This window comes from Ambystoma mexicanum, chromosome 3p, assembly GCF_040938575.1.
Source record: "Ambystoma mexicanum isolate Mex_15411 chromosome 3p, UKY_AmexF1_1, whole genome shotgun sequence".
NCBI classification, from domain to species: Eukaryota; Metazoa; Chordata; class Amphibia; order Caudata; family Ambystomatidae; genus Ambystoma; species Ambystoma mexicanum.
Genome location: NC_090925.1, coordinates 1,119,737,515 through 1,119,809,603, shown reverse-complemented (window position 1 = coordinate 1,119,809,603; position 72,089 = coordinate 1,119,737,515).

Genomic DNA, 72,089 nt, shown 5'->3' with positions numbered 1-72,089 from the left:
TACAGCGACAGAAGACACATCTGTCCCCAGAATATAGGGTTGAGATTGGTCAGGTTGTCCTAAGATGGGTGCAGAGCAAAAACACTGTTTAAGTTGTAAGAAACGTTCTTCAGCAGCTTACGACCATCGGAAAGGAGAAGAAGTCTTCTTGAGCAAAGATGTGATTGGTAACACCAGCTGGGAGAATTCGGGTATAAACTTCTGATAGAAATTAGCCAGCCCGAGGAATTTTTGGACTTCTTTTACCGTAGAGGGAGAGGGCCATTTCAGAATGGCATCTACCTTGCGAGGATCCATGGTTATGCCTTGGTCAGACAATACAAAGCCCAAGTAGGTAATCGAAGACAGTGAAAATTAAAATATTTCTGGTTTGACCAACAGATGGTGAGTTTGTAATCTGCGTAGGACCTCCTTGACATGTTCTTCATGGTTCCCCTGATTACGAGAAAAGATTAGAATGTCATCTAGATATACAATGGTGGATTGACAAAGAAGATCTGAAAATAGTCGATCCATGAATCTCTGGAATACAGAAGGAGCATTGACCAGTCCAAAAGGCATCACTTGGTATTCAAACAGCCCGAATGGAGTGTGAAATGCAGTCTTCCACTCATCGCCAGCTCAGCTGCACGGATTATGTCAAAAGTCAATCTTTCGGTATGACTGAATGGTCACCGTCAATTTGTCTGTGGTATGAGTGATGAGACCTGAGCTCAAAGGTTCCCCGTCTACACCTTCCACTTTTTGGTCATCCTTTTTGGCAATTCTCAGCAGTCCTACCTTGCCTGCCGAGAAGGTATCAATAAAGTTCCTGGCCGCCCCACAATCCAATAAAGCCTGAGTTCCTACTTCTTTTTCACCAAACTGTATCAACTGCCATGGGTTTCCCCCTCCCAGTGCCAAGGCCTTTTTTGGTGATTTCAGTATTTCACCATGCAAAGCCTTCTAACATTTTCTCCTTCATTAACCCCTTAAGTGCCAAGGATGAGATATCTCATCCTTGGCACTGGGGAGGTAATCCCAAGGACGAGATACCTCGTCCTTGGCACTTAAAGGGTTAATAGCTAACACCATGCGACAGGAATCATCAGCTATCCTGGAAGAGGATACTGTGAGAGTGACATAGGGACTAGAGGAAGCCCCTCGATAGTCCGTCCTACTAACTATCGAGGGCGCTCGTTTCCCGACCTTCTAGGAGGCACTTCAGGACAATCTCTCAATAAATGCGTGGCCGAGCAACAATACATACAGAGACTTCCCTCTCTCCTTCCCTTTCTAACTTCTGGTATAAGAGGAAATCTGGTAGTTCCTATCTGCATGGGTTCGTCTTTACTTTGGCAAGTAGCAGGTGAGGAGGGTAGTGGATTGGTTTCAGGATATATCAAAGACCCACGGGCCTTCTTCTTTTCCATTCTTCGTTCTGTCATCCGGAAATATATGCGAACCACCGCTGATAGAAGGTCAGAAAATGTCGTAGGTCGTGGGATACGAGCAAGTTCATCCTTTAAGTCCTCTCGTAAACCTCTACGAAATATTGTATATTGCGCCTGTTCAGGCCAACCTGCTTCAGCTGCCAATTGTTTAAATGTTGTGATATAGGATAACAAATCAGAGTTTCCTTGGCATAAATCCAATAGGTCTTTGCATGCAACAAATGTGTTCTCGGTTCTCTGAAAGGTTTGTTGAAGAAGTGTCTTAAAGGCACCATAATCTTGTAAAACCGGATCTACCTGAGATACGAAGGGGGTGGCCCATGCCAGAGCATTGCCAGTCATATGTGAGATCATAAATCCCACCTTAGCGTGGTCCGAGGCAAACACTAGCTCTAAAAGCAAAGTGAATGTTGCAGGCTTCTAAGAATTCCTTGACTTTCTTAGAAGAACCATCACATTTCCCAGATACTAAGGCCATGGGAGGGAGATCAGTGCTCTGTTGCTCTCTGGCAGCCATCCTCTGCTGTAAGGCTGTATTTTCTGTCTTTAGATTTTGTACTTCAAGATTCAAATTCTGAACAGCTGCTACCAATTCTTGAATTTGCTGAGCAGTAGCCATGGTAACATCCTGGCGTTGCAAACTGTCACAACAGTCGGAAATGTCCTCCTCTACCTCAGAGAGAAAAGACTCCCTTTCCACCCCTTTCTCCTCACCTGAGGATACAGATGAAGAATCTGCTCTCTTCTTTCGTCTTCTAACTGGTAACTCCTTTTTTTTATGAAGGTACGGTCTGCCTCGAGAGGAAGCCACTGTGACCCCAAGTTCTTGGCGGTCCAGTGACCTCTCTTCTGGAGCAGCCAAATAACGTGGGGAAAAAGCCACAAGGCATAAAAAAAACAAAGTAATTCTGGAATCAGTGGGCAAAGTGCTGCCGGTGCTGCGAGAATCCTGAGTTGGTGGAGGGATGCTCCAGGAACAAACACAGGTAAAGTCAAGGTAGAAGGGAAACTCTGCGTAATGGAGCGGTAACCGAAAAATAAACAAAACAGGAACCCAGAAGGAGAGGGAGAGAGAAGATATGCACGGGGTGCGGAGGAGCGAAAATGAGGGAAGCGAGCAGATCCCGGCTCCGAAATGATGTGTGAGCCGAGAAAGGGTGGAGAGCAGCAGAAAGGAAAGAAGGCTAATACGGGGCAGAAGGGAAGATGAGGCAGGCAAGCCCCAGAGGAAAAACAGAGGGGGAAAGCAGGAAAAAAGGAGAAAGCTGAGGGAAACAAAAGGGGCGTATACCTCTAAAAGAAATGATACCTGAAGCGCATACAACAAAGGAGAAAAAACAGGAACGTTGCAACGCACCGTGTGCCGTGGGCTACTGAAACAAAAGCACTCGGCGGTGGCCATGTTGCAAAACCACTAGACCGCTAACTAAAGCATAAGGAAAACCTAGTGGAACAATCAATGGAGGCGAAGTCTCCATCTATTGCATACGCGCCACCTCTCCTGGGGTATGACAACAGGTAGCTCTGACTAAATATACAAAATTAAGTGATATGTGTCTTCAAATAAGTGGATTTGGTAATATGATCCATCGATTCCCACAAATAAAGAATCCCCAAATGCTACAAATTTGGTTTTGAATGTTTGTAATTCTGGTGGTCTGGGTATGCAGCTTCCCTCTTACAAATGCAAAAAACCAAACAAAAAACAGCAATTAATTATTTGATTCTCAAATCCCAATAGAATTCTTCAATAGCTTGTCCACATGGTAGTGTCTCATTTTACACATTAATGTTGTTCCCTTTAGATAATTGAAAAAAAAGCATTCATTTCATGTTCCCGATTGAGACCACTCATGGTACATTGTAATTTGCAAATCATTCTCCATTTCATCTGTCTCAATTCATATTAACAATTTCTGGTCCGCCCCCTCTCCGGCAGAGTGCCACATTTCACTTTTTGTAGGCCAACAAACCGTAACTCATTCTTATTGTCCAATCGGTATGCCTCTTGCCAATAATTGGCTAGTGGCATTCTCATGTCTTGACTGCTAAGACTTGAAAGGTGTTCTCATATATGAATTTGCAGTTCACATATCATTTTCCCTACATAGATTTTGCAGCATACACAAATGAACACATAGACCACACATTTCGATCTACAATTTATGGGATCTCTGATTGCCGTTACCATACCATCATAACATATAAAGTTGTTACTGTCAGGATGTGCATATTTGCAGATACTGCAATTCCCGCATTTGAAAAAACCCTGATTAGGGGGTCTCATCCAATCACATCCACTTCTTACACTTTCATCTTTTGGTCGAAGAAAAGAAGGACTTAGCATGTTCTTAATAGTTGGCGCTCTCCTGTATGTACATTTTGGTTTTGTCAGTTATATATTTAGTCAAGTCTGTGTCCATCCATAATAAATGCCAATGCTTGTTAACCATTCTAAATAAAGCATTACTATCCTTTGAGTATTTGGTGATAAGATTCAATCTTTGTTGGTGCATAGTTTTGTCTTTCACAGTTGGATGTAGCATGGTCTGTCTCGTGACACCCTTGATCTTAGTACAAGATTTGGATACACAGTCTCTTGAGTAGCCTCTTTCACAGAACTTATCAGTTAGCAATTCACATTCTTGATTAAAGTCATTGTCGGTGCTGTAATTCCTATGAGCTTGGTCAAATTCACCCTCTGGGATATTCAAAATGGTTGAATTCCTGTGACAAATGCAAGCGAAGAGGGTGGAGTTGACCTCTGTCAGCTTCCTTCTTTAAGTTCTAATTTCAATTTTACCTTTCTCAAGATATATGTGCAGATCAAAAAATCTATGCTCTTTTTGCCACTATCTCCAATTAGTTCAATTCCAAAATCATTATGATTGAGTCAACAAAACCATGAAATGTGTCTACATTCCCATTCCAATTCACAATCACATCATCAATAAATAATTTCCAAATAATGATCTTACCCACAAATTCAGTATTAGTCAATGCATGTGTTTGTTCAAACTGTGCCATAGAATAAGTCTGCAAAGCAATGGGGCGTATTTGGCACCCATCGCTACCCCCTTGGTCTGTAAATAATAATCCTTATTGAATAGGAAAGTATTGTTATTCAAGGTAAATCTCAAAAATTCCCTTATCATCGACATATGGTGTCTTTGTCTTTTAGATGCTGAAAATTGATTATTTGTCAATTCTATTGACTGTATTGCCAGTTCATGATCAATAGAGGTATGTAACGATTTAACATCTAGTGTTGCTAGCATAAAATCTAATTGCCAATCAATGTTTGCTAAAATGTGCAGTACTTGTGTCAAATACCTGATTTTCATAAATGTTACATTGTTACTTCAGTCACATCTTCTTTCTTCAAGTATTTGCATATCTTTTCAGTGTGTCCATATATCTTCTCTTCATGACCTCACTTTGCTCTAGTCAAATTTCACTTATAGCTCTTCTATGTTCAATGGTGTATGCAGACATCCTTCTACCACATCAGTTTCAGGGTACATCCAATAAAGAGTGCATAACGTCTCTCATATCTTTGATGTATTTTGATGATACCAGGTGTCACACAAAGTGCCTTCTTGTTCTTCCAATATGACAGAGGAGAGGGAACAGGCACTAGAAATGACGTGTACATCTGCCTCTCTACAAGTTCAACAGCTCCTACAGGTCAGTGCTCGCTACATTACTAATAAGCACACATGAAACCCAACAAAAGCAGAATTCATCATGATCAATGGAGGCAAAGGTCAACATATAACAAAAGTGCCACACCCTAGGAGTATCTCAAACTCCTTCCTGACCATGGAAGCCGAAAGGTAATCGACCCTTCCACCTTGCTTGGCACGGGCTCCTCATTTTTTTGAGATAACGTGTAACCTCAAGACAGTCCATGGGGGGAAGAGGGTTAGGGAGAAGTTGTGGATAGGGAAGGGGAGTTAAGGAAACCGGATAAAGGATTGGGAAACTCTTGTTGGATAGTAAAGTGAGTGTTGAGGGAAGAGACATACAAGCAGCATAGCCAGCACCTGAGCATAAACCAAAAGCATGCCCCTCCTTGATTAAGGTCACCTGACACCTGCAGAGCACATTCCTTCCTAATTAACAGAGTGGAACACCATGGTATCACCTACCATGTTAGCTCAAACAATAAAAACGGAACAGACAATAAGCACATTTAGCAGACACATGTAGCAAGCATAGGGTGTTGCTGATTTTGACTCAGAACTGATATAAACTGCAAAAGTACATTGCATCACAGACATAGAGAGATGATGGTGGTAACTGTACATTCCCAAAACACAGAAGCATTCCAGGAAATGTAATCCATCAAGGACATACAGACAGAAGTGTTAATAATTGGCACATGAAGATACGCACCCATGTAAACGTTCATGGTTGTCATTTAACGTGGGATTCTAGCATCAGTGTGTCTTCCAACAGAGAATATCTCCCAACACCCTACCTATTACCTGTTCTACCACAATATCATATATCCCTCAACAGAATATCAGAATAATGTGTCACTTAACTAATGCTTGGGGAGTCCTGGCGGACTCTCCCCAGGCGATGTGATATAGTCGTTGAACTACTTGCTTTTTTCTAGCATGCACGCTTGCTTCGGCATGTCAGCAGGAAGAGCAAGCGGCCACGAGAGCGAGCCGGAACGGGTCTTCCATTTTCCCCACTCCAGAGAGTTGGAAACGCGCCTCCTCAGTTTCGGTCTCTTGCCAACAAAGAACCCTGCTCCTGACTCTCCCGATCTGTGCCTGCATCCACCAAAATCACCAGCAAGCGGAACGGGTCGGGCAGGAGTTTATGACGGTCACCAAGACCTTGTGCTCCTCACACGCGCGTTCAGGACTGAATAGCCTCATGGGAGTTGTAGCTCACAGTTCAGTCTGGCGTCCCAACACACCAAACCTCCAGGTCTTATTGGCCTGTGTGTTGTTACTCAGGCTGTAAAACTCCCCATGCCAGACCCCAGCTCCCCACTTCATAACAAGAAGAATGGCTCACAGACGTTGACAGAGTTGTCCCCATTTTCTCCCCTTCTGCCAAGTCTCGGGTCCATGCAGACAGAGACCTATCCTTCAAAGAATACATTAGGACATTCTTGATGGTTTCTTGCCAGCTGAGTCTCTTCAGAGAATCAAATCCTCTTATTATTTGTCAACTAGGGCTGGCATGCCTTTAACTGTTGGTACAGCCCTCAGAACCAGCCATTTTTACTGTGTTATTTCTCTTATCCCAATAGTCATTAACATAAGTGATCTACCAAAGTATGGTTCTTTCCGCTGACAAAGACCTCTAAGAGTAGTGCATAAGAGTGTTCTAGTCAGTTGGAGGTGAAGTAGGTGGAGGAAGATCCTAAGGGCTTTTCTGACAATAAACATTCTCATACACTTTTGCTTTGAATAATACTTGCATATTGCAAGGGGCAAGGATTTCACTTGTCTGCCACAACAGCGTGGACTAATTTGAACCTGAGGCATCATACACCGGGAGTGATGTTGACTAATGCTGGCTGGTGAATTCTTTTATTTGAGGGACATAAATATTTGCCACAAATAAGCTGTGCATACAAACATAGCGAGGGAGCCCAAACCAATCAAGGAGAGGTTGTAGGCCCCCCGCCCTTAACGTTTTTTGTATAATGGGTTGAAATTATGCATTACCCAGCACATTAGCTGTGAAAAATTGTGTTAAAATCCATACAGTTACCAATTGGTTTATATAGGGTGATGCAATAAAAAATCCAAGAGTCACCAACAGTGCGCAGGAATTTCCCAATTAATTTTCACGATGCCTTTCTGCAGAATATATGACAGTGTAAGAAATATGTTCATGCTGGCTGTGCCCATCCATTTCCATGATAGCTGCACACACACCAGTATTCCCATGTAAGAACATACTCATGTTTGATTTGTGCATAATGCCAGTAATGATAAGGAAACATCTCCAAGGTGGCTGTGCCAATACATGTCAGGGGCTTGAAGGCAGAGACGTGCCGAGAAAGCCATGTGGAGAAAAGTGCACAAGAAACAGGAGTGAAAGGAGTCCTGCAGACAAGAAAGGATAGGTAATTACTACAGACAGCCAACAAAGGCAGCAAACAGAAAAGGACAGGGAGTACAAGTAGACAAACACGTTAGGCTCCCATTTAGGGGTGTACAAAGAATGGGGGAAGAGGTTCACACAGGAAACTCTAGCCTTCTGAGCTGGTCACTATTACAGGGACCATTCTGTATGCTCATGGAAAGGAGCAGCAGGAGTTTGGTATCTCAGTCTGGACTCTACGGCACGAACAAGGAAACAAAACTCACAATACTGATGACTGTACGGGTCCAGCTGAAGCTGAACAGGGACTACATCCTGAAACAGGAATCAGCACACTCTTAACAATATGGCACAAGGTACAACATTGAAACGCGACAAAGGAAAGGGAAAGAGGTTGGCTGCTGGGTACAAAGGAATTACGCAAGCACACGTGAGGACAAAAACAGTAACAGACATATCCAGGGAAAGAACAGGAAGTCAAAATGAGCAAGGTTCAAGTCAGAGAACTGCAGACTGGAAACTAAGGACTGGAATAAAGAAACTGTGGACTGAACTATAGAAAAAGAATAAGAAAATGAAGGACCAAAACTCTGGACTAGGATAACAAGGATTGAACTGCAGACTGTTAACAAGGAGTACAAGGAACTGTAACTCTAGACTGGAATAACCACAGCAGGACTGCAGACAGATAACAAGGAAACTCAGGACTGGAATCTAGGAAGCTAAAAAAGTCAGGTAGCACAGACTATCGGGACAGAACAAGGCACTGCGGGCAGGGAACAAGAGAATTGTGGCAGAGAGCAAGGGCTGCAGACATGGAACAGAGGACTGCAAGCAGGTGAGCAGGGTTTCATGGCAGAAATCACAGCAGTACAGGGTAGAAGACGGGGAAGTACAGGCAGAGTAGCAGGCGTACAGGGCACTGGAGCAGCATCAGGTTCTGGAAACAGCAGCAGCACATAGCAAACATCAAAGCACAAGGGGCTGGCAGAAAACTCAATGCAAGAGCCCTGTGCTCCTGCAGGCATCTGCTTAAATAATGGCCTGCCCTGTGATGAAGCAGGCTAATTAGCAGCACCTGGAGCACCACGCATGAAAGTAATCTGCCTCGCTGGTCCTGGGAAAATGAAAGCAGCACTGAGCTCTAAGCCTTCAGGGGATTGTAGTTTTATGACTGCTGTATAGGAATACCCAGGGAATGAGAACTGCCACAAGGTGCATTATGGAATATGTAGTTTGTGAAACTAATGAAGTACTGTCTTGCAAACAGCAATTTATTTATTGTTTGCTTGTTAGGCATGTATACAATAAGAATATACTGTTTCAAAGCACCCATAGGGCAGGGATGGAGGGTGGGAAGTACAATTACAACACTACAACACAATATTTAAGAGCAGAGGGGCAAGAGGGAGGGGGGACGAACCTACTATGCCTTGTGAGAATTCAGAATGTGCAAGTTCAGAAAGGAAGAGGTAAGAGGGGGTATGTGCTGGGGAGTCAGAGCCTGTGGGTGAGCGATGGACGAAGTGCTAGAATGTTGAGTGCCACATGGCCTGGGCCACAAGAGGTTTAAGTGCAAGTCTCCAGAGCGGAGGGTATGCAGATGCAAAGTGCTGTGGGAAGACAGAAGCTGGGAAGAATTGGTGTGGAAGGTCAAGGCCCCGAAGAATCATAAGGGCCAACAACACCGATTTAGCAACTGTGAAATTACCAGAGGAGAGAAGGGGGAATGAGGAGGAAAAGAGAAATGTCTTAAGGAGCTCCTGGAATTTGAGAAGATACTGCACCAGGCACAAGTGGGGGACTATTCCGAAGGAGGGAGCCCGCAGAGGAAAATGAGCGACCCTCTGCCCTCTGCTTAACAAAACACTTTACAAACAAGGAGTTGGTGCCAGGGGAGCGAAGTGATCTAGGGGAGAGTATTTAGAGAGATAAAGTTGAAGATACTGTGGTCCCTCGGCCCAGACAGCCATGTGGATGATGCAGAGGGATTTGAATTTAATCCGTTAAGCAACCGGGTTCCAATTGGTGCTCCAGTGGCAGAGACGTGACAATACATGCCAGTACCTGCACGTAAGTACACACTCCTGTGGGCTGTCATAAAAACTTCCATGCCACAATTAGAAACCATGTCCGACACCCACTTATCATGTACCTTTATCATAAATGCCCAGCAAAAAATGTCATGCTACAGTAAGAAATAGTTAGTCTGGCTGCATCAAAATGGCAGCCTAGCCATGTAACAGCATAACAACTCATCATGCTTGTTTTATTGTAGATGCCCAAAAACAAATTTCATTGCCACAGTAAGGAATGGCTAGATTGGTTACACCAAAATGCCACTCTAGCCACGTTACTTATCGTGGATGATAACTGTTATGTGGCTAGAATATTGCATTGCTGCTGTCAGTCTTGTTACGTTTTCTGACTCTGGCATGGCATTTTATACTGGGCATCAATGTTAAAGCATTTCATTTACCATTGGTGCCCTGTAAAAAATGCAGCCCCTCCCTCTGCATACCCAAATAGAGTGGGTCTCTGATATGGGAGTGCAGGTGGTGCCCCCAAATCACTGTGCTGGTGATCTGGATTCTACTCGATTAATTCCCCAAATCAATGGCCTGCTCACCAGCACAGTGATGGGCAGGCCTCTGGTTTGGGGGCACCCTCTGACCTCACACACCCAAATCAGAGGCCAATTGGTGGGCCTCTGGTTTGGGGATGCAGGGTAGGGGGGCACATTTTTCATGTACCCATACATACACCTTTACGCATGCACCCATACACATTCCTTCTCTCATCCATATCTGCACCCACACAAAAGAGACTTTGATTAACGCATGCATGCATACATTTCTTTTTCTTACCTGCAGCCCTGGTCCAGAATCCGCTGCTGCAGGTCCTCCAATGCTCTCCTGGTGCCACGCATCGTGAATAGAAACCAGGAAGTGGGAAGCACTTTCTGGATCCTGCACATGCCCGCAGAAGCCGGAGCATTCCCTGGAGGATGCCCAAGAGCTCTGTATGTGCGTGGTGGCACAAGAGCACCCCCTCGCACATTCAGAGCTGGAGTCTCCAGCCTGCATCCACAATAGGCCCATGCAAGGCTGTGGAAGAAAAATGCCCTAGCCTTGCATGGCCCAGTAGGCATGTGCTGGGGTACGAACTGTCAAAGAGAAGCCACGTTTCCCATTGACAGTTCAAGCCAGTCCAGGAAGCACTCCCTCAGCTGCAAAAGGCAGCTGATGGGGTGCTTAGAGGCGGCTCAACCAAAATGGGTGTGTCGACACCCATCGCCCATTATGGATGAGCTGCCACTGACAATTGTATTGTATTGTGCTAGACTTATAAAGCAAGTGTTAAGGCTCAAGAGCATCTAGGTGCTGAAGGGGGACGACATTCCCGAGGGGCACTTCCACTATACCGAATATTTGAAAAAAGGTACATTTTCAGTGTTCTACGGAATGGAGAAAATCTTCAGTATTCCGCAATGAAAGGGGGAAGTTTATTCCACAGGGTGGGAGCAAGCACCGAAAAAAAACATCCACCCACACGGGACGTCTGATAACGTGGAACTCTCAGCAACATTTAGGAAGACGACCGAAGGCATCGAGAAGGATGGTAAGGTAGCAACTTATTTCTCAAATAAGTTGCCCCAGTGTTGCGAAGGGCCCAGTGAGTGCTACACAGGGCCTTAAATTACACTCTGGTCTTTGCAGGCAGCCAGTGAAGCTGCCGCAACAGGTTTGCAGTGGGGCAACGCTTGGGGCATCTAAAGCCAACCTGGCCGCCGAGTTCTGAAGTACTTGCAACCACTGTAACAAGTACTGTGGTTGACCGAAATAAACCCTGTTACACTAATCTAGGGATCCCATTATTGCTGAGGTAACCACTTTGGTATGATATTCTGTGGGAAGGACAGGAAGAATCTTCAGCAACACTCTGGGACTCATTACGAGTTGCCCGGTAAAACCGGGTTCATTACTGGCATGCCGGAATGAGCGGGTCCGTGCTCGTATGAACCCGCTAATAGCGGGTGATTACGAGTGCGCGAGCATGCGCGTTACCCCATGCCGGTAGTGGCAAAAATGTCATGCCGGTAACGGGCCACCAACCCCCCTATACCGGCATTGCGGGTACCGCCCATTCCGTAACCGCGTCATAACAACCACTAAACACCGGCACGGTAATACCGCCAGAGTATTACCGTGGTCGCAAAAAAGGACCCGAAATTTCGTCATCGCGCCGGAACGGGAAATGAGCCGGCCTCAAGGGATATCCTCCATCACCAGCAAGCAGATTCAAATAGGTGTGTGTCACTCTGAACTAACGTAATTCAGGGAGCACAGTCATGCCGCCAGCTATTTGGTGTGGCCATGCACATGTCCCTGTAAGCATGAAAAAATGTTATCTAGGTGCAATCTGTACTGTCATGAGGTGTGGTAGTCTGGTTGGCATTCAATAGATGATGCAGGGTGTAATCATGCATGCTGAGGCAGATATGCTGTGCTAGTGCAACAATGTTTTGACTCCAATTCATGCTGTTCATTATTTACTATGCATGGTCACACTGCCCACATAGCCACACTTGTCGTCCTGTTCATTCATGCATTGCTTGCCATAACCATGGGGGCCTGGTTGTGCCTCTTACTTGTTCTCATTGATATGCAGTATTTGTGATATGTGGCCCAGTGAAGTGTCATGTACCGTTTGACTGGATCAGGTCAGGAGTGTTTGGCTCTGCATGCATTTTCCAATCACCGGCTATTCCCACCCAGGTGCAGTATTGCCCCCCCCTCATGCATCCCCACACATCAGTACCCCAAAGCACTGCCATGGGACGGTTGTGCAACTCACCAAGCAGCCAGGCACGTGGTCCGGCATGTCACTCCATTTGATGGGGTACCGTGGATTTACCCAGTAACATGGCATCATGTGTTTATCCAGGAAATCGGGCGCAGCAATGGGTGATGATCTTCCTGGAGTCACATAGCATTTGCACATTGATGGAGTGGTGTTGTTTGTGATTGCGGTACACAGCCTCTATGGCATGCGGGACTATCAATTCCACATGTGTGCAGTCGATGGCACAGACACAATTGGGCATGCCTGCCAGTGCATGGGAGCCTACTTTGGTTTCGGCTATCTCCTGGGCAGTCCGTGGTAGGGATATGTGGTTGCTTGCGTGCTTCAGGAGGGCATCCACCACTTAGTTCAGCATGCGTGAAAATAGTGGTTGTGAAATGCCATGCAGCTGGCCCACTGTGTGTTAGTAGGTGCCTGTGGCCAGGAAGTGTGGCACAGACACCACCTTTAGTAGTGGGGGGATGGCAGTGCATATTTGTATGTGGCTGGCAATGTCGTTCTGTATCATGTGCACTATGGTGGTGATGGTGTCACAGTCCAACCGGTACAGGGTGCGGATCTGCTCAGGGGTAGGGTTGAATGGGCTGGGTCTGGTGCAAGGTATTGCTGGCTGCCTACGAGGCTCTGGTGGCTGCGCTGGTGGTAATGGATGGGCCTGTCTCAACCTCCTTCTCCTCCTGTGTCTCCTCTGTGCTGCCTGTTCTTGCTGCTGTTGTTGTTGTTGTTGCAGTTGTTGCTGTAGTTGTATCAGTATAGGCAGGTCCTCCTGCGCCATGTTTGCAAATGCTAGTGTAGGCATTTTGGTGTAGGAAGGGGTGTGGTGTTTAGTTGTGCTCCTTTTGTACTGGGCAACTCTGCATTGCCTACACCGGGGGGGAAGGGGTTTGGTGTGTGGGTGTGCTCAGTTCATACTAGCACAGCCTCCTTTGACTCCACCTGTGGGGATTGTGTGCACCTGTGGCAGCTGCCTTGTATCTTGCTTGCTGTTTGCGGGTGGTCCGTGATGCCTGTTTTGCCGGCATCATGCAGCCCGTTATTACCGGGTTCGCAATGCCGGTATTTGCATGTTTGCGTGGGTTGAAATTACCCCCTATTACCGGCATGCCGGTATTTACTACCTGAAGAGGCCCTTGTACGCGCCTATGCCGCTATTAGCGGCACCGTTGTTTGGTATGCCTCTAATACCGGGGTTCCAGGTCGGAATGCTACGGAACGGTAAATGATGCCGGTATTTACATACCGCCATTGTTTTTCCCTTAACGGCATACCTCGTAATGAGGCCCTCTAAGTTTAGTAAAGCCAGAGTTATAAACTGCTAATACTTGAGTGTCACGAGAGCCCGAGGGAAGAAGCTTAACCCTGAGAGTTTGACCAAGGCACTTGGTGTGGAGCAAAGGCCCAGAGAGTCAGACCAGAAATCTTGAACCTAACACCAGTAGGTTATTTTTTTCCCCATTAAGTTTTTGCCAGTTGAGTGCCATCCGACTGCTGATTGCTGATAGACATTTTTTCAGTTTACAGGGGGGGCTCTGTTACTGGTGAGTCCAGGCGGAACACCAATTGAGTGTCGTCCGCATATGTATGTAAAGTGCACCCCAAACTTAGCAATAAGATCAGCCAGCGGGCGCACATATAGATTGAACAGGCCTGGCTACAGTACAGACCCCTGAAGAACTCTGCCAGGCAGAAAGAAAGCAGGAGACATGAACCCTGGGAAGAAGCTGCTTAGCTGGGTTCAGCAAGAAAGGAGGCAAACCATGTCAATGGAACGCCTATGACTCCAGATTGTTCAAGGCAGCTTAGAAGGATATCATGACCCCCTGTATCAAAGGTCGCAGAGAAGTCAAGGAGAATCAATGCTCCGACCACTCTGCGGTCATGGACCATGGCCAAATCATCCATAAGAGAAATCATAACAGATTCAGTAGCCATCATTGGACGAAAGCCTGATTGATAAGGATGGAAACAATCATTAGCCTCCAGGAACCGAGAAAAGGATGGTGTGATTATAGTCTGCATGAGTTTCATAGCAGCAGGAAGTAGAGATATTGGCCGATAGTTGCCTGCAACCGAGGAGTCTAATTGTTTTTTTTTCAAAAGAGGAATAACCAACGCTCGCTGAGGAATAACCAACGCTCGCTTGAGTGCAGCGGGGATCAACCCTGATATAAAAGAATATTGTAATGCTGCAGTGATTAGGAAATAGCTTTCGCAGGAACTGCCTGCAACATAAATAAGGGTACAGGGTCCCCTGGCGACGCAGATTTCAATTGTCCAAGTGCTTTAGTCACAATAGAGCCATCTACTGGGTCAAATTGAAAAACTCCTTTATGGGGGAGAGTCCACCAGAGGGACTGGAAGATTGGCTGCTGCGGTGTCTCTGGGCCCGAAATTAGCACAGGGCTCACTGAGTCTTCTCCACAGGACTCAATTTCAACACTAATCGCTTGGCGAATTAGTCTAATTTTTTCTAAAAAAAGTTGCTGATGACATCACAATTCTTCTGAGAACCAGTAGCCTTGCTTTTCGTGATAGGAAGAGATGAAAGTTCCTTAGCGATTTTAAAAGTTCCTGCGAGGAGCATGCAGCCTCAGTAATGTGATTTGCATAAAACCCGGATTTTGTCCCTCATGTCAATTTAGGATAGTGTTTTACTGATTGTAGATCCTACAAGCATCCTGATCATAGGCAATGCAGCATTCAAGGCACCGGCCCATCTGTTTACAAGAACACAGGACGGCAGTAAACCAAGGTGCAGAGGGCTTACACCAACCAAAAGGCGCTTCGACAGGGGCAAGAGAATCAGCTGCCTCGGAAAGAGCGTTAAGCAGTGCAGTGCACGGGTCTTGATCCTCTTGCGACATGAGCTGGCTGGCGGTAACCACCAAAGAGTCTGCCAACACACTGGGGTCCGCCCGGTTCCAAAACTGACGTGTTTGCAAGCCATTAGAAGGCTTAGACGGTCCCTGGAGAGAAAAAATTACTAATAGTATCAGAAAATGGACTGACCAGATCACAGGAAGACGATTAAAAGTAGCAGAGAGTGGGGGTTCTGAAAAAATCAGATCAAGTGTATTTCCACCCTGATGTGTAGGGAGATGGTTTCGCAGGCCCATGGAAATACCAACAAGGGTGGTCACCAAATGTGGTACGTGTGAGTCTACGGGTCATTCAGGTGAAGGTTAAAATCACCCACGAGGATTAGGTTAGACTATTTTAGATCCATGTCCATAGTCAACTGAGAGAAGTCAGTGACCAAATTGACTAAACCATGCACAGGGGCGCGGTAGATCAAGACAATGTGAATGGATGCATTAGGAATAGGCTGCACTCTAGCCAGTAAAAGTTCACAATACAGTGAATGTTCAATAGGAACTAAAGAGCACGTAGTAGGGGCTCAATTGATCCGACCAATCCCCTGTCTGTTGCTTTTCTACCTTGGCTGCTAATACTGTTTCGTAATCATTAAAGCATACTGAACCATTACTGGCACACCCTCGTACTAATGCCACCCTTGCCAACACGCGCAAGGTGGACGCGCAGAGTGCCATAGACTGTCACGGTGGGCCTCACAACCATGCACTGCGGCCATCGTTTCGGACAGAGACTATTCAAGGGATGGTGGAAGGTTATTTGGAGAGAGCTGAGATACATATGTGGTATGCATAGCCATCAGACAGATGCTGACCATGAGGGTGAGCACCACCCATCCTCGGCCACAAGTAAAAAAGCCTCTTGCTTGACACTAGTGAACAGATATGACCATTTCCACACCTATGATCCCTCACCATTGATTCTGCTGTCTAGTACTGATGGGAGTAGACTGAAACATCTGGAGATCCAGGGGTGGCAGACCCATGACAGGTGTGGCTGATATGATATGATTGGTTATTTATAACACGCTTAATACCTAGAGGTTTCTAAGCGCGGAGCCGGGCATCGAACCTGTGGTGCTCCGTGTCTTCTTGCTTCCAAGACGAGCATGTTGCCCGTGAGCAATCCATGGTGTTATGTTTAAATCAGAATCAATAGCTTGGGTGGGTGGCCCAACAGGGACGCTCCAGACACTGGCAGGTGGCCACCCTGCACTTTGAAAGTTTGAATGCCGACTCAACCCTTTTCCCGCTGATGGTAATTAAGCGAGTACCACCAAAGTGCTGAGTAGTAATAATGATAGCTAGTGCTACTCTGCTTAGAAGGGAGAGACATCTGGAATAAAGCTCGAAATAACCAAACAAAAAATGCTATTGGCATTACTACACCAACGCCATGGCGGGAAAGTGGCATCTGACTGCACCCCAGGTGTGTGGCCAAACCATGTAGAGGGAGGAGTTTGCCACAGCCGAGCCGGGAGGTCCAAGGAGCCGCCTTTCCAGGGAATATGCTGGCGATGGGCATGAAAGCAGAAAGTGTGAGACTAACGCAGGACGGAATCCTTAATGTTGCCCAGCAGGGTGGTACCGGTAATAATGATAACTTGCCATTTATATAGCGCTTTTATCCAAAGTGATTTACATAGAACATTGTTATATACAGTCGGTCCTGCCGTCTGCCAGACCCCCTGGATCTCTCCATCACTAGGTTCCTGAGGTAACTTTCTGGGACCATATCTTTACTATTGCACAGAGGCCACGATTGCTCTGCACCCTCCACAAACTTTGTCTACCCGGCTGCATCCTACCCTGGCACTAGTAAACTGCAAACCTGTGTCTGCACTCCTCCCTTGTACCCTATGAATATTTGTGCCACCCCGCTTTCACCTAGGGTGGCACACCACGTACATTGCTGTCACCAAAGCTATTCTAAAACTCACATGCGTGAGTCATACCTCACTCTCCCACATCGTGCTTGTCCACATTCTTATTTGCTGACCTATAGTCCTAATGCAATATCCGAAGCTAGTTGCCACTACCACTGCATTGTGCCTCTATTGCCTGCAGAACTACTGAACTGCAACCCACAAAGGCTCATCACTAACATCCGTTTGTTCAAAGCTTGTTAACAGTGCACACTGCCTAACTGTGTTAACAAATTACGCTTACAGCCCTTACCTATGCTAGAAATGTTATGCATTCTTCTTCCTGACTGATTATCTACGTAATGGTCCTCAGAGTACCCCTACAATTGTACCTAGACTGTGACTGTTTGCTCGCCTTCTGCCCACACTTCCAATTTATAATAGCAGCATAATCCAACTGTATGTCGCCAAATGCCCTGATTACTAGCCCTGCCAAAACTAGATGCCCTATCGCTGTGTGCATGTTAGTCTCCTCTAGGTTTGCCAAATCTGGATGCCTTTCTCTTGGCTGTTTCCATTTTAGACACTGCTAAGAATGCTAAATCTAGATGTTGCTGTGCTATGTGCATGTTAGTCACCATTGGGATTGCCAAATCTAGAAGCCCCTCTCTTCGCTGTTTGCTTTTTAGCCACTGTCAGGAAGGCCAAATCTAGAAGTCTTTTCGCTGTGTGTATGTTAGTCACCATTAGGATTGCCAAATCTAGATGCCTTCTTTTCGCTGCTTGCATTTTAGCCACTGTTAAGAATGCCATATCCAGTTGTCTTTTTGCTGCGTGCATTTTAAGTCACTGCTAGGTCTGCTAAAGTTAAATGCTTCCTATTGTGTATATCTTAGGCACAGATAGGACGGACAAATCCAGATGCTCCTGCTGTGTACATCTCAATCAATGTTAGGATTGCCAAACTCTGAAGCCCCGTGCAGCGCACACCCTAGGCATTACGGGACTGTGAAACCCAGAAGCCCCTTCATTTAATGCCACTGTCCACGATGTGCACCTCTAAGACTCACCTCTTATACGCACTTTACTCCCTCCTCTGGACCATACTAACTATCATCTTAACAATGGACCAGTTCAATACCACTCCATGTAACTTGCTAGAGAGAAACATCTGGCTCAGAGCTAGACTGCCACGTCTATATGATGTTAAAAATAAAAGAACTACTCCTCCAGGGGGGTCCAGTCCTATCCTGACTGCTCACAACTGCAACTTGCCTACCCTATCTGCAGATAGACGACCTAAGATACAAATAGGCCAACCGCAGGCCCAGAAGAAGCCTAACCTTCCCTCGCCTAGAATCACACAAGGGCAAACTACATCCTCCACCCTGTCAGGTGCCCTCATCAACGCTAGATCCCTCGTAGCACATAATAATGAAATTGCTGACATACTTGCCTCAGGTGACTTAGATCTTTTTGCAATCACTGAGACATGACTCCATGATGCCGCAGGTCCCACACTCATGATAGCCATACCCGACAATTACAATATACTAAGAGTCGATCGCCCCAACTCTAGGGGAGGTGGCCTGGCTATAATTGCCAAAACTAAATTAGCTGCTAGACTCTGGCCTCACCCCGATATCACATCCTGCGAACTTCTCACGGTCAAAATTCCTATTTCATACAACAGCACCCTAACGGTCCTCCTGGTATACAGACCACCAGGCCCTCTGGGTAATTTTGAAGAAGACCTATCCAGCCTCCTCAGTAACATCATCAAAGACCCCACCCAGCTCCGTCTGCTAGGCGCCTTTAATATGGGCTTTAATGATGTTGAGGATAAACAGACCCATTCTATCCAATCTATCCTAACCGATCATGGCCTTACCCAAAAAGTCCTAGCCCCTACACACATGAAAGGTTGCACATTAGACTGGATAGCTAACAGAAACTGCACTACCACCATTTCTAATATACTACCTCAGACATGGACTGACCATCACCTTATCTGCTTCACATCAACCATAGGCCTCCTAAACCAGCCAACTTGGAAAGAGCTCCACCTATGCATACAAGAAGCAAAAAAGACATTACGGTTGAAAAACTACATCCGCTTCTCCTACCAGATTTTAGAGCTAGTACTATCTACACTAATCTAAATACACTAGTGGAGACATTTAACAATACTATGTCCAAAGCATTGGACGCCATTGACCCTATCAAAGAACGTAAAAGTAAACGAAAAGCCCACCTTAATTCATGGTTTACCCCCCATCTTAAAGAATTACGAACCCAAAAACGCAAACTACAAGCTATTTGGAGGCACACACCCTCTATTGAGAATAAAACTTTACTTGACAATCTTGCCAAACATTACAAGAAGGAAATAATTCAAACCAAAAAAGATACATTCAACGAGAGAATTAGTAATGCTAACTCCAACTCGAAAGAACTCTTTTCCATCCTTCGGGAAATGGAAAATCCGATCGCTCCCATTGACAATGTTCCCAAGGACAAACAATGGTGCACGAGTATACAAAATCCCCTAGCAAACAAAATTACAACTCTTCAATCTAAAATTGCTAAAAAAAAAGCCTCCCTGAGTGCCACTGCAACCCAGACTACCCAATGGCCGGATACACCCAGAACAGTCACCCAATTCAACTGTGAACCATTCAGATTCACCAACATATCCATAGTGGAAACCGAAAAGGTGATATCTTCCCTGAAACCTTCCAACTGTCAAGGCGACAGCTGCCCTGCACAAGTCATTAAGGACGCAGCCAGAGACTTAGCACCCTTCATAGCTAAGCTAATTAACATATCCTTTAGAACTAGCACTGTATCCACTAACCTCAAAGAATCTTGGGTACTGCCCCTCCTTAAAAAACAGACCCTTGACCCAGCCATCCCTACTAATTACAGGCCCATCACGACGGTACCATTTCTCCTTAAAATTATCGACAGAGTAGCCTACCTCCAGATACAAAACTATCTAGAGACAAACCAATTACTAGGATCGCTCCAATCTGGTTTCAGACCACTACACAGCACTGAAACGGCCCTAATTGGCCTTCAAATCGACGAGTTGAAGGATAAAGGCAACACAGCTATGCTCCTCCTCCTTGATTTATCGGCGGCCTTTGACTTGGTGGACCATGCAGTGTTATGCAACCACCTAGCGTCTGCCACCTACTTCTCAAGTGAAGCGATAGCTTGGGTACAATCCTTCCTGGCCAACCGGACGATGAGAGTGTTCTCCCCTTTAGCCTCTGCGGACCCAATACATATCACCTGTGGTGTCCCACAAGGTTCATGTGTCTCCCCCACAATGTATAATATCTTCACTAAGCCACTCTTCGACAAACTTGACAGACTGGGGATAACATACACTAAGTATGCGGACGATACTCAGATCCTCATACCACTTTCTGGCAACTTTGTCGAAGATACAGCTCTAGTAAATAAGATTTATCTCCTCATTCAGGCATGGATGGCCTCACACGGCCTCTGCCTGAATGACGACAAAACAGAGATACTGATCCTGGGCTCCGACTCCAACCTCAAAAAACTCAGTCCCAATTACCGTGCCTTCAATATTGATGGCAATTTAATCAAAGTGGCAACTGAGGTAAAAACTCTAGGTTTCTACCTCAACGCTACACTTTCTCTCAAAAAACAAACCAATGCCCTCGCATCCTCGATGGCCTACACATGCAAATTAATCAGGGCTTGGAGACCCTACCTCTCCAAATCCAACTGCATAACACTAGCCAACGCCCTAGTAATGTCGAAATTAGACTACTGCAACGCCCTATACTCGGTGGCCAGCAAGTCTATCATAAACAAAAGGCAAACACTACAAAATAATGCCCTTAGAGCAGCTCTGGACATACCTCGCAGAGCACACATTTCCAATACTAGGATAGAGCATCACTGGCTAAAAATTAGTGACAGAGTCCTCCTCAAAGCGCTATCCCTCACTCACAAAGGACTGAACAACAACGCCCCACCATACATTTCGGATAAACTATATAGAAAATCGTTCACATACACACGAGAGCAGCCAACCACTTCTTGCTTGTAATTCCTAAATTTAAATTTAAAAAAACGGGCAGAGCCAATTTCCCTGTAAAAGCTGCTTGCGCATGGAATGCCCTCCCCTCTGCACTGAGAGCTAATCTACCATACTCGAGCTTTAGACGCCACGTAAAAAAGTGGCTCTGGTCCAACGCCAACTAACTAACTCTCTTGGCCTGGATTCACCATTGGCTACCCACGGTGAATGACCACCATGTCATTCCTGATCCCCTCCCTTGTGGTATAGGAACCCCCTTCCTCCTGTACTCCTTATACATGCTTGCTAAATATAACATTTGTACTGTATCTTCTGTATGCACTATTGTATGTAACTAAGCTTAAGTACTCTTGTAACTGCTGCGCCCGGCTACCCCTGGGTTTTGGTGCGCATTATCAAACAATAAACTAAACTAAACTATTACCCATTCGAAATTGGTACTCATTTTATCGACCTCAGAAGGACGAAAGGCTGAGTCAACCTTGCCGGCGTTCCTGCCACCTGCAGATCACACCCAGAAAAACTGGGCAACAATCACATATCACAGTTTGTTACTTTTCAGAACAGACTGTTTGAGGGCGTGTCTTTGGTAAAACATGTTGTAAAAAAAGCATTTAAAGCATATTTGCTTAATAACATTGGTTAAAACTAGTGTCATAACTTGTAAAGCTGGCCCACTCTGTCCAGAAAAGCGCCGCATTCTGATCAAAATAAAAACTGGGCCGTACTTGAATCATGGACTGACACTCAGGGCATTGCCCTCTAGGCCAGTCCGAGCCTGTTGCCAAGGGCAGCTGATATGCAGAGACCGAGCACCCTGAACAAATGGGCCTTCTGCTCCCATCCTTCCCTCCTTTCATTGGCTCTGCATGGAGTCATGCAAGCACCGTGGACCTTGATTCTGACCCGCCCCTGCCCTCTTTTGCCGATCCTTAGGGTAAGCACTCGGCGGAGTGTTTGTTTTCCCTTGAGTTCTTGCCACTTATCTCGGTGTTTGCGCTGGGTCACAATAGGCGGTATGTATTATACTGTGCAAGCAGACCAGGAGAGGCCTAACAGATTATGGGCCGTGGGAATTTAATGACCACGGACATCAGAGCTATCCTGAAACGCTTGAGAAATTCGCCTTGCAAGGTCCACTGATAACGGAGCATGCAAACAAGGTACCCAATTGTCTCCAGTCTCCACACCTATTGGATTTCACACATGGCTGACATGTGCTAAAGGTAACACGTTCAAGTCGGAAAGCGCGGGAAGCCAGAACTGAGTGTCCAGAATCTTCCCATACTGCTAAGGTGTATCGAACGTTGTTTTCTTCTGAGGTATGTTCTCTCTCTCTCTCTCTCTCTTTCTTTCTCTCTCTCTGTCTCTCTCTCTCTCTATCTTTCTCTCTCTCTCTCTTCTCCTCTCTCTTTTCTTTTCTCTTCTCTTCTCTCTCTCTTCTTTTCTCTCTCGCTCTACCTTCTCCTCTCTCTCTTCTCTCTCTCTCCTCTCTCTCTCTTCTTTTCTCTCTCTCTTCTTTTCTCTCTCTCTCTCTCTATCTTCTCTCTCTCTCTTCTTTTCTCTCTCTTCTCTCTCGCTCTCTCTCTCCTGCATCGTCTTCTTTTCGGACTATCGCAATTATTTCAGTAAGGTGTCATGTTGGATGTTGAAGAAGGCGCCCCTCTCAAGAAGGAGGAACTCTGCATGATAACCTGTAACGTGGAATGTACCCACTCAGAGTCTGCAGCCACAGAGGAATACTCATTTGCATAACAGTCTTTGTCCCGCCCACTTGAGCAGTCCAGCACAAAATGCCAGGCAATCCTCCTTTGAAGAAGAGTACCAACAGCAATCCCATACACGTGTTTCGGCCTAGTCAGGCCTCATCAGTGATGTGGAGCTGTGCCTCTCTGAGCAGAGTGAGCAAGGGGTCCATGTCTGGATAACCCTCTGTAATTTAGGGTGACCAACCCCAGGTTCCTTTAACATAGAAAAAGAGATAAGGATGCCCCTCTGCGAGAAGGAACACAGCATGATAACCTGTTCCGTGGGAATGTACCCACTCAGAGTCCGCAGTCACATGTTTTAGCTCACTGTGCCTTTCACAAAGGAGGAATACCCATTTGCATATCCGTATATCAGTCTTTGTCCCATCATGTTGGATGTTGTCCAGCACTCCACTGCTTATTGCATGGCATCTTGGCACATTGGCGGATTGGAAGGAGATGGGGCTGCGTTTAGTTAGTGGGTAGAGAGTGAAAATGAAAGAAAGCTTTGTGGTTGTGTTGGTGCGTGGGACTTTGTGTGGGTCTGTTTCTTTCTGGTTGATGTTGGGAGCACTTGAGGAATCCATGAATCCATGTCGCGAGGGGAGTCTCATGTGCCTGTGCTGCAAGAATGCATTGGTCGAGGCGGTGATATTGGAGTTGCCTGGTGTAGTCTAGCATTCCACAGTCTGATGTCAGTTGGATCAGAAGTTTCAGAGGCCATCTTGGTGGTGATATTGGAGTTGCCTGGTGTAGTCTAGCATTCCACAGTCTGATGTCAGTTGGATCAGAAGTTTCAGTGGCCATCTTGGTGGTGATATTGGAGTTGCCTGGTGTAGTCTAGCATTCCACAGTCTGATGTCAGTTGGATCAGAAGTTTCAGTGGCCATCTTGGTGTCGCGTATTATGTGTTACAGCATAGAGCTCAGCATGTTAGTGCAGGGAGATATCAGTGGAGACTTCTTTCTTGCAGCTCTGCACCTCAGGTAGTGTTATTGTGAATAGTAGAGCTGGGCTAGCCTGGTGGGGCTCTGGCAGGCCCGGGTCACATCTGGGGCTCTGGCCTGACCTTCCTGCCCACCCCACTCCTGTAAAAAAAACATTTTGGCGAGGGAAAAACCCTCACACACCTGACCTGTCCCAGCCAATCAATGAGAGGCTGCAGCTGGGGCGCAACAGGTGGGGAAGTCAGGCATGACTTCCTGTATGCCCCAGCACCTCATTGATTGGCTGGGACAGGACAGGAGCACAGTGCGATTTTGCAGCGGCTCAGCTACGTCGCTCGGCGCTGGATCCCTTTGTTATCCTCCTATGCTCCCACCCTTCCCTTCGCCGTTCAAAAAACATTGGCGCTGGTCCTGCCCTGCCACCCTTATCTCACCCACCTCCCCTTTTATCACCCTCTGTTGCCCCTGCCTCGTTTAACCCCTGTTCGTGTCCCCTTTAGCCTCTTTTATTGCCCCAAACCCTTTAGGCCCCTTTGTTGCCTCAATCTCTTTTAGCCCCTCTTATGCCCCTACCCCCTGGTCTTGCCCCCTTTAGCCCATTTTGTAGCCCCCAACCGCTGTAGAAAAATGTGTTGCCCTTCAGTCGCATTTAGCCCATTCTTTTGCTCTAGTCTCTGTTCTTGCCCTGTCCCCCTTTCTTACCCCCGTTTGCCCCATTTGTTGCTCCCTCAGCCCCCTTTAGTCCATGTTCTTGTCTTTCCCCTCTAGCCCCTTTTGTAGCACCCAACCTCTTTATCTAAATGTGTTTCCCCCAATTTTGTTAAGCCCCTTTTGTTGCCCCAGTCCCTTTTGTTGCCCCAAACCTCTTTGCCCAATGTATTCCCCCAATCCCTTTTCTTACCCAGAGCCCCTCTACTTGCCTGCAGTCCGACAAAGGCCCCTCCACCGTTTTGCACAGAAATGTCCCTGACTCAGCTTGTGTTGGGCCCTAAGAGCCAGGCAAGACCCACAGGTTTGGCCCTAACCATGAATTCCCTGGCTCTCCCAGGTCTATTGAATAGAAGTCTTGAGGCACTCTAGGGTGGCCTGCATCCCGGGTGGTGGGCTGCATGCCACACCTTGCCCTAAATCACAGTGGTGAAAAAAGGGGGAAGACGTAAAACAGCAGGTAACAGTGGACACAAAGTCATCACAGAGCCCACAATCGCCCGGGATCAAATCATAGTGAGGAGGTAAAGGAGCAGAATTTGTGTGGCACACAGGTGGGCTAAATTACATTGGGGCACCTAGGAGTAAAATTGCAGTAGAGCAATTGGGAGAAAAAATACAGCAGAGCAAACTTGCAACATGATAATAATGCTTAATAACATGGCTCAATGACCTGTCACTCGTTCCCTCTTTCTTTGCAGTTCTGGTCCTCTTTGTCCCCTACTACTTTCACACATATAAACTCTTTACAAAGTCAGCAAAACATGTGTGAAAACATGTGTGAGAGGTTGTGGGGGCCATTTCGACATGATGTTTAGGAGGACGCCCCTTGCTTACTGCCGGGAAAAATTGTCATAGATACCCTTGGAGTGTTTAAAATATAATTTATAATTAAGTCAAAAGAATGCAGCAAGTGGTTAATAGCTGCAGATTGTCATGGGACAGGGATCTGAAACACTAAATGTCTGCCAAAAAGCTAATTCTAGGGAACTGCAGTAAAAAGGAAACAAGGTGAGAAGAACCAGTGGAGTAACTTGGCTGAAAATGTTGGGGGGACATGACATCTAAAGAAAAGGTGCCCCAGCCAAATGAATGGGGACAAAATGGTGTGCCATGAAAGTTGGGGGGGACAAACACCCCTGCCACCCCCTAAAATTACGCCCATGAGAAGAAAGCTGCTGGATACTGCAAGAGGGAGGTGTGCCAGTAAAAGGCAGCCTGTTGCATATCAACTAAAAAGATTGATAGGCCCAGATGCTAGATCTTCCCGTCCTTCACCCTTCCAAACCATTTCTCACCTTCCTCTCGCAAAGCTGTCACGTGTCAAAAAAGGGGAGTTCCCATTAGCCCTGGAGCACTGACCATTTAGTCGTGCTACAGTAATCTGTGGACTCTGCATATGGCCGCATTTTGATCCCAGTAATAAAATCAGATCACGGGTCTCGAGTCATTGTTCTCGGAATAAGTCGCAAAGCACGCTGAGTAAATGCTGGCAAGGGGAATGTGTACTTAGGCCTTCTTTCAAAGGCCGGTGGTTTGATGCAGGTACAGCTGGAAACTCAAATCAGACCGAATCAAATACAAAGCCGTCAGCAGCTGCCAGTGACACAAGCAGGGAAACCCAACTGGGCCCTCAATGGAGAGCCTTGAAGTCGGGAAGGGTTTCAGGAAAGAAAGTTACCACCTTCTCTAAAGTGTTTTGCTTTGGATAGCTTTCCCTTCTAAACTTTCAAACATGGCAGTGTGGTTTCAGTGCGCATGGCATTACACAGAGAAAACTAAACACATCTGCACAGAGTAGTGGAAAGTTGAAATCCTAATATGCAGCAGGGACGTCATTTGGGGGTCCTCGGCACTGTAGTAGCGGGGGCCCTGCCACAACGGGTCTGGGGGGGGAGACTCCGGCCGATCCCTCACCCATCAGGGTGAAGGCTGGGCTAGGGCTTGCAGCGTGAGAAGGAAGCGGTCAGTAGGGTGAGCTGACTATGACATGTGTCACATGCCAATTTCAGCTCCAACCCCTTCTCCTCCGGCTTCCTCACGGCTCATATACAGGAACCAACAATCTCTCCCAGCTTCCTGGTTCCTGTTTGTGAGCAGCACAGAGTAGGGGAGGCTGGCCAGAAGTGACGGACCGAAGCTGTAAAAACAGGTAAGAAGTCTTTAAAAAAAAAAAAAAGAAATGTGATGTGTATTTTGCACGTGTGAAGTGTGTGTCAGATGTATGTATATGCTATGGGTCAGTGAGTCGTGGGTGAATGAAAAGAAATGTGCTAGTGTGTGTGTTTGAATGTTGGGGTGGGTGTGTGCCTGTGTGGAGAATGCAATGAGAGTGGGAGTAAGAGAAGGTGTATGAGTGAGTGACTGGTGGCTGAATGAGTAGGAATGTGATAGTGTGTGTTTGAATGTTCTTGGTGGAAACACAGGTGTTAAACCCATCTGATGGTGGTGTGCCATCACTTTCTGGTATGTCACTTGGGGGTGAGGATCAAATGATATCACTTCCTGTGATGTCATTAGAGGTCAAGGGTGGTGTGATATCACTTCCGCTACCCCTGGCATTTTGGTGAAATGACATCCCTGATATGCAGACCTCTATCATTTGAAGTAAATCCGGGGTTGCTTTCCTAGGGCGTGATGACGTCAGTATCTGGTAGGCACTAATTGGCAAAACCGCAGCTGCCTTTGTAATTAATAGCAAACATAGACATTTTCAAAACAGATATTATTTTTTTCTTAGTTGCGTATTTATAACGCGCTTAAATACCCAGAGGTTTCTAAGCGCGGACCCGGGGATCAAAACCGTGTTGCTTCATGTCGTCTTGCATCCAAGTCGAACACGTTGCCGGTAAGATATCCTCCCGGGTCTTGTGTCTGTGTGTGAGCTCGGGAGTTCTGCAGGTGTCTTTTCTGTACCTTGCTCGTAATTAATAATTAGTACTCTTCATGCCCTGATCACGCATGATGGAGCCGTGTTGGAAAATTATTTTCTTCTTATTTGATTGAGTTTTGGTCATTCTAACGTGCATGTTCTTTTTCTTGTGGCCTCTTGGGACAGCCTTTACCTCTTCTCTATGGAGTTTTTAGCATGCTATTCCCATGCACCTGGAGATCAATGGCTGTCTGTGTTCCTATTAATTCAATTGACTTGGAAAGCTACTGCATTGTCTCCTGGGAACTGTTATCTGGCCCCTGCATTCTGGATGCCCAGTACTCCCTTCTGTGCTCGACCTTGACACGAGCTACAACCCCAGTCTGAGAAGCTTCACAGCTCCAAAAATAAATGTGTTTTTGTAAATTCAGCATCGTATTCAAGGCCTTGCTAACTTCTAAAGTCTAGGCCTTCATCAACTTTGTTGCTATGAAAATGGCAGTACTCCTGCGCTCCTGTCACCTCCATGTTGGTGACCTAAATTCACATGTGTTCATGTTTTTCTTTGTTTCATATGTCTGCCATACGTTCGGTTCCCTGCCTGTGTATTCAGCATTTAACCTACCTATACTTGCACCTGCCCTTTCAGTGTAGTGAGTCCCTCTCTTGGTATTCTGGAATCCACCTCCCTCTGGTGTGATATATAGCACACTACTTGTGCTTTCTTATTATTTTTATTATTTATCTGTGATCCCTACTTAGTGTTGCATGACCTAAACTAGTACTACATGGCAGAATAGTATTCATTGATTGTTTAAGGCATTGTTTCTTGGAGTCTATCTTAGTTTGTCTTGTCTTCCACCCCTAAAACTCTTGGGGCGGTAGGACTGTCTCAGCTGGTTTCATTTCTCCCATGGGCAGTACTGGCAAGGAGCAGGGGAAGGAAGCGGTACTTGCATACTTATCTGCCAAATTACACTCCCCCCTCTGGTCAACTCATCGACCACCCACTCACATCTGCCTGTTTTATTAAAGCCTTCCTTTGATAACCTTTTTTCTATGAGTCCCCTCAGGTTGCCCCTTTGTGCTACATCCTTTTTTGGACTGTATGTCATGAAACAGCAATCTCCATCCCCTTCACAATCCACACAGTGTTCGGTGTAATTGTGGGGGCCAACAGGATATGTGAACATTGTCCCAGTGGGTCCAATGGGATGTTACATTGGGTACATCCAGGGTGATTCATCTGTTTGTGCATATCTGTTCATTTGGTCACCCACATTTACTATTATTGACATTTACAGGGCCTTCTGACCGGTCTTTTTACATTGGCTGCATGGTATTTTCATCAAACAAATTGCTGTCAAGACCAGTACCAGTGTGGCCAGTAATATTTTGAATGTGTTTGCCAACCAGGTGGGTATCCATGAAAATAGGTAACTAAACCAGTCATCATCTTCAATATCCTCCACCTCTGTCACCATTTTGGTGTGCAGCTCCTGTAAGGTCGTTATGCCCTCTATAAAGGACCCATTCCGCTCATTGTTTGCTGGTGTATACGCACAGCAAGACAAGTTTTTTTTTTGGCGCAAACACCCCCCTCCATTGCTGTGATGAGATCAAACACAAACCTATTTTGGAGAGTCATTAATCTTACTGTTCTCAACTCCTCCTAAATTGCATTAAACTCATTCACTGTGGCATTTATTGCTTGCAATAGTTCCCACCTTGTTATTTGCACCCATTTGGCATTCGTTAATATTTGCAAGCCAGGGGCAAGAATGGAGGTAAAGAGCTTGGAACTTTTACCAAACATATCATCATAGGCTCTGACTGATTTGGCCGAAAAGTAATTCTCCCTTCTGCTACGTTTTAGGGTAAAAGACCTCTTCTTTCTAATGTGTGTGTTCATCAGGGGAAAATCACCAATCTATACCTCACTTGTGCCTCCACCGGAGCTGGCGAATGCATTATTACTATGGAGCATAGCCCCCCCCCAATTAAGGAGAGAGACGCATATAGGCTTTTGAACCACAAGCCCAATAGTGGTCCTATCTTCATGCCTGGTATGTCAAAAACACTATGACAACCTTTGTTTGCTCCTACTTTTATTGTACCGTTGTCTCTAAAACACAGGGTTGCCTCTTTTATTGGTATTATGGGTACTGTTCCTGCCTCATCATCTACCCAAGTAAGTAATCTGGCATCTTTAGTCCACTCCTTGAGGCACACCTTGTTGGCATTCTCCACAACCTCTTTTGGTGCTGTTATGATCGTGTGTGCCTTGCAACCCATCATTCCATGAACATCCGCTATTAGGTGTAACTGGGGTCTGTTCCAGCAGCCTGGCATTTCCTTTCCTTTGGTATCAATACACTTCAGCAGTTTGTGGTCTTCTATTCTCCTGTAATTGGCCCAGACAGTACATATTACATTACCTTGTGTTTTGTTGTAACATTGATCATCAGTAGTAGAGTGTTTGCTTTATGATACTGTCCTCATGAGCTGACTCTGCTTTTGTCACCCACCAAATAGTGCCCGCTCTGCACTGAAACTGTCCCTGTGTTGTGCATAAAGCTAGATGTGTCAAGCACTGTGCTCTGTGTGCCTGTAATTCTATTGCTCTGAACACTCTAGAGGCACTCATGGCATATGGAATGAGAGCACAAACAAAGCATTTCTCATTGTACTTTTCCCTCCCCACCTTTCTCATTCTGTTGTACCACATATTATTAGTGATATGAAGGGAATCATCAGAATACTGCATCATGTCATTGGGTCATTGTGCACACTTCTTTTTGATCTTTTACTTTGTGTGCTTCCTTCAAGGGATATTTCAGGTATAATCTCAACTGTTGTCATTTCAAGACCTATGCTTGTGTTATCGTCATTAAATACTACCCTTGTCATAGAATTTTTATAAAACTCCTTTATAGCCATGCAATGAAGGAAATAAGAACAACAAAATGCAAAAAAGAATGCCAAAATTGTAATAGCAAAATAATCTACCTTCTGTAGATAGCTAGTTCTATAAACCTGTCTGGGCAACAAAAGGAAATATTTGATGTCATGAAAAAAATGCATATTTCTCTTTCTTTTGTTTCTTGTTGGAAAAATAAATGTTCACAAGTAAAACCAATATAAGAATGAGAGGATATTTCGTTATAAACAAAATGTATGTTTCCAGGTTGAGCAATAATACTTTCAAGAAAATATTCAGGCCTTCTATGAAAAGATGAGTGTTCGAGAAGAGAGAGAGAATCTGGAAAAACAAAATATCTATGGGGAACATTTGATGTACTTTATTTTTCTCCTTCTTGCCGCTCATTCGCTCTGGCCATCGCTCTCAACTGGGGTCCTCACAAATATGCTTCTTCTGGTGGCTCTGTATTTTCTGACAGGGGGGTCTCACCACAATATTTCTGAATGTCACTTAGATGAAGCCAGGCCCGCTACCCCTAATTTGAACTGCTGAAGGTGTTGCTATCTCAACCGTATATGGTCCTTCAAATCTGGGCCTGTGCCATTTTCTGGTGAAATTTCGACAAAGTACTAAATCATCAGGATACAGTAGAAGGGGATGTAACAAACTAACTGGGTAAAAATGTTCATGTGACTTATCGGTGAGTCTTGAGCCCCTGTGCCTCGCCTGCACCTGTTGGAGAGATTAGAGATTTAGTCAAAGACATCAAATAATCATGCATCTCTTTTTGAAGCACTATAGCTGAATTCTCAGCATCTGTTCAGGCATGTGTTTGAGGAGCAATTGGGACACTCATTCTACATCCTGTCACCAGCTCATGAGGAGTCAGGTGGTGGACAGAGCCTGGCTGATTTTGTAAGGCAAAGACAGCCAAGGGAAGGAAATGCAACCATTTTTTGTGTAGAGTGTCTTTCAATTTGGCAATGCATTCCTTCAAAAGGACGATTAGGTGCTTGTAGATTCTGTTTGCTTGAGGATAATATGCAGATGAAAATGTGTGTCTTATTCCCAGTAGGAATGTAATGTGTTCAAACACTTAATTGACAAAACGGGGTCCGTTGTCAGAACGTCGCACTTCACACACACCCCATCTAGGGAATACCAATTGAGCGAGGAATTCAGCAGCGAATATGGCATCTGGATGTACACATGGAAATGCTTCTATACATCGATAAAAGGGGAATACAACCACAATCATATATTGGTAGCCGTTCCAATTTTGGAGCATATCCACATAATCGATATGAAAATGCCAAAATGGTCCAGTAGGATGGGGTATTGCTTCTCTCACCATTCTCAACGTGTGACCAGCAGTAGATTTCTGACATTTTATACAACGAATTATAAAATTAGGCACATGCTCATGCAAACCTGGGATGAACTAGTCATCTGAAATTGATGCTGCAAGACACTCCCTCGTGGAATCTGATGGATAATGCAATTATTCCCCCTTTTCTTCCACAATTCCTGCTCCTCTTGTGATGGACGTCCTTGCAATTCTACAATTTGTGTTATTGGCAGTGTATTAAAACACTCTTTCAGCACCATGTTGCACGCACATTTATGTAATGGGGCGCCAAAATACTCTAGCGCAAGCAGAACAGGCAGGCCGGGAAATCCCATGTCCAATAACGGAATAGTCAAGTAAATAGCAAAGTCTGCTTTACTAACAATCCATATAAAGCTGGGACAGCAAAAAGCACATAAGTCTTCAAAGCTCTCGCCATGTTTTCAATATAAGCATCAGCTATTAACCAGAAAACATGTCACAATTGACGTTACATCACAATCTTAGTTACAAAAATCTACGGGATCAAGGGATTGGTTAGGGGAATTGTCTACATATAGTTTATATATGGGTTAGTCTTTTAATTGGATATAACTATCTGATAGCCCCACATTGGACCATCCCAAAAAATGATAAAGGTATGAAAGACATCATCTTAGCAACAAGTAATTGGTTAATGAAATAGTTACAGGGCTGCCTCATCTTGGGAGTTTGATTGGTTGATAGTGGTCTTACCAACCTTGGACACTTGGCATGTCATCAGCACATCAGCAAAAATAGTGGTAGGAGGGCGGTGGGGGCTGTGGATATGGAAAAGAAAGTCAATACAGACATGCTTGGTTGGGTGCATGGGGTGAGTGGATGTGGCCTCGTGAGTTATGTTTATAGACTGGTTGTGTCAAATTATCAGGCTAATGATGCATTACGATTGGATTGGAATCAGAGAATCAGTGAAAATATTACAGAGGATGATTGGACGTGCATTTGTGAGAATGTGAAGCTGCGTTCTTTGAGTCTTTCAGACAGGTCACGTCAAATAAAGATTTTGAATAGGACATATTGGACGCCGGAGAGAATGATGAAGAGGGGAAATGGTTTGCAGAGATGCATTCTCTAGCGGACATGGAGAAAGTGTTGTATAAGAGAGAGAAAAAAGATGCATTATTTAATAAGATTTGGGGCAAATTTCTTTTATTGTATTAGACCTGTTTATCGACTGTATTGTGACTCCTTAGGGTGGAGGGGTTCTGATGTATATAGTTAGTTGGTTTTGTTATGATTATTGTCTGATGTTATATTGTTGTACATATGTTGTTATGTTGATATACTTTTGAAAATAAATGTATTAAAAAAAAAATAGTGGTAGGAGGAGTGTGATCAAGGAACTGCTTCTTCCAATTAAAAAAGACACCATTCCTGATTTCGTAGGCCATAGGCCAGGGCTTCTAGCTTTGAACTTGGCCTTGTCTATCGTTTCTTGTGTTCTGAGAAACTGTGGTGAGTCGAACAAGTGCCTACCAGTGTCTGGAGTTAATGAATAGACACTATCTTCCAACTCTAGGTCACGTGTGAGGAGAGCATGTTTTGAATTATTCTATTCAGCTTTTACTGAGATTTTAGCTCTTATTAATATGGGGGCTGCTACCATCTCTAGCCACTGGAGACTTGGCCGATCCGTTCTTCGTACAGTATTACGCTTCCAATAATTGGAACCTGGCATTCAAAGGTTGTTTTTTCTTCTATTTTATCTAAGAGAAATATGTCTTACGCTTGGGAATTATTATCTTCTGTTCTCTTTGGAGCCATGCAGACTCCCTTTTCTTCAGTAACCTTGGTACGAGACCGGTCAGCCACTGTTTGGCCTTCTTGGATCTGTATTTCAGCTAATTCAGCAAGTCAAATCTCCCTGCAGCTTTGAGGCTTCCCATTCCCTCTAATGTGACTTTGCCGTCCATTTTATTCAAGATGGCCACTCGTTACCATTACATTTCTACATTTAGCAAGCAATATATGTATATCATTCATGTTGCGTTTCAGCATATACATTGACTGTTATGTTCTTCATGTCTAAATGGTGCAGGCAATATTCTTCATGTCTAAATGCATGTTTGACCTAGTGTCCGTGTTTCTTCATGGTGAGTGCATATCTGCTTCATGTCTATTGTTTCTTTGTGTATCAGTTTGTTTAACAGTGAGGTCACTTGTTCTCGTCATCTTTAATTACAGCATGTTCAGTTCTTCTTGAGTCTGCAGGTTTATTTCTTCTTTTATGGTTCCAGGATAAGGACGGTATGGTTGCCTTAGTGTATAAAGTTTCTCTCATTTGAAATATAAAGTTGGTGGAGGGGCAGACCCAATGAATGACATACTCATCTCGCTTTTACGATACAGAGGTGGGGATGGGCCGACGCCATGAATGACATATTTGTCTGCATCTCGATGTTCCCACCTCTGTACAAGTCCTCGACCACATCTTTGCTACGGCCCTCCCCCAAGTAAGGGACCTTGGAGGGTCCATATCTTGGTCACCCCCCTGAGGTTACCTGAATGTTTGATGTGCTCATCAACACTCCAGGTCATATAGCAGCACTCCCCATCTGGTTTACAATATACCCAATGTCCCACATAACTATGAGCGTCTCAGGGATAACAACATTTTGATCCTAGAGGGACGCTATGACTTTGTCTGATGTCAATATGAGGTAGATCATCGGTTTGTGCACATTCATGGATTTTAGTGCCAAGGTTTATCACTATTTTCACTCCTACAACCATTTTAGCAGTCTTATTAAATTGGCTTTGGCTATTCTCAGGGTGCAGAATCCCAATAACACTAATACTAGTGTGGCTATTAGTATTTTGAATGCATTAGCCAGCCAGGAGTAGATCTAGAGGAATAGGTAAGTGAGGAAGTCATCTTTTTGAATTTCTTCTACCTCCTATGTCATTTTAGTTTGCAGATCTGTTAACAAAGTTATAGCCTCTGTGAGGCTCCATTTTCCTCATTGTGGACCGGTGTGTATGTACAGCAAGACAGGACCATTTCTGTGCACACGCCACCCTCAACAGCTGTTATCAGATTAAGGACATACCTGTTTTGGAGGTTCATGAGTCTTATGGCCCTCAGCTCCTCTCATATGGCATTAAAGCCTTTCTCTGTTGTATTAATTGTTTGCAACCGCTGCCACTTCATTATTTACAGCCATTTCACATTTGCAGTAGTCTGTACTCTAGGGAGGAAAATAGCAGAAACAATCATTGCTGTTTTGCTAAACAATTTATGCTCATCTGGTATATCATAATAGGCATCCTCTGATTTTGCTGAGAAATAATGTTCGCTTTTCAGGCGGGTAAGGGTGATGCACCTTTACTTTCTCAAATGTGCATCCATTTTAGGGAAGTCTGCAATGTGTATATCGCTTTGGGGTGCTACCAGAGTGGGTATGCTTATTAGCACTATGGAACATAACCCTCACCAGTTTGGGGGCAACTTCATGTATGCTTTGGATCCACATGCCCAATAGTGATCAATACTGCTGTTCCTGTCTTCATGCCTTGTACATCAAAGATGCGCTTGCACTCAGTATTTTCCCAAACATTTATTGTACCAGTATTTCAGAAGCATAGAGTGGCATTTCTCAGGGTATCATCTTACTGGTTCCCCACTGCCCCCCCAGTGTCGCACCCATGTGAGTAACTTTGTGATTTGAGGCCATTGATTGAGACATTCTTTGTTTGCATTTACCACAACCTCCTTCCATTGTTCCAGTAGTGCTAGTGCCTTGCATACCACTAGTCCATCTGTCCACCACTCAGGTGTGAGTACAGGTCCCTTTATTTGGAATTGGCCTTGTTCCCAACATCTGGGTATTTCCTTTTCTTTCTTGTCATTACACTGCAGTATATTATTTTCCTCTATTGTAATCCCTGCTCGGTTTTTTCCAAGTTGCTCATATCTTATTACCTTATGCTTTGTTTCCATTTTTGCCAGGGACTTCAGATCTTGTATATAATTATCTTCTTACTGAGATTCGTTTGCCTTATTTACCCACATTAGTGAAGCAGTCTGGCTGTGGAATTACCCTGTGGTTAGACAGAGTGCAAGGTGCGTCAGGCAATGTGCCTTTTATGCAAGTACTTCTGTGGCTACAAAAACCCTGGAAGCGCCCATAGCATAGGAAGTGAGGGAGCACACATAGCAACTGTCATCAGATGTCCCTCTCCCTACCTGGCTCATGTGCTGATACCACATATTACTATTCACCTGGACAAAATCAGTGATGTATGCATTTATGTGTGGGAAGTCATCCCTTGCACTTCTTCTCAATCTTTTCATCTGTTTAGAAGCAGCAGAAAATATGTGAGTTGCTAATTAATTTGCTATAGTGATAGGAGTTACATTATTGTACGCTGGTTTGGATACATTGTAAAGAACCAGCTCAAGTAATCCTAGGGGGATAATAAAGTAGAGACCAGAAAAGGTAAAAAACATAGCTACAAGTGTTATTGCTAATGTATCAGCATATTGTAAATAGGCCCGTAGATTAGGTTGTCTGTGGCCAAAAGCGTATATCTGACAAAATTGAAAAGGTGTCATGCTGCGGGGACACGGGGATCAGAGAACACTTACCCGATGCCACGAGGCTCCTGGCGCCATCCCTCATGTTGGTTCTCCCCGGGCCTCTGGTACCGCGACCCCCAATGGGGAAGAGAGTGGTCGGTCGTGCGCGTTGCAGCTTCTGCACTCCCAGCGGCGGTCGCATTGGCAGTTGCCATGGTGACTACAGGACGCCAGGAGGGCACCTGTCATCGCTCACCTGCAACGTCCTAGTCAGCTGACACGTCCTTTTGGCAATGGCCTTGAAAGCCGTTCAAGCACGAAGCGCAGTGCTTCTCAGCTGTTTGTTCCGGCAGTTGTGCAGCTTGTCACCTTGCATGGGTTGTAGCTTCAGAACTTTTGCCTCCCTGACTTCTGCCCTGTTTTTCTTGGACTGCGCTTTGGATATTCCTAGGATTTGGCGATTTTGGACTTTCTGTGTTAATATTTGGTTACCTGACCCACGGCTGTGACTGGATTACCGACTGGATTTTCCTTGAACTACTTTGTTTTGATCTCTCCATTGATACTTTGGATTGCTCTCTGGATGGCTGCTCCTTGCTCCTCACGTATCCTGCATTGCTTTACCCTGTGTTTGTGGGTCACTCTTGAGCCCTACCTGACCACTTACTTTTACTCTAGTGGTCACTCAGCTGTGGCTCATTCCACCTTCAGACTCGCACAAGCGACTGGAACCCTGTTCACCTACAGCACTCTTGGGCAAGGAAGCACCTCCGGGCCTCCTAGAGACTGGTATCCCTCCTTCCCATGCAGCCTCTGCAGACCCCATTTAGGTAGGTGTATCAGGTTTCCTGTTTGATCCCTTGTTTGATGATTACTTGCCTCCTTTTGTCTAACTCTCACTTTCCTCCCTGTCCGGGGCCTTGCTGCTGTTGTTCCAGTTAACCTGTGGCCTCAATGACTGGCCAGTGAGTGACTTACTCTCTCCCTGGCCGGTACTTGGGGACAGAGTTATTCCATATCATCGTTGCAACCACCGTGCTTGACAAAAGGCCCATATTCTTCTTTTAACAGCATTTGTCATTTTATTTTCAAAATGTTAGTCACTTCAAGAAGAACTGCACAATTATCGCAAGAAGAACTCCCCTGGGACGTTCCTCGTTCGCAACGCAGAATAGGAATTGACTATATAAGAAAAAATTGCAACTAACGACATTTTTAAGGGCAACATTGAATGTCTGTATTTCATCTCCTTGTGAAAGAGCTATATCTTTATTTATGAAGGTAAAATCCTTACAAAAAATGTTCACTCAGTTCTTTTCATTTGCTGATTAAGAAAGGATCAGTTTATTGTCTGTTTCAGACTGCTTGTTGTTGCCTGCTCCTTGTGGCCGAGTGTCTCTACCTGCATCATCTCTTCTTGAACTTCACCTTCAGGGACTGGCGGCAGGGGGTCTCTCATTTGTACGGTTTGACATCACTGAAGTGGAACCAGGATCACTTTCCTTGGACTTTTACTGCAGTGGTGGGCCCTTCAAAGCACGGCTTGTGCCAGCGCCTTACAAAACTTTTTATTAGAATTGTATCACCTGGATACACAAGGGGCTGAATTGAGCAAAGTCTGGGGATCGATTTTCTCGCTGTCTTCCTCATTCTTCGTTTACCTCCCCTACTGGGCTCAAAGCTGTTGAGACATTAAAGAAACACTTGCCGTCATAGCAGCCAACTATTCATGCATTTCAGAACCAGGTACATTAGATACATTATGGGCATTAGTTCACCCTCGAGTGAGAGGAGCAAGAGGTAAATGCATAGGGTGTCCCATCACCAGGACATGAGGAGTCAGGTAATGGTCTGAGCCGGGCTGATTTTAGAATCCAAATCGGGCTAAGGGTAGGCAATGGAGCCATCCTTTTTTCAATGTCAAATTTAATTTAGCAATCTGTTCTTTGAGAAGGCCATTGAAGGGCTCACAAAGTCTGTTTGCCTGTGGGTGATAAACAGAAGAAAATGTATGCTTAATACCCAATTGGATTGTGATGTTCTCAAATACTCATTTACAAAATGTGGTCAATTAACAGACCGAAGGACTTCACACACTCCCCATCTCGGGAAGACCTCACATACGAGGAACTTCGCAATACATGTGGCATCAGGATGTGTGCATGGACCTGCTTTGATCTATCGAGAAAAAGGACATACGACTAATGGTGTATATCTGTCATATCGCGGCAGGGATGGCGGGTGTGGAAGCGCTGGCGTGGAATCGCTGGCGTTACAGTCCGCCATTGCATTTCCCGGCACGGCTGCTCTCTGCACCGTTCTAGATGTTGCACGCGTACGTAGCCGGAAGTATAAATTCCATCACTTCCTGGCTACATACGCGTTGCAACGTTTCCTGGTTTCCTCCTGTGCTGCTGCCGCTCCCACTGTGTTCTTGCTTCCTCTCCGTGTTTGCTCGTTTGCTACCCCGTTTCTTGGGTGTTCTGTATTTCTTTCTCTCGCTAGCTCCTAGTATTTGCTACCTTTCCCTCTCCTCCCGTTTCCCTGCTTTCACTCCTCCTCTCTCTCTTCTCCTTCTTTCTCCCTCTTTCTTCTCGTTCGGTCCCTCCTTTTCTCTTCTCGTCTTCTTCCCCTTATCCTTCTTTGTTTTCTTCTTGCCTGTTTACTTTTGGATCCGCTGTGTACCCGACCTTGCCCTGCTTTTTGGACTGCCTACGTCTTGCCTCCTTACCTGTTGGATCTGCTGTGTACCCCGACCCTTGCCTGTTTCCTGGACTGCCTTTGCCTTGTTCTCTAACCTCCTGGACTTTGTTGTTACCCTCTTCTGCCTAACTCCTGGAGTGACTTTCCTCCAGCCCTTGTGCCTTCTTGACCAGCCACGTGTCAGAATCCTTTCCGCTGTAGCAGTTTGTTGTTTGCTCCTTACAGTCCTATCCACCCAGTCTTATTGGGAGCTTTTTGGACTACTCTTCGATTACTTACCAATTTCCAACGTAACCAGCCAACCTCGCCTCAACTATCTGAAGGAAGTCTCTTAGGGGTTTTTTGTGCCTCCGGCTTTTTCCCCTTGTTGGCGCTCCCCGAGGGGTTACCCCCGTTGCCCCTATTTTAGTAGCACGGTGGCATCCTACCGAGGGCGTCCTTACCTTCATAAAAAAAAGAGAGACCTTCAAGACGCAAGGAAGGAAAACCTAAGAAGAAAGTGGAAGGTGAGGAGTTGGGGGAAGAGGGAGAGTCTACTTTATCGTCTGAAGAAGAGGACATTACCGACGTTTGTGACAATATCTGCAGCCATTATAAATTTGGATCCTTTCCACATAGTCGATATGCAAATGCTGGAACAGTCCAGTAGGACGGGCTATTGCTCCTCTCACTGTTCGCAGCGTGTGCCCTGCTGTACATTTCTGGCAAATTAGACAATTTATGACAAAAGCAGCAACATGCTCTGTCTAGTTAGGGACAACACGCTCTTCCAATATCAGGGCTGCAAGACTCTCTCCTATTGTATGTGCTGGGTAATACAGCTGTTCTAATGCTACATTAAGTAATCCAAGGGACATAACTGGTTTGCCGGTGCTGTCCTGCCGCCACAGTGCATCTGTAGTGGCCAGTGAGCACCTCCTACGCTTCCACAAATCCTGCTCTTCTGGTGGTGCATGTCCCTGTAATTATGTTATCTGTGCTATTGGCAAGGTAGTAAAGCCTTATTTCATTATCATGCGGAGCGTGCATACATATTTATTAGGTGATGTGTCAAAATCAGATAATTTGGGAAAATACATTGCTTTTTTTTGCTGATTGTGCCAATAAATGTAAAGGGAAGCTCACACATGCCACTATCTCAAAGTTGCCATTCTGTTTTATTTATTATTATTTATTTAGTTTATAGTGCAATTGGTTAATTAAAACCGTATACACATTTCATATAAACAATTAAATGCATTACATTTCATTATATAGCATAAGTCACAGATTCTATACATACCATAACATTTCATAACATAACATTTGTTTAAAATATGGAAGACCATCAACCCAATAATGTTAAATGTATTCTTCTATAAAAACGGATATAGTTCTTAAAAAAGAAAAGAGCATTAAAATTCTGATTCAAAGGCTATAACCTCTTCCTATAAACATAAAAAAGAAAGAAAAGTATAGTATAAAGATATAATTCAATGAATCCTTTATCTAATTTCTTTCATCATGACATTCATTATCTTACAAATGTGGTACAGCAGTGTTTCCGCCATGAGGATGGCGGACCAGAATTGATTTGTGGTTACCATTCTATAGTCACTTACCAGGTCCCGATAGCCTTTGTTGTAACATTCATGCAAGCAGTTCAACTCTGTTAAGATGTGTCTAATCGTTTCCACTTCTGGCTTGCATAATCGACACACTCTTTCTTTATACAACACAGAAGTCCAAGCCCCCACATACTCATAACACGGCAGGATGTTAAACCAGAGGAATAAAATAAACCTTAAAATTCCTGATTACAGATTCTCATTAAGTAATTTCAGGGTTTTTCTATCTTAAATCCCTGCATTGAATATTCTTTATGCTCAGTATCAAAAAATGATTAGCTATGTCCCACTCCATGGCCTTTTATTAAGGCATTTATATGTATTAATTGCTTCCATTTTATCTCTCGGCATGTGCAGGCCAATATCATATAAGAAGGATGTGGCTGTTAGTTGTAAGTTTTCCATTAAACCATTTTGTTTTTTTCTAAAATCCATGTTCATGGCAATAATACTCAGTAGGCTATTTAGATTCCGCTGTGATAACATTATCGTAATGTAAAGTTTACTACAGCGTATCTTCCACAGCGTAGTCAGGGATTTTAAGCCCAATGCACATCTCATGGCTTCAACTGGTACAGCCTTTGGTAATCTTAAAACCGATCTCCATAGTTTCCCCTCCATTTTATCAAACCATGTCATATATTTGGCCTCAAGCGTTTTTAAAGCATATAATATGCCTGGTACAGTACTTCTTTTGTAGACCTCAAGGAAGCCCTCAACATAATACCCCCCTTTTCTTGCCATGTATCTCCTAATGACATTCCAGTTTTTCATCATCTTTTCTTTAAGTATATTTTTATAGAATGTTTTTGGGGGTTTATTCATTATTGGAATGCCTAAGTATGAGTACATTTCGACTACACCCAATACCTCTGTATCAAACTTCCAATTGAATCTTTGCTTTTTATTCTTAAGCCCTCGTTCCCCAATTATCAGGATCTTGGTTTTATTTGCATTGATACACAGATTATTGTTCTTTGTGAATGTACATCAGGCATTGAGTATTCTCTGCAGTCCTATTGGTGTTTTGCAAATTAACAGGGGTCGGGGGTGCTGGAAGTCCCTCTGCCAGACATTAGTCCTGGTTACGAGACACTTACCCAGAATCTTTAGCTCACTATCTTTCACAGAGAAGAAATATCCCAAACATATTAGTCTTTGTCCTGCAGCACCGAAATGCCTGGCAATTCTCCTCTGAACAAGAGTACCAACAGCAACCCCAGACACGTGTTTCAGTCTGGTTGGACCTCATCAGTAGGGTGGAGCTGTGCATCTCTAAGAGTAGTGAGCAAGGGGTCCACGTCTGGATTCCCCTAGTAACTTAGGGTGAGACCCAAAGTTACTTAAATATGCAAATTAACAAGGTGGTCCTGGGAGTCCCTCTGCCAGACATAGTCATTACCTGGGTCTTTAGCTCACTATCTTTCAGAGAAGAAATATCCCAAACATATCAGTTTTGTCCTGCCCTGGGGCAGTCCAGCACAGAAATACTAGGCAATTCTCCTCTGAACAAGAGTACCACAGCAACCCCAGACACGTTCCTCAGAGGTATTCATCTCTATAATCTTCATACACTTGCCCAAATTCAAAACCGTTCCTTCACATTCATTTTGCTGTGTAAGCATAACTTAATATGGTCCTTGTTAGTATTGCATATGGCTAATCTTTCCATTTCGCCCATATAAATGTCATTTTCTCTAGCGGAGAGCGATTCTATCAACTATGTATAGGTATATTCACATAGCTCACATGTCTTCCCATGTTGTCATCATATACTAATCTATTCACTGTAGGCATTTCTATTTCAACAGCATTCGTATTGGATACACTCTCCATCCCATTAAGCCATTTATCCATCAGCCTATACTCATTGTTTGTGGTTTTCCTTGCTTCGGTTCTATCATTTGTAACCTCCTTTAGATCAAACATATTGGGCCTCATTACTAGTTTGGAGGTAGCCACGCTTGTAATACAGGCAGGCTACCTCAAAACCTGTGAAAAAAATCTGGCACCTGCGAATGGGCAATTACCTAGTCATTCCGAGTTTGTCAGACCCGGTAATTCATCCCCATTCGGCCCCATAGGGCTGAATGGGAATGGGGAGGGTGGTAGCACCGGTACCGTTAACAACGGTACCGGTGCTACCATCATGTTCTGCTCATGGCTGCCGGTACGGCCATCAGGTCAGACCTGGTGGCTGCAAGGGCACCCGCGAGCAGAACTCGTAGTATGGCAGTACGGTAGCAACGGTGCCGGTAGCGATACCGGCGCCGTTGTTGCCTTACCGCTATACTTGTAATGAGGCCCATTGCCTTTAGTCACACATATAACATCAATTTTTTTCATCTCAGCCAATGTGGCACTATTCTTTCTAGTTAAGGTTTCCTTACCTGTTTTACAAGATTTACACTTCTTTTTTGCCAATTTTTTGTTATTTCGTTTACAGCAAGTGCGTCTTTTACTGCCATATGTAGTCCTTTGTTCTCCCTTAGAACTGATTACCAAGTTCTCTATGCTCTCTCCAATGATTTGTTCATCATTCACTTCTATTTCATTCACAACTCCACATTCATCCTCTGCTCTGGCTAAACATAGCTCACTCAGGCAGTGGTCGAAGTGTACAAAAAGAAGTAATGGAATTATGTTCCCTGCTGGCCTGCCCCTGCTCCCCACAAACCCCATTGCCACAGCGCCTCCCACACACAATACACCCCACAAACACTTGCACCTGCTGTTTAAGGGAACGTTCAGTGCAGTGCACTGAAAGTGAAGGTTTCAACTTCTTCCTACACTTTTATTTTAAAACAAAACCATTACGGAACTGTTTCTTTTTAAAATAAAAGTATAGGAGCTGTACAAGGTAATTTAAAAAACGTGCTTCTGTCATTTTGACTGTCCTGGCATTGTCACTGTCATCTTTCTGAGCTTCCTTAAGTCCTTTTAAGTGGGGTCTGACGTGTGTACTGTAATCAAAGACCCATGCCCTGCAGTCATTGCAAAGGCCCAGAAATGGTTGCATCTCCCTCGCTGTCTTTGACTGAGGTGACTTCTTGATTGCTTCTGCTCTCACAGGGGTCACTTGTCTTCACTGTTGGGATATAAATTATCCTATGTACAAGTCCTCTTCCTGGCAATATTGTAATTCCTCCTTTTCTACTTTGTACCCATCCTCTGCCAAAACTGTCACCAACTGTATTGAGTCTTTTCTGCACTGCTCTTCCGTCTCATTGCACATCAGAATGTCATCTATATACTGTCTCACTATACTGTCAAGGTGTATGTTCCTGTGATCCATATGGAGGACTCGATTGAATATGGATGAAGACTCACAGTACCCTTGGGGTCAACAAGTGTGTTTCCACTTTTGATTTCTCTACAAGAACGAAAAAACTTGTGACTCCTCATGAAAGGAAATTGAAAAGAAGGCATTTTTTAAATTGACCACTGTAAAATATTTGGCTGTGGATGGGATATTGCACGATATTGGGGCTGGATTTGGGACCAATGGATTTTCTGCTTCAACAATATTATTTAGGGGCCATAAATCCTGAATAAATCTCCACAACCCCCCATTGATTTCTTCACTGGGTACACCGCTGTGTTACATGAGGATACTGATGGCACTAACATACCCTGTTGCACTAAGGCAGAAATTGTGTTATAAATTCCTTCATCTGCTTCATTTGACATTGGGTACTGCCTCACTCATGGCAAGATTGCTCCTGCCTTCAGTTTGATTTTAACTGCACCTACTCCTTTCAACAGGCCATCGTCATATGGACTGCTGGTTCACAGTAAGCTTGTTACCTGTGCCAAATCATCTAAAAATGATTGGGCCTCATTACGATTTTGGCGGTAGCCATGCCGCTATTAGCGGCATGGCTGCCACCAAAATCGGGTCCGGGTCCGGGTTCCCAGAATGGGGAATTACCGGGCCATTCTGTGTTCGGAGGGCCCGGTAATTCCTCCCTCCAGGAACCCGAGCCCAAACCTTCCCCATTCCATTTCAGCCACCATAGGGCTGAATGGGAATGGGGGAGGGAGCAAACAACCGGCCGATTACGAGCGGCCCGTTGTTTGCTCCCTCTTCCCCTCGTGGGACCCGGTAAGCACGCCTGGTTTGACCAGGCGTTACTTACCGGGTCCCGCGAGGGGAGCTTGTAATGAGGCGGAACGGGTTTAACGGGTCCGCCTCCTTTAGCGGGTCCCGTTAACCCATTCTGCCTCACTTGTAATGAGGCCCATTGTGTCTTATATATCAATATCATTCTCTGTGGCACTTCTCTGCTCTCAATGTTCACCCAATAAATGAGGCTGATGTAGAACACTACCTCATTATCATCTCCAAACAGTTCCTCATCTGTCAAATCAGTCAGATTTCCACTTACACATAGTCAGACTACTGGTTATTTATGCACCATGTCCAATAGAGGTTTTATGAATATTTCTAGATGAGAAAAGTCACCTCTATGGATTAGCAAAATCGATGAATTAATTTCAGATTTGTTTTTCTTCCTTATCTTGTATACTGAACAATTCCTTATTTTGTATACTGAACAAATTGTTCTTATTGCACTTTCTGTATTGAATAGTTGGTCTTATTGTACTGAACAATTATTCTTGTTTTGTGAACTTAAGTTTTATTTCTTCTTTCTTTACTCACCAAACTGTTTTTGTTTCACATTGTGTGCCACCTATACTTTCCAAATGTGTCTGAATAATAAAGGCATAAATTGACTTCTTGAAAACCATTACTCTTGCTTACAACTTTACGTAACAGTGTTCAAGGAGCTTTGAGATACCAGACGTGACATTACGGCTAATGCACGTTCCTCCCCAATATGTTGACTGGTGTCTTGCGGGAGTACAATAGTGGCATAGAAAGGTTGTGTTCTCCTAAAGTGATAGGTAAGCCGTCAGTAAAATGAACCAAACTTGCAGACACAGAGAAACCCTGTGCATTCATGACAATGCCTGACATTCAGGACTCCCCCCCCCCAACACAGGACCTAGTCGCCCCTGTATCTTCAAGGAAGGAACATGTCTTGTTACCTATGGCTACTGTAAGGAAGTCATGGTGGCAACAGTAAAGACAGACATGAGTGATCACAATTTAAGGGTGTTTATTGAACTTTATATTGGGTGAGATAAACACCTAATCTAAACCTAAATCTAAGATGGAGCAAGCTACGACCATCAAATAAAAATAAGGCGGTCCAAGGGCGTCTTGTCAAATAAAAAGGGCCTATACTAAAAAAACGATCGCCAATCCTTACCACTAAGTTACAAAAAGAGCGTGGGATAATGTTAACTAGAGAAGAAAGAAGTTTTCACAAAATGATGAGTCAGGATGGTATTGCTGGGTCTCCCTTCCCCGGGTTTTTAGCACGGGACAAGGCAGGACTTCTGAGCACAGCACACTCCTGGCCCTCTCCAGCACGAGGCTCACAATTCCAGTTCAATGATACCAGAACCTTCAAAGGTCAAAGACTCTTCTCTGCAAAGTCTCTTGCCTTGGAGGGCCTGATGGATTAAAACAACAAACAAAAAGTTCCTTCGGTAATTTTGTACCTTGGGCGATTGCTCTTTGCCCCTTTGATCTCCCTCTGCCAGGCTCGGATCCTTCTTGCAACTTGGGCCTCGCTCCGTCGGGTTCACTACGGCTTTTCAAATGCAGCTTGCAATATTCAAGAACTTTAATGTCTTTTTAAAGAACGTCCCACTGTGGACAACCCTCCAGACTTCACTCTTGTCTACACAATGTTCACGGCTGTATTCATTTTCACCCCAACTCACAGGCATCCCTCAAACGGATTCACGTTTGCCAAATATACAGTTCACTTTACTTTCTCACGATGCAGGATTGACTTCCGTTTGCTTTCTCTTGGCAATTTATCAGAGACTTTCACGTGTACAAGGGATTTGACGTGACCCTTGTAGGGCCCCTCCGACACCTCACACCGCCCTTTCCTAGGGCCTTATGGTACTTGCAGTTTCAACAATAGGGGAATTCCCCATGAGTGAACACCCACGTGGGGCTGGACCCCTCTGCCACTGATCTTTCCCCTGCGGTGCTAACAGTTCTTTATGTACAGTTCAAGTGATGTCTATTTCCCACTTTTGCTGCTCGTAGCCTTCTCTTGACTCATACCGGTTTCACACAGTTTCTTTTGACTGTATTGAAGACTTTGGGCCTCATTACACGGACGGCGGTAAGGGTTAACGGTCACCGTTAATGGCAACGGTGACCGCTTACCGCCTTACTACGAGGTCCCTTTGCGGGTTGGAGGATTTAACGCCTGCTTCTTGCAAGCGTTAAAATCCAACCCGCTAAGGGACCTCGGAGCTAATTACGGCACCGCAAAATTGCGGTGCCGTAATTAGCGCCTTTCCCTTTTCCATAGAGCCCTATGGGGCAGAAATGGGAATGGGGAAGGGCAATGGCGGAAAGGGGATTTACCGCCCCTCCAACCTTGGAATGGGGCAGTAAATCCCCTTTCCGCCAAGGCGGTGCCGGTATTTTACCGGCATGGACCAAGGTGCTAATAGCACCTTGGTCCACCGCCTTCCGTGTAATGAGGCCCTTTGTGTCTTTTTCTTCACCACTGGGTCTCCCTCTGCTGGGCTCGGAACCCTCTCAAAGTTTACAATTCACCTAGAGGGCTTCCCTCAGCCAGGCTCGAGTCTTCTCTTTTGCAGTACCATCAAAGTTCCTCGAGGGTCTCCCTTGGCATTAGCATTAGTTTATCAATCATAAAAGGGACAGAATGCTGGTAAATGCAAGGAAATAGAAGTGGAAATATACTCACGGCAAGGAACATACTCCGCATTTAATTAATGTAATTAATTGCTTTTTTATAACGCGCCTTATACCATACCAGTTCGGTTTCTAAGCGCAGATCCGGGATTCGAACCTATGTTGCTCTGCGTGGTCTTGCATCTATACCAACACATTGAAAGGATCATGAAGAATGTACAAAGTATGAGTGAAGACGGCATTCAGCAGTGGGCCCGTTCAGTCTGAGCCAAGGCTTGCAGCAGGACAAACACACAGAAAGAAAACAATCAAACAAAAATATAACACCATGGGTCTCATTACACGTCTGGGGGTATCCCAGCAGTCATTCCGGTGGGACACCACCAAACGTGTAATACCGTTACCTGCACCTGATCTGATGGAATGACCGGCAGATTACAAGTGCCGGCAAGGGTAGGTAAATCCCAATTCCATGGAGTCAAATCGGACTCCATGGGGTGATTGTTGGTATTACCGGTACAGGTAATACCGCCTGTTTTTGTCAGTAGGGTGCTTGACTTAACTCCTTCAGCCTCATTACAACCCTGGCGGTAGCCGTGCGTGTCACACATGCACGGCTGCTGCCGGAGTTGCATTTTTTACGGCCCCTGGCAATGGGGACGTACAGGGCCATTCCGACCTTGGGGGACCCTGTATGTCCCCATTGCCAGGGATCGGAATCCATTACTCCCCATTTGGGCTCAATGGGAATGGGGAGGTCGGATGCTGTGCATCCAACATGCTGTGCTCGCGGGTGCCTTTCTGCCCGCCAGGCACCACCTGGCAGACAGAAAGGCACCCGCGAGCACAACTCGTAGTTTGCCAGTCCCGGAACTATGGAACCAGCAAGCTTACCGATACCGTAGTTCCCGGACCGGCAAACTTGTAATGAGGCCACATCCCATAGCTAGACTTGTAGTTTGCTGGTCCGGAATTATTGGCATGTTAATTTCCGGACTGGCAAACTTGTAATGAGGGCAATATGACTTTAAGCACAGCCCCACGGGCACTCCAGGTGGCAACCCAGATATGTAGGGCGTTCAGAAAGTTAGTCACACAATCAGTTTCCCTGTTATCGAATGCTAGATGTGCCTGAAGATTCTGCTGTGACCATTCCGGTCCTCCACGATAGAACTCTGAAAAAAACACAATTTGGCTTTGAGTTGTTGCTTGGTGAGTTCCATAATACATGAGCCCCTCACTGTATGTGTCTGTCGCATGCACTAGACACCAAAGCAAGTGTGTGCCTCACAACCTCAGGTGACAGTGGATATGTGTTTCAATGATCCAGCCCCACAAGTATACCTCAGCGAAAGCACAGTGTGCCCTCTAAGGAAAACCACAATGTCTCATGTGCAATTTTGAGGTGAAAGGCCCCAGAATGCCGGCACTCAGCCGCAGGGTGCTGAAAAGTCAAACGTTTCTCAAGCCTCCAGAGGCTCTTTCATTAGAGCAATGCCAGGGGAGGCATTTCTTGCCTCATCCCCATTCAGGGTTCAGCGCTCGGTACATGGGCCGCTCCCTTGTTATTCCCCTTCCTTATCGCGTCCCCAAATCAGACTCCGACCCTCCTTCCGTCACCATACACAGAGGTTTGGGCAGTACACAGCCCTGCCCAGTGACACACCTGCAGAAGGGTGGCGTGCACAGGGTGAGTCAGCAAGATGGACGTCAATGTTTCATTTGGCTCAAACCAACTATTAACCTTTCAGGCGGAAAATATGAAGGCAGCGCTGCCGCTTAAATAACAGTGCTGGCCATGTACTTACACACCATGTAATCAAAGGGTGTATTTACCCCACAAAAGGAGCGTGCATGAAATGGACACGCACTTTTCTTATCTGCCTCATTTCACTCGTGTCTGCCCTGGAATCTTAGGTTTCCATTATGATTCGGGTGCCATTTCCTGTGTTTTAGGACTAGCCCCACATTCTAAGCATGACAGGGCGTAGCTCTTTCTGAATATGTATTGCTTTAGAGTAATGGTCGATTTTGTAGTTGACCTCTTTGATAGGCTTGTATTTACCTTGTTTTCAGGTTACAGCACCTGGTGGTGGTCCCGCAGACTAGCACCGAAACGCGTTGAGACTTTGTTAATTGCTGTTGCTATGAACACTTTTTCTTCATATATTTAAACTATTCGAGATACTTTCTTTCAGAACTATGGTGATGTCAATCTTTTTTAATTGCTATGATTGGGAATTCCTTGAAAAATGCTTTAAATGATTTTTGGTCGGATGACAATGGACCTCATTACGAGTCCGGCGGTAAGCGCGGCGGTAAAACCGCCTGGTTACCGCCGGAGTCGTATTACCATTCTGCCTCCGTGACTCCCGGAATTACCAGGGCATTACAGCCCCGGTGTCCCGGGAGTCACGGAGGCGGAATGGTGTTAATCCCCATTCCCACTGAGTCCCATAGGACTCAATGGGAATGGGAATGGGGAAGTGGAAACACCGGCGCCATCTCGTGATGGTGCTGGTGTTTCCACGTCCGCCTGCAGGCGGGAGGTGTTCAACTTGCCAGGTCAGACCTGGTTTACCGCCACCGGTAATTCCGGACCGCCCGACTCGTAATGAGGACTACTGCAGATTAAAATGGCCAAATAGTTATTTTTTCAACACTCTACAAATGTGTTTGTTTCTTTCGAGAGCACGCATATCTAGGGCTTCATCACGATCTGGGCTGGAGCCCTTAAACTTAAATGCGGTAACGGTATTACTGCATCATTTAAGGGCTGGCCCTATCACGAGTTGGGTGCTCAATGGGCTGTTTTACCTACAGCTTTTTAATGGAGGTAAAAATCCCATGTTTTCAGCGGTATAACCGCCGGCTATATTAGGGCGCAGTATTAGCTCTGAAAATGTTCCATTGGATCCAATGGACCCAATGGGGAATGGGGTTTACCATTAACACCCATCCCATGATCCGACGGGCACTAACGCTATTACAGTTGGGCGGTATTACAGCCACAATACCGCCCAACTTGTGTTTAGGCCTCTGAGGTCCTAGTGTAGTAGTGGAAGAGAGGCCTCTGAGCCACTTCTGAGTTCTCTGCCAGACAATATAGTGTCATAAACCATTTTTAAAATTAGTTTTGTTAAAGATTTACTACAATCTAGTGAAGGGTTATAATTGTAATTATTTGTGTGTGTGCAACTAATCTCACAATTCCCTCCCCCTTAGCTTCTTGTGTGTGCATGCACAGACTCTACATGGACACGGGTCGCCATTGGATAGAATTAATAGAAGAGAGTTTTAGCGCCTGCCGTTCGAGGTTAAACTGGCCTTTATTATCAGTTTGCCGGTCCGGAAATAAGGTGCCGGTAACAATGTTACTGGCATCATTTATGGACTGGCAAACTACAGGTCGGCCGGTAGGGGGAGTGAACTACCGGCAGATTTTTCACTGAAGCACCGGCACCATTACTAACAATGCCAGTGTTTCAGTGTTCTCATTCCCATGGAATTTGGTCTCCAAGGGAATGGGAACGTACTGTTCCTCTGCTGCCCATAAAATCCCAGTATTACCAAGATATCGGGCGGCGGAATCGGTAAGATGAGGTTACCTCATAATGAGGGCCATCTTCTTCGAGCTATGCTTGCATAGAAGTCGAAGCGAGTGCGATCAAATGAGAGCAGAGTTCCACTTATATATTTAAACTAACAGAGTTCAACTTTTAGTTTTGACTCTTAATACTTCCACCTTTTTTACAACCATTTTCTCAATTTCAGAACTGTTATTTATGCTTGAATTAATAAAACGTCAAACCATTTGAAAGACTTTAAGTGCAGCTTTCTGGCTGGTGTCTGTTACTGGAGGGAGGAACTACACGAATGCCTGTCTTGCTTAAAGAGGCATTAAAGAGGCACATTTAGGAAAGTATGCTCTGCGAGTGGAAAAGCACACAGTTCAAAAGATACGTCTTTTTTGTTTGTACTTGTTTGAGAAATGCACAAGTCGCTTTATTCTCGAAGGCGACCTGTGCATTTCAGTGGCACTGAAGCTTTTGCCAGCCCCCTTGCATATATTCTTGTCATGATCACGCTCCGAATACTAATGAATAAATGACAGGCTCCCAGTACCCATATGAGTGCTGGGACTTCTTTTCACAATGACAGCACATCCTTTTCCTGGCAACATTATGTATGGCGACCATATGTATGGGGATAATATTACCAGATACCATATCTTTGTGGATATAAGTACAACTATAATTTTGAAGTTGGTTTTCACTTAGGTGTAATCTGTGGTAGTAGCTGCCATGAATTGATCATTAGGCATGGATACTGCGCCAGTAGACTCAGTCATATCTTTGAGTTTCAAATCTTTGTGAATCCTAATGTATTTTTTGGAGAAAGGGAATGTTTTGGAGCTCGTAATTCAGTGATCCGTACATTTGTTAAGCTTTTTTTATGTTTGTATTCTAAGCCATGAACAACATAGATTAATCACACTTGAAAGTCATGCCTTTACATTGATGGCTACAATACATCTTGCAGGAAGAATATGTACCGACTGGTAACACTCCTTTGGGTATAATTCCTGGTACGCGAGACTCGTTTTTAATGATCAACCTAGTTGCTATTTGTTTGCGAGAAGCCTGTTCCAGCCCGTAGTACGTTTCCTATTTAGAGGTCACATACCCAATAGGGATTGTATTGACACTGTGTGCTTCCTTATATTAAGGAGTCTTAAAAATGTTACTCCAGTGGTAAGAACCTACCTATTTCTGAATGTGTGTCACATACTTGCTAACATTCTGTGACCAAAAATATGTGGGATTTCTCAAGTTTCAAAAATAATACTTAGCATAACAATGACATCACAGATAATTACAAAACATACATTGTTGGCACCACTGGAGCATTCTAAAATGCACAACCCATCAAACAGCACAACATGTAAAGATGCTGAAATGTTTAAAATGTATAATTGTGAATGGTAAGTTAACACCAAATTCAATTACCTAACTTCACAGAAAATAATCACACAGAGCTGGTAGGCAAGGTTTGCCACTGCTCTGTAGCAGCAGCCCAGGCAGTACATATTTATTCATGCAGTCAGAGCAGATTGAACTCTGAACAACATGGAGACTGATACCCTCCTCGGTCTGATAGGAAGATGCTGTGTGATGGTGGTACGCTCTGCCACTTGCCTTCCCTGGTGGTTCACCTAAGGTCTGTCCCGGCAAGGGTGCAGGGCAGTCATGTAGCTGTCAGGTCGATGGATGATCTGAGCCCATCACTCACATTTATCACTTACCCACCGACCGCACAGATTAATTGCCTTAGAGTCACATAAATGACTTGCCACTGTAAAAAGTAGTAGGCTCTGTCACCCAAATCTGTAGGTGGTATGAGTGCTTAAAAAGAAGTAGCCTTCTGCCTAAAAGTCGTAACTTGATTGTCGTGCAGATATGAGAGACCTCTGTCCCCAAGATACCCAAGTCATTCTCTGTGCAACCCTTGAAGCCACAGGTGGGAGAAGTCTGGAACCACGGAGCGCTGGAACCCCAAGGAAACTGCAAAGGAAACAGGGTTAAGTGCTAGACAATCACGGTAGTTCAATACGTGAAGGAGCAGGAAGTGACTTACCACGTGATGGCAGGTCAAGGGCTGCTAACCATCTGGGGTGGAGAAGGGGTAGTTCCGGGACTCACGCGGGCAGCAGTCCCTGTTGTTATTGGACTGTGGAAAGCCCACTGGCTGTTGCAGGAAATGGCCCACCTGTTGAGGAACCACTGACGGAGTTCCTGTGCTATTCCAAGCAGAGCTGAATGAAGTTCAGAATAAGGGGATACCAAATAAATGGGGAATCCAATGGAGTCCATGTAACAATCCAGATTCGTTTACCAGGAAAATCAGTCCAAAGATTGAGCACCAGAAATCAAGAGGGCAATCCAAAAGAAGTCTGTGAAGCAAAAGTTGAGTTCAAGTTCCAAAATAGGTCAGCAAACCGGATACGTGATGCTCAACAGAGTTGCAGTGAACAGCTGTGAAGCAACGTTGTTACCGCGAGTCACAGCTTTTGTACCATCCGCTTCCTGATCATGTGGGACGGAGCCGCATCACGTGACCGCGAGAACGAATCACGTGAGCGAAATACAGTGGTCACACAACGTGGAAGCGCTCTCCTGCTCTTCCCGTTTCCCAGCCGCCAAGGCAATTGCCAGTGGAGAAACGGACGTAATCGGGACTGCGGGGTGCAGCCGACATGTCGTGCACGTCCATAAAAAGGTTCTGGTTGCAAACGCGAGTCCCGGAACTTGTGAGATATAACTGAGGGACATGGTCGGGCTGAGGGAATACTGGGGTTGTTAACAGAGTGTGCAGCATGAGCAGAGTGTGTGACACTAAATCAGTAGGGTTGGCAAGTATGTGTGCTACTTCGCTTACACATAACATTTGCAAGGTTTTTCACACACATAAGTACTTGTATAATCCCTGTGGTTATTTAAGTAACATTCTAGTATGACACGTGGTGTTGTGTTATATCGTAACTTTAACTGTGGCAAAGAAAGCAACATTTGGGAGGGAAGTCACTCTTTTGAGCGCTTCGTACATTATAGGGCCACGCTGATGGTGATAATCCAACGCCTGGCGCGATGCAGCTGTGATGTCACAACGTGGTTGCGCGTGTGACCTCACACCTCCCACGACTATAATAAACACAGTTAAGGTGAGGCCGTGCTGGATGCACGGCCTAACGATTCCGAGCATAACACTCGTATGAGTTGTCACACAGTATTGCCAGTAAGCTAACTTGTGCACAATAGTGAGGGCCCGTGAATGGATTGTTTTCGGCATTCCCATGCCATTCTTAAAAACACTCAGCTTTTTTAAATTGGTACATACCATGAAGTATCCATGAGGGGCTGCTTATCCCTTGACAGCACGTTCTGCTTGTCCGTTTTGTCGGGATCCATTACAGTGTGCCTTGTGTCAACCCTGCGCTGGTTGGGAGAATTAATTACACACCATCCTACATGCACTTTGTAGTAATCTGCTTTCAGTGTGTGACATCACCTCTTGGAATGTTTAGGTGGAATGTTGGTGTGCAGGGTTCTGTGAGTGACGGTTGGAAGTTAGAGTGAGAAGAGTGAGCTGAGAAGATGGGTGTGGGGGTGAGCCCGGTTTTTCCCTTGTCATCTTGTGTCCCCTACCATCCCTGTGTCTTGAGGAAGAGTACTGGACATGGACAATAAAGGAACCTGTAACTTACCTGAAGTACTGGAGGTCCACTTTGTTACACTGGCGACGAGGATGGGATGGTAGGTGGACTTGGCGCTGCTGGGGGGGGTGCAGCCTTCCGAAACACCGCCCCCGTGATTCCCCCCCACACCCAGGGGGCCTGCATCCAGTTGGCCCGTGGTATTCCTTCATATGGAATGTAGCCCTTCATATGGCGAGTGTCAGCGCTGCTTGTAGCCAGGATGGACAGTTCTGCTGTAGGATGGCGGCGGTGAGAAGTTAGCTGTCAACCTGGCTGGCGCTCCCCTGGCTCTATGGGGTTGAGCGCGGGTTCTGCACTTCCAGCCAGGGTAACGCTGCGTGTCCCGGATGGACGGAGGTCCTGCACTGCTGTGACGGAAGGTGGGCCAGAGCTGTTGTCGACTGTGCTCTTTCACCCCACTTGTGGGCTCAGAGGCGGGTGTCGGTACGGAGAGCATGTCCGTTGTGTGGAAGGAATGGGAGGTCCTGCGGATGTTTTACTTTTGTTTCTGACCCCGTGCCGAGGGAAGGCAGCATTGCCAGGATTGGCATCTGCTCTTAGCGCAGTTTTCGTGTTGCTCGTTGGGCATCCCAGGAAGTAATGGTGACGTCAGAGCGGCCTGGCAGGTCTCTGGCCAGTTGTGGAGCCGGTCCGTTGGTATTTCCATGGTGCGCCTTGTGGGCGTGGCGTTTCCATGGAGTTCTCCACGCTGACACTGAGTCGGATCAAGGCAAGACCGAGTCAACGAGATGATCAGCTGTTCCGGGAAATTTCGTGTGTTTTTCCTGAGGAGTTTTGACTGGCATTACTTGCCCGCGGTGCTCGGTAGGTGGAAGTGCCGGTTCGGAAGGAGTTAACTGTAGCTCTGTGATAAGTTTGGACGGCGGCTACAGTTTTTCTGGTGACGTCACATCTGGCAGAGGCATTGCTAGCAAGTCACGTGTGCAGTGAACGCACAGGGAACGTTGTCTTCCTTCGTGTATCCCAGTCCTCAGCCATCCAATTGTAAACATCCGTCGTATTGCGAAGCATGACAAGCTCACGTGACAGGAACTGTATGTTTCCTGCGTTCCTGGCCTCGTTTCTGGGTGTCGGGACCTCAGTACGAGGACAGAGCATGCATCGAGAGTAAACCACTGGGTTTGGTGTGGAGTTGTTGAGTGGCAAGTTCTTTACCTGTCATTCTTTTGGAACTGCAGCGGTTGGAGAAAATGTCTTTCAGCAGCTTTCTTTGATTCTGTACTGGGCAACAATAAGTTTGGAATGTGCCTGGTGTACGGTTTGACATGGGACTTTGGTCAGGTCAGTGTATCGGGCCGTGAGAGTGAGCATGAGTGCAGATTACATGTTGTGGCCCAATATTCTTAGAGGTACCAAGCGCCCTTAGATTAAGTCTTGTGGGGGTGCCCTTAGTTTGTTGTAGAAGGCCGTTGTTTGTTTCCTGTGGTGTCCATTGTTGTGGCCTCTCATGGGAAAGTGGAACCTTTAGCATAGGGGTTCAGTGTGTTTTCCTTTTGCAACTCCCGGGTTAGGTGAGGGAGGGGGTTGTAATGCAATTAATTGCGGGTTAAAGTATAATTAATTGCAAATGTGTAATGTGATCATTTCTGCAATGTTTAGTACCATCGCATGTGTTTCATCTTAGGGTGGAACGTTTTAACCTCGAGGAGTGTGGATTGGGGTTGAACGTATTTATGGAAATGATTCCCAAATGCATATTGTGACTTTCGTCTGGTGAACACTGATTCATGCAAGCAACAGTGACATTGTCTTTGCACATATTTTTAGTGCTATTTTACATCTGAGAACTGTGCAAGGGGGGGTCATCATTTAATCTATTAACATGTTTTGTGCAATGTTTTCAACATGTGTTGTGCAATGTTTTCAATCTTGAATTGTGTTTTTATGATGCCTGCATTAATGCTTATTGCTATGTCATGTTGTGTATGGTTAATGATCAGTGTTTGGTCCGAGAGTGCACGGTATGGTTGCGTGCAAGTGTTCTGGCGCATTTGAGGTCATGTGTTTTCAACTGCATTTGGTTCTTAGTGCCTGGCATTGGTTGTGCTAGGGTTGGTCACTATGTTTGCGTGTGTTGTTAATCTTTTGACCTTTGGTTGCATCTACCTGTGTGGTTCCAGGTTAGGTGTCTTGGAGTGAGGTGTGATTATGGTCTTTGGTGCCTGGTCTGTCCAGGGTGGGTCACCTTAGATGTTCTTAGGTGCCTGGTCTTTCCAGGGTAGGTCACTTTGGATTTAGTATCTCCCTCATTACTGTGGTTATGAGTGCCTGATAGTTCAGGTTTGGTCACTGTGGCCTGTATGTGGTGGTCATTAGTGCCTGAGCGTAGATCATGGTAGGTCACTTTTGGCGGAGTATTATTCTCAGGGCAGTGTTCGCTGTAGTGATTCATAGCGTTGTTATCTCTGTTTTGGTCGCTATGCCTGAGTTGAGTGGAGTTTGCTTACTGTCCATAGTGTTATCCTATTGGACGAGGTGGTGTTCTATTTTGCTTTGCCAGTGTGCCTCCTGATTCCGTGTATGGTATGTCAGGTTGTCTCCTGGTGTGTTCTAAATGGATTTTGTGGATAGAGGGAATAGCCAACGGTTTTGTGCAGAGTAGCAGCATGGTGTTGTGGTTCTTCCTCATACTGTTGTCAAAGTTGTTTAAGTGGTCCCTCGGAATGTTTAGGTGGAATGTTGGTGTGCAGGGTTCTGTGAGTGACGGTTGGAAGTTAGAGTGAGAAGAGTGAGCTGAGAAGATGGGTGTGGGGGTGAGCCCGGTTTTTCCCTTGTCATCTTGTGTCCCCTACCATCCCTGTGTCTTGAGGAAGAGTACTGGACATGGACAATAAAGGAACCTGTAACTTACCTGAAGTACTGGAGGTCCACTTTGTTACACACTTGCAGGTAAAATATATGCAGATGCTTTTGTTGCTTATGAGACTCATTAGGTCTGTTAAGAACCAAAACCAATAATCTTCATTAACTTATGTTTTTTTTGTTTTTTCCTTCTGTTTTCATTTACACTTTGGTTTAACTGGTTTGTTTGGTTGCCCATTTATGATTTAGTTTGTGATAAGTCTGTTTTTCGGTACGGTTTATGATATGGCTAATGATGTGATATATGGTTTAAACTTATTGAACACTGTTTTTGTATTCACAGAGATAGTGGTTATAACACTGAAGACGGACCTGGTTACAAAATGCATTGGCTATATGACACATTTGAGTGCTAACTGCCTTTCAAGATGGAATAGAAAACAGAGCTACTTAATTGGATTTGAAATATACAATTTTGGAATCACATTAACTACATTGAATTGATTCACACTATATATATATATATATATATATATATATATATATATATTCAATGAAAAAACGTTGTTAAAGGAACGTTATGGTTACAAGTAAAACCGAAAAACCTCAGAAATTCACCAGCTGTGGTAAGGTAAGCGGCCATGACTCGTGTCACCACCGTGCACTGCTAAGACTAACACCCAGTACATCAAAGATGACATCACAAATGTCATTGATGACATCCCCATGGAAAGGGAAGGCGGGGCTCCATACAGAGAGAACACTATGACCATATTACCACAAGCACAATTCTTTTCCCTTTCAGACCTATCCCACTTTCGAATAACTTTACCACATAGCCGGTCCCAGGTGGACATGGCCACTTTAACCCCATTTGTTCTCCCTCGTGGTCATGGCCAGTAGCCAGATTGTCCAGGTCATGACCTTATGCCATGAACCGGACAATCTGCATACTGCCCATGGCCACAGGCTTTACCCCAGTCACCAAAAGTATATCACTATTTTTTGTACCTAAATTACGACACTTGTCAAACAATAAAATATGGGCACATTTGCCAAACTATGCTTTAAGGTCCTTGCCAATGCTCCTTACATGAGTTTGCTGGAAATCCGCCCATGATTTATTTTTTCAAAAGTGTCAAAATGTACGTACATACAATAGTCCTATAACTTAGCCCGCACTTGACAAAACCCATTCAGACTTTACGCAAACATTCAAGGTTGGGTCTATAATCCTTCTGGAAACGTTTGTTCACATTTGTCAAACGACAACAAAGTTATAAACCATTTAAAAATGCTAATATAGCCCTCTCTTGACATAATCCGACTAAACTTTGCAAAACCATTCGGAATCATGTCTAGAATAGAATACCGACCTGATTCTATGTATACCAAATTTGCTGATGTATACTATACTGGGTTAGAGAGTGAGAGGGCTCTTTAAACTGATAGTCCTGAAAAAATAGACTCAGTGTATGTCCAATATTACCAAAAAGGTTTTTTATAAAACAATATTTAATAGAAAGTTACTCATTAAGAAATTATTTTCATAAAACATGTTTTAGACCAAAACATTACATACATGATGAAAAAAAAAACAAAAACAACTAATACACAAAAAATGACTACAGTCAGAATTTGGACAACAATAACAACCAAATGACGTAGTACAATAAATACACTCATTGAGTATATCACTCAAATGACATAAAACAATCCCGACATGTTTCAGTTCTTCCGGGCTATAATTGCATGAACTTTCTTCAGGGTAGAAGACTATTTTCTTGATGAACACCATGCATTCCAGGGCCACATGTTGGTATATTCCATAGCATGAAGCAAAAATTGCTCCTAAAAATAAAACACATAAGAGACCTTAAAAATACACCTCTACCCAGTTTTTTATATACTCAGACCAACGCCCAAAGCGTAACATTACTAACATGTATCCGTGGCCTCCCCAACAAATCAAAGCCACTGGACAAAGTCCAAAGGTAGAATAACTACCTTGACCATCACAGATATAAAGCAATGTACCTTGATTGGTTTTTTGCGTAGCTGCTGCCTTCAGTGCATACAATACTAGCTCCAAAATTCCTCTGTCAATTTTGCAACAATTCTAAAAAAGGCTCAAAAGTAGCCGGAAATCTCAATTAGACCTACAAGCAAACAAAACACCCCGACTGAGTAATTAGTGGTTGAGTGGAACAGACAAAGCGTGACGAAATGAAAAAAGGCACCACTATTCAGTGTTGCATTTACTAGCCTTAGACATAGTCATCTCATACCAGCCAAAAACTTAGATAGTGCACAAACAACACAGATGGATTTGCAGCCAGGTACCAATCCTTAGTAGAGAGCATGCAGCACTGTCACCGCGCCCTCGTGAAATCACCCTTATCGTGTCACTCTGCCGAGCTGGCCCCACGTACTGGTTCAGACACCCTTGTGATTGCCATAGTGAGCCACGTGTAGAATATAAAACAAATACCTCCGTAGATGGCTTCCTAATGTAAACCTTCATAAAACGGTGGACTGCGTAATGGGAATTTCGATTCCTCGTAGGGTAGCAGCTAAATGTGGAAGCACAAAAATACAGTAACCTGTGATGTAATACGGCGTTGGAAAATGAATAATTGCATCACATTATAACCGCAAACGAATGGACGTACCTCTCACCAAAAATACACCATTATCAGGAAACACAAAGCGCGACGCGCGGGGCTCACAAAAATCCCACAAAGCACCGTGCCTGTGATATTAGAACGTCACGTGTTGACCGCAATAGAAAAAGAAACCGCGGAAGGGGAAAACGGTTCATGGAGGCAGAAAAAGGACTGTCTTCTACCTCCTAAAGAAAGGTTATGGCGTGGGCTGCCAAACGCCCTGGCACTACATCAATTAATATGTGAAAATATTGCCACACTCCAAACACGGACGAATCTCAGCAAAAGGAATGGAACAATCAAAACAAATTCTCAAAAAAAGTCCAAGGTGGACCTCAAAAAAGGAAAAACCCTGCTTATTGGCCCACTCAAGAGCGAGACAGAACACAAAATGGGTCCTGGAATGCATGGAGAGCGACAAAATCTATTAATAGAATAGAAGAAAGCTTCAATATCATGCTCATATATCCCACAATTATATATGTCTAAAGTAGAAAACAGCATGTAATGATTTGACATTTTGTGTAAAACAGGCCTATTAATCATAAAGGTACAAATACAAGATCCGTGACAACAATACATAATATGGCACAGTAGAAGTTCTACAAATCACTAGACAGGCAATAGAATAGTGCGGATAACATCATGCCCAAAATGGTGTAATAAATCTAAACGGCATATTGTCACACTAAAGATATCATAGGTATCAAAAATATGATAAACAAGCTCAAGTATGGGTATGATTCCATTCAATTTCTTCATTTCCTTTTTTGAGGTCCACCTTGGACTTTTTTTGAGAATTTATTTTGATTGTTCCATTCTTTTTGCTGAGATTCGTCCATTTTTGGAGTGTGGCAATATTTTCACATATTAATTGATGAAGTGGCGTTTGGCAGCCCACGCCATAACCTTTCTTTATGAGGTAGTAGACAGTCCTTTTTCTGCCTCCATGAACCGTTTTCCCCTTCCGTGGTTTCTTTTTCTATTGCGGTCAACACGTGACGTTCAAATATGACAGGCACGGTGCTTTGTGGGATTTTGGTGAGCCCCGCGCGTCGCGCTTTGTGTTTCCTGATAATGGTGTATTTTTGGTGAGAGGTACGTCCATTCGTTTGCGGTCATGATGTGATGCAATTATTCATTTTTCAAAGCCGTATTACATCGCAGGTTACTGTATTTTTATGCTTCCACATTTAGCCGCTACCCTACGAGGAATCGAAATTCCCATTACGCAGTCCACCGTTTTTGAAGGTTTACATTAGGAAGCCATCTATGGAGGTATTTGTTTTATATTCTACACGTGGCTCACTATGGCAATCACAAGGGTGTCTGAACCAGTACGTGGGGCCAGCTCGGCAGAGTGACACGATAAGGATGATTTCACGAGGGCGCGGTGACACTGCTGCATGCTCTCTACTAAGGATTGGTACCTGGCTGCAAATCCATCTGTGTTGTTTGTGCACTAAGTTTTTGGCTGGTAATAGATGACTATGTGTAAGGCTAATGAATGCAACACTGAATAGTGGTGCCTTTTTTCATTTCGTCACGCTTTGTCTGTTCCACTCAACCATAAATTACTCAGTGGGGGTGTTTTGTTTGCTTGTAGGTCTAATTGCGATTTCCGGCTACTTTTGAGCCTTTTATCGAATTGTTGCAAAATTGACGGAGGAATTTTGGAGCTAGTATTGTATGCACTGAAGGCAGCAGCTACGCAAAAAAACAATCAAGGTACATTGCTTTATATCTGTGATGTTCAAGGTAGTTATTCTACCTTTGGACTTTGTCCAGTGGCTCTGATTTGTTGGGGAGGCCACGGATACATGTTAGTAATGTTACGCTTTGGGCATTGTTCTGAGTATATAAAAAACTGGGTAGAGATGTATTTTTAAGGTCTGTTATGTGTTTTATTTTTAGGAGCAATTTTTGCTTCATGCTATGGAATATACCAACATGTGGCCCTGGAATGCATGGTGTTTATCAAGAAAATAGTCTTTTCCCCTGAAGAAAGTTCATGCAATTACAGCCTGGAAGAACTGAAACATGTCGGGATTGTTTTATGTCATTTGAGTGATTTACTCAATGAGTGTATTTATTGTAGTATGTCATTTGGTTGTTTTTGTTGTCCAAATTCTGAGTGTAGTCATTATTTGTGTATTAGTTGTTTTTTGTTTTTTTTGGTCATCATGTATGTAATGTTTGGGTCTAAAACATTGTTTATGAAAATAATTTCTTAATGTGTAACTTTCTATTAAATATTGTTTTATAAAAAACCTTTTTGGTAATATTGGAACTATACTGAGTCTATTTTTTCAAGACTATCAGTTTAAAGAGTCCTCTCTCTCTCTCTAACTCAGTGTAGTATACATCAGCAAATTTGGTATACATAGAATCAGGTTGGAAATCCCTTTCTGCTCTTATATACATATATGTTAGGTCACCCTCTGACCGAGCCAGAGAGGGTTTTGTTTTGTGTTAGAGGTTATTAGCCTTTAATAAAGTTATTAGAATAGAATACCAACATTTCATGCAGTTTCATGAAGTGGCACCAACGTTATAGGTCATCCAAAAACTGCTTTTCACCAACCCTGCAATGCAGAAATAGGCATAGATGTCCTCGAACATCTGAAGTGTCTGTGAACATCACAGGGCCGCAACCGAACATCTGGACTGTGTGCGGACTCCGATTGGTGTTACGGCTATATCACATCCTCATCACCTTTCACCTCCCCAGAGATTGTTTGATAAGTTTGACAAGTGCAATGTTGTGTTTTTTTATATATTTTTACAGCGATGTCCGCGGACACTGGCGGCTGTCCGCAAATCTAACATGGCAGCGTTTCCACTAATCTTACACACTTCACGCTTTTCACCATCCAATCAGTGGGCGCATCTGATGTCCGCGGACATCACGTCACCCTCTAGGCCAATTCGATGCCCGTCCGCGTACCGAACAGGGAAGTGAATCCGCCGACCGGACCCAGATATCACTATTTTTTTTGTACCTGCTTTTAGCCCATTTTAAAGAAAACTGCTGAACGGATTTACACCAAATTTACAAAAGCATGCTTTCGGGACCAAGCCGCCGCTCCTGCCGCAAATTTGGTGAAAACCCATCCAGCGGTTTAGGCTGTAGGTGTGAGCAAATTTCTTTTAATATAGGAATGTGGATTTAATTGGATTGAATTGCAGGAGGAGAGCATATGGTTGGCTCAGGGAAACTCTGGACCTTTTCTCTGTATTCGATATCCTTGTGCCAAGGGCTTTTTTCACCGTTTCTGCTCCAATACATGAGATAAATTGTGTGCTAATTGATATTAATTAGTCAGTTGAATTTCTTTAACAATTAGCAGTGCCTACATTTCCACATATCAACAAATATCATGAGCCCATAAGTTAGGTACACTTTGGGCTCCAGTTCGCCAAACAGTAATATTTTCTCTAGCAATAAAAGGGCATAAGTCTGAAAGTCGGTCATCTTCTTGTAGTTGTACCTGTGACTTCTGAAAGGAAGCACAAATCAAATATACCTATTCCATTGTTAAAATCCTTCTGTTCACTTGTACCGGGTTGGGATTGGTGGGAGCTGTGCCTGCTGCAGCTCTTGATGTGAGTAGGTAAGAGGGAGACATTGGTGGAAGCATGGCCTTATAAATGTTGTGTGCCCCTCTTCCTATTCCTGCATAAAACTAGTGGCTGCTTAGGGACCACATCACCTTCGAGTGACGTTATCCTAGGAAAGTAGATCCTTGTGGAGATCACCCTCACCCAGACCCTAAGGCTATCTAAGTGGGAAGGATGGAATAAAAAAGGTGCACACTCTGATGTTGGCACAAGGGACCACTAAGTGGCATAGACTTTTAAGGGTCTCTGCAGTAACCAGGCCTAGCTTCCAAATGCAACGTTTCATGCACACTGACTCTGTGAACCACCATGGATGAGGGTCTAGTGATGGCATGGGGAGGATCCCCTGGTCACCCTCTCTTTATCCCCATCATTTGAGCAAAGGGAAATATCAAAATAATTTCCATATGGACCCTGGATCTCAAAAGGAGGCCCATAATGCTAAAAAATCATAACAAAGCAGTTTGCAGGCCCTACAGATCTGGAAATCTGCTTCCTATAAAGCTGGGAATGTTTACGTACCTGTCCATATCTGCAGACCTGTTTGCAAAGTCTACAAACCCAAGAACTCTACCATTGTCTACGAACACCTTGAAAAGGTCTAAAATAGGCTTAATAATACCCCTGCCCCCTCAAACTAAACTTAAAGCACAACAACATGATGCACGGTTCAAGGTTGCCCTTTGCTCACACAGCCCTCCTAAACCTACCCTCCCTATTCACTGAAGAAATCCAAAATGACTTCCAGGCTTGAAAGAGGTTTAGACTGTCCCTTTTAGACTCAACCGGGACAAAGTGTAGCTGAAAGCACTCATGATTCGGAGATGCTGAGGGGTGTGTACTAACAGGTGTAGGCACCTACTCAATGTCCCACATTGGAATTAATGCATAGAAAATGTAGAATATCAACACCAGAGCGAGTTTACATTTGAGAGAATATCGATCTATAGAAATAAGGTGAGCAAATAACAGCAATATTCACTTTTATCGCATGTTATTATGATGGAGAAGTAGATTTCATCAACTGTACAGTACCAGTAATTACGTGTATTAGTAGATGAGTTAACAGTAAGAGGAAAGTATATAACAAGCATACTTTGGGGTCAGCACAACTATAGAGGCATTGAAATGAAGCATATTAGTTACATAGATTAAACAACATTAAAGTTGACAGGGTTTAATAATTACAGAGACTATTTGAGAGAGTTTAGGTAAACCTGACTACAAAATGGTGCTTATGACCTAATTTCAGGTTGATCTGGAACGTCACTTTTGGTCTTTCCCGGTTCTGGAAATACATCATAAAAAGCAAAATGCCATCAGAGGTAACCTTACAACTTCTTTCTTTATGGGAATAGACAACGAACTCATACTGCAGACAAGTAAGTCCCTTTGAATACGTTTATTGAGCATTGGGTAAAGAAGGATATTCTAGATAAAGATCAGGCGACATCTGAGGTATTTTCCTTTTTTCACAACATGCAGAAAAGAAAAGATAGTTAATATCAAAAACATGTAAAAGAGAATTGAATTCCAGTATTCCCCAAATGAAAAAAGTTTTTTTTCGAGACAATAAGGTAACCATTACTCTATGTATGCAATATAATTGGCAATAGAATTTAATCTGTAATATTTCACCTGTACGTATCAATGCACCTCCTTTGCCCACAAAGGTCACATGATCATTTGTACCCATATTCTTAGAGATTATCAGCAATTCACCCAATATACTGAAAGTTTACAACAAGTACTGGGTGAATGTATTATTGGTTTAAATTACATAAAGGTTTACAGTGTTAAAAAAGATCTTATGAAAGTGTGTTAATAGAATGTTTATTTCGAAACGCGTAGAGATAGAAACAAGATTCAAACTATCCACGTACACCAAAACACAGATTAAAAGAAGTGATTGTATTAATGCTGATTATGTATAATTGTTTTTTCATTTATTAACACACAATTGGAGTATTCAATTAATAGTATTTAAGCATGATTGTATTACACTCAATTGAAATGATTGTAAAAAAGAATCATTAAGAGTTTAATTAATGGTGAATATACTCGAGTGGATTTATTGAATGCAAAATTAACACATTTGAAGAACATAAGATCAATGTATATATTGAGAGATTATTTCCTTGGAAGAGTGCAGAGTTAATCCACCAGATGGTTTCTGAGGGACTTTTTCAAGAGATGGGTAGGTCCCAGGGCCAGTTCTATCCCAGAGTTGGACGGTGGCAGCAGCGAGGGCCCCAATTGCTGCCCCCTGTGCTAAAATGTTTTTGTACAGAAGACTAACTGCTCATGCCTAGCCTCTACAATGACACTTGCCCATCTTTTGTCCATTGTAGGAACAGTGTGCAGGAAGACGAAGACCAGAGAGCAGAGCTGAACAAGCAAGGAGAGGGAGCGACATGTAGAGGTGAACACCTTACAGGGCAGACACACCAAAAGCAGCTATGACCAAAATGGAGAGAAACCGCTTTCCTACAATCAGGGATGCCCACAACCTTGTGGAAGCCCTGCATCACGTCAACAAGCTTGTGTAACACCCCGATAGGTCCCTAGACCGCTGAGGACAGGGAAAGTAGGTAGCCCCAGCCTGCCTCCAAGAACTAACCGGGAGTCCCCACAGAACAGGACTCAAATACAAACAAAAACATGGCCATTCCCTGGACAGGACACTCAGTACAAGGAATCCTGCACAGGAGTGATCGAGGAGTATCAAGTGTAGAGAAGGAGAGGTGAAAGTGGATGTGAAAAGATATGCTGACAAGACCAGTGTAAGGCACTATCCCAGTCCCCATAGGAATGCTAACACTTGGGTGGAGCAGGGAGAGGTAGGATGTCGTGGAAGTATCTTAGGCAGACAGCATTGCGGGAGCCACCCATAGCATAAGATAGTTTTTAGAGAGTAGGAGGTGAACATTCGGAAGAACTAACCAGGGGTTACGGCTGCCTGGCTAGGTAGGCAGGTCAGGACAAGACGAGACAGTGTGACATCCATATGCCCCCACAAATTAAAAAAATAAAACCCCTTGAAGTTTCTCTGAAGACTCAGAGTGGTTTGGGGGGAGTCTGCAACAGTGGCCAAAGGAGATGAGAAATGGAAAAGGAAAGAGAGTTTGAGAGAAGAGACATGAAGTTCATAAAGATGTTGTTGGAAAAGGTGGAGGATTGGGAGACCTGCAGGCAGGAGGTAGTGGCAACACCGGGGTGAAGTAGTGGGTGAAGTAAGGTGGGGACATCAGGTGGAGTAGGAAAGGGAAAGAAAGTGGTAAAATCTGGTGCATAAGTCTTGTGTTACGTGGATGTCAATTTGGAGGCAAAAACGTTGAAGAGGCAGGAAAAACTGGGAACTGAGGGTCCAAACCCGTACCCAGGAACAGATGAAAGAGCGGTACAAGTACTTGGAAGAGGAGTAGAAGAGATGGCAGGAGGAAGTGAAAGCAGCTACGAGGTGGAAGAAAGAGAAACGAACTGGGAGGAGCTCAGCGAAGGAGTTGGTCAATTAGCATAGTTAGGTTCCAGAGGGCCAGGTTAGGTCCTAGACAGGACCAGAAGCTGGAAGGAGGCGTGAGATTATCACAGGAGTAAAGAGGCAGCAGGAGAAAGATTGGTAGGAATAAGAAATCCCGCCTACTCTCACAGTCTGCACAGTCATTCCACAGAAGTTCTCCCTGGTAAACTGTCTGCTGGCTGGCACATGCCTGTTACAGAGAAACTCGGGGTACGGGTCGTCACACAGCCCGCAAAAACAAAACTTATAATTAAAGAGAAGCGTTTGGCAACACTAATTCCTGGAACACCTGGCGAATAACCAAGTAGAAGCTAAGGGATTACAAATATGGCAGGCTCCGGTGGTGCGCCCACATGGTCGCACTAGATATTGATCTAGTGGGATAATGTGGGTGGCCCCATACTGCATTGGCGTCCACTCAGGACAAAACTAAGCATTCATTGTAGCCAGTTCCCCTTCTGTATCATCGTGGCCCATTCCTGTGAATTAGTCCCTAATAAAAGTTTTTTTTAAATCTGTATTTCGGCCTTGGCGTACCTCTTGGTCCCACAGTCATCAAGTTTGTGACACCATTTTGTTCATTTTAAAAGCCCTGGCAGATCATTCATGGGCAAAGAAATACCTAATTTGTTGGAAATAGGTATGTTATGTTGTGAAGCCTTTATATTGCACCAATCACCACTGCAGGGATCTGACAGTGCTGGTATCTTGTCCGAGAAATTGGCATAATGTTCACCCACTTTGGGGAACTGGAACGTATTCGGTGCACGAAGCAGAAGGAATAAGGCAATAGAATAGTTTGGGCTTTCGTGTAGGCATGGGAAAGCCACTTGCCATGCACTGCTGCAGTGGTATTAACTGGCCATTGGTGGTAGCAGGTGTAAAATGGTTCGAGTACCTACGCACTTCACCCGTCCACCACTCAATATATCAGCCCACCTGGCTGCCTTTTCTCCAACTGATGCTCCCTGACAGTCTGATGGCCGCCGGTTCTTTACGGAACAAATGTTTTGATAGCCGCCCATGGCAGGAAATTAAGTACTGTGTTCCCATCCATCAGACGCTGCCTTGGCTATGCGCCTGAAGAACTATTGCGCTCTAGTAGAAATTGTGAAGGTTAACTCATGTATCCAATTTAAATGATCCATGAAGCTTAGATGAACTGGAGGGTGGGCTGTATGTTGCACTCAGAGAGATCTGGGAGTGATCATTTGGGTTGCACCTTATAAAGTCATCCTGTCCATTGCACTTGAAGATGTAGGATAGTTTCCTATCCATCGCACTTAGAAGATCAATAGGTTAGCCATTGTAACACATATAGGTATATGCAGCCATATGCTTGATATTGCACTTAAAGATGTCTGATGGTAGCCTATTATGGAATACAGAAAAAATAGAGTAGAACTACAAGGGTAGCCTGTCTCTTGCGTTTAGGGAATCCTATGATCCCTACACCTAAATTAGTCTGTCTGCCACGCCTAGAAGACGTACTAAGATAGATGCTCTATTTACACCGAGAATTCCTTGAGAGTAGCCTGACTTTATGGCTCAGAGTAGCCTATGAGGGCAGCTTGTCTCTTCACACAGACGACCGGTTCGCACAGCAAGGGGCAAAGATAAGGTCCATCAGAGCTTAAGGTACGTATAAACGCACCACTTTTGTGGACATCTGCCGCAGGTACGGCTTTCCATCCATGCACTATAGAGTGCAGCTACGACTACGAAAATTTGGTCTAGCTGGACACTTATGACTACTTAGACCAGACTTGCCTCAACACCCTGCCACTACAATACAGTGGGGGTCATTCCGAGTAGGGTGCAAAGGGATACCGGGAACCGTTAAGGACATCGGTTCTGGTAAACCCTTTGCGCCCTACTACGAGGTCCCTTTGCGGCCCGTCCTTAATGCCTGCTTTTACCAGGCGTTATGGACGGGATCCGTAAAGGGACTTCAGAGCTAATAACGGTACTGTAATTTACGGTACCGCTATTGGCACCCTCCCCATTCCCATTGAGCCCTATGGGGGCTCAAATGGGAATGGGGATTGACATTTTCAATGGGGATTTACCGGTCCCGCAAAGGTCGGACTAGACCGGTAAATCCCCACTGAACGAGGGCGTACACGGTACCGGTAATGGTGCTAGTCATGGCGCTAATAGCGCCATGACTAGCACCAACCTCGGAATGAGGACCAGTGACTACCTACAACATCATTTCGGTCTAGCTGGACACATAATGAATCTCTTCTCTCATGACCTACCTCAGCACCCATTCACGTGCCTGACCTCTTGGGTTGCTTACTGGAGCCTAGCCAGCCGACCTAATTCCTAATCTTGGCCAAATGTACACACTCACTCTAAGCCTTTCTGAAAACGTTCCCATACTTGGACTTCAGTCCCTGAGGGTGTTCCCACCACAGGCGAGTTGAGGCCATACAAATGGGAAAAAGCGCTATATAAATAGTCCCTAATAAAAGTATTTTGTTGATCTGTATTTCTTCTACTACTACCTGGGCATCTAATAGCAGTGCCTGGCAAATGCCTAATACACACAAGCCAAAACTATTGGCCTTGCCAATGCTTGTTTTTAACAAGACTTTAGTGAAGGACACGCATAGTGCTGTGTAGACATTGAGTGGCGAAGGCAGGCCTGTTTAAGACATTCGTATTACACCAGTAGCACGTTTACAACACCAATTAAATAGACTGCTTTGAGAAAACACTGGCAAGCACTTTGAGTGCAAAGTTTGAGGATAAGGCTTGATTAAAGTGAGCTGAAAGAGTTCCATTGAGGAGGTGTTTTGGAAGGGGCGGGTCAGAAACTGGGTGGGAATGGCCATAGGGATTAGCAAGGCCATGTGCAGGCAACGTGTGAGCAAATAACCAACAACCCCTACAAGCGTTGTGTCCCTCCTCATATGCCATTTCTCCCTATATGTACTTTAATACAATAGTTTAAGGCGCTTAAGGGCCACCTAATAGCTCAAACTAAAAAGAGCAACGGTGAGTACCCCTTCAATATCAGTACATGTATTGTTCACATAAACACAACTACCTCTAATCTACTATCAGCATCCCCAAAAGCCTGTAAAGCGGGAGAGGCGTAGATTTGACAATATTATTGCAGCAGATTATAAATGTATGACTTTCACCTCTTCCCCTGAAATGTGAATGTTTGAAAATATTAAAGGTCCTGTACCCTTAGTTTCTTTTACACTTAAACTGTCATAAACTGAAAGAGAGAGTAGAAGTGTTCACAACAATGTAAAATGTCACATCCGGGTTGACAATGAAAGAAAAATCAAAACGGCCACCTCTCCCACATTTTGTCCAGAATGCTAGAGAAATAAATTCTTAAGCCCTCACTGCATTCACATAAAGACAATTATGTGTTGAATGCAGAGAATAACCGTTAGAAAAGAGCCAGTTGGAACCCTTCATTTGGTCATCCCATCCACTTGACTGTCTACTTACCCCAGCCCGCTAAATCATTAACACGTGTTGCCCCATCCTATTGTCCCCGCCCCCCCCCACACTTTTATTCCTCTGCTGTTTTTACTTTTTACAGTTGGCATGTTATACTTGAAACGAAGTGTGTGCCCGGCCTTCTCTTGCTACACCCTGGCACCCTGGAGCAGCACCACAACACCATTGGCATGGCAGTATAGATCTTGCAGACCAGGGAAAAACTGAAGGCCATGCTACTAGAAGAAGTCCTCTAAGCTCTGTCCACCATGTAACACCAGGCAAGCGGGCTCTGCTCCCACCCACCTCGCAGCAAGCCCTACCTCGACGGACCCCATGCTTCACTAAACCACTGTAAAGCATTCTGTAACTCCCTAGATAGGTTTACACTATATGAATATCTTCCACACATACATACATGTGTGAGGAATTGCTAAAAAACAGAGATATTTTTGACAATAGGAAAATGATAACTGGCTATTCACATGTATGAGTTCCCGCTGTAATACGTGCACTGATAGGTCGCAGCGATCGGATGGTGTATGGGTTGGATTCACATGCCAAGATAGTGGTGCTTCTTTGCTTCATTCATTGGACGTAAAGGGCATGGGATGTGTTGTGTTCTCAGTTTCCTAGGCCTTGCTTTGAATCTAACTAGGCTCCACTGCTACCCGCTAGGCTGGGAGGTCAAGAAGCTACTGATTTAGAATTCCAACCACGGAAGTTCACAGGAAGGAAATTACTTGACAGAAGTCTTCAATCAAGCAGACAAACTGATTGGCCACGAGGACACTTTGGCCCTCATTACAACCCCGGCGCTAAACCATGGCGCTATTAGCATCATGGTTGGTGCCGGTGTTGTAACGAGTCCGCCATGGTGAAATGGGGAAATACCGCCCCATTCCAAGGTTGGTGGGGCGGTATTTCCCCATTTCACCAAGGCCCTTCCCCATTCCCATTTTCGCCCCATAGGGCTCAATGGGACTGTGGAAGGCGCTAAGTACGGTACCGCAAATTACGGTACCGTAATTAGCACCGAGGTCCCTTTGCTGCACCCTATTTTAACGGCTGGTAAAACCAGCCTTTAAGGTCGGGTCCCGCAAAGGGACCTCGTAATGAGGTGTTAAGGGTTTAACGGCGCCAACAGCTTTTACGGTGCCGTTAAACCCTTAACGCCAGGGTCGTAATGACCCCCTTTGTGCCAATATAAGACAAAACTATTTCAATTTAGTGATGTGACAAATCTGGACTATTCGTCCCTTCTCCCCATTGGGGAGCCACCCCCTTTGAGGCTAGGGAGGTGAGCCCATTAAGCAAGACCCTCCCTAGGGATCTTGGAAAGTGGGACATCACTGGGAGTGACTTCCCT